Source organism: Leuciscus leuciscus, assembly GCF_965113295.1.
Source record: "Leuciscus leuciscus genome assembly, chromosome: 15".
Classification (NCBI taxonomy): domain Eukaryota; kingdom Metazoa; phylum Chordata; class Actinopteri; order Cypriniformes; family Leuciscidae; genus Leuciscus; species Leuciscus leuciscus.
In genome coordinates this window covers 8,302,505-8,374,593 of record NC_138739.1, presented here as the reverse complement: position 1 = coordinate 8,374,593, position 72,089 = coordinate 8,302,505, and the positions used below count along the sequence as shown (strand labels likewise).

Here is a 72,089-nt window from a genome sequence, read left to right as displayed (position 1 = left end):
GAATATTATAATGTTTAGACCTGTGTTCACTGTTAAATACTGTGTTTGTGGATATCTGCTCAAATGTAGATATGTATATGGTAACAATAAAGTTTCATAGTTTGGAGCGGCTCGATCGCTTCAGTAAATAACGCGCTGTGCGTTTGAAAAGCAAAATGGACTTCAATGGCAACCAACCATTCAGTTGTTCAAAGAAGGTTCAAATGTCAGTCTCAATGCAGCTTCAAAGTCTCGACACGATCCCAGTCGAGGCATGAGGGTTTTATCTAGCGAAACGATCGGTCACTTTCCAACGTAATGACGCAATGTGTGGCATTCAGAGATGGTACACAACGAGCATTTGTGGTTAAAAAGTATATATATATATATATATATATATATATATATATATATATATATATATATATATATATATATATACACACAGTATATATATATATATATATATATTTTTTTTATTTTTTTTTTTTTTTTTTTATGACCGATCATTTCGCTAGATTAGACCCTTATTCCTCGACTGGGATCGTGTCGAAACTTTGAAGCTGCATTGAGACTGACATTTGAACCTTCTTTGAACATTGGAATATTTGGTTGCAACTGAAGTCCATTATATGGAGAAAAATCCTGGAATGTTTTCCTCTAAAACTTCAATTTCTTTTCGAGTGAAGAAAGAAAGACATGGACATCTTGGATGGCATCGGGGTGAACAAATTATCAGGAAATTTTAATTTCAAAGTGAACTAATCCTTTAACATGTGTTGGTCCATACTGGTATCATTCTGTAGAAAAATGGAAGACAACTGAAGCCATTCATTTAAATACATTTAAAACTCAACAAACAGAACTAAACTAATTTTAGAAACATTTTATGTTTTTACATTTTATGAAAAAAACTCATTTTGAGAAAACGGCAGTTAAAGATTTAAATAGCTCTAAATGAGAAATCGGCGTTAGCTTTAAATCCCCCTTTGGACATTCACGATTGGTTACTGATAGAAAGGAAATGCCCATAGTTGGGTTACATAGCGTTGTGCAGGAGACTCAGAGCTTTACAACCATACCGGTCATGACAGACTTCAGTAAACAGACGGAGCTCAGCGTGTCGCGTTGTAATGCTAACTTCCTGGTAAATTCGGGAGAAACTTACAGCCGCAAGTAAACAAAATGTAATAAAATAAACATCTTAATGTATATTTTCAATGTTTTCTTTATAGCAGCTTGAAAGAACACATATTGAAGGAAAGGTAAACTAGCCCAAAATCTCAAAACTGACCACTGCATGAAAATCAATGTTTTTGCCTGCCATGTCTCGCCTTAAAACAGCAATCAAGCATTCTGCGTTAGTTCGGACAGGCCTCGTAGTCAAGCTCTGCTATCAGCTGATTGGCTAAATTCCAACCCCGCCCATATCAGCTGATCCGATTCCTATGCACTCAACTGGCAACTCTTAAACAGGGCACTTTACTTAAACACAGCTTCAGTCTGCCTGATTGTCACCTTCACTGCATACTGCTTTTCAATCAAGATAGGCGAAACCATCTTTCTTATGCTTTATCACTATGTGTTTTTGTCGGTCTGCTTTATCAATTCAATATGAAGTAACCATACACAAGGTTTAATTCACGTGTCATTCAGTGAAATACTAAGCATATAAGAAGCTGGCCAATATGAAATATTACATTTATACAGCAGCAAGCAGACAATGTTGCCATGAGGATACAGAGACAAAGCTTTGCTGAACTCTTTAAAGTCAAACAGGCTTTGCTTTGGTATTGGCATATCAAACTGAGCTACAGTAATTCCTAGATTTTGTACAGCAGCATATCTACAAATTCAGACCGCATGTTAGCGAATATCATCAGCAATAGATCGCTAGCAGATTTTGCGGTTTTGTAGACACTGTGTGTTTGCTCAATTATTTGCACATTATCATGATTTATTATGCAAACAATGTATTCTCCTATTTTCACAGGAAGTTCACGAGCAGCTGCATTTTCAGCAGAATTATATCTGGGCATATACTATTTCATAACTATGGGACGAACATCGATTTATGATAATGTTGGACACGTTATCATCAGCTTATTAGTAGACTTCACTGCTGTCACGCGAGAATGATAATTATGAAGCGATGCGTTAGTGTAAGAAAAATATCCATATTTAAAACTTTATTGACTAAAATAACTAGTTTCCGGCAGACGGCCGTATGTACGCAAGTCGACTTACACCAAAAGAGTAACATTGACGATGTATGACGGAGGATGTAGGAGTAGCGTAAGCTTTGACGCCTCTCACGGTTCAAACAAACAGGGCTGAGCAACAGCCTTCTCTACTAAAAGCGGCTTCTACAACTGCAGCTTCCTCCACTCCTGTCTCTACACTGAAGGTCATGGGGCAATGGTCTTCAGACGCTTATGAACATGTCCACCGTCCCAATCATAGACTGTAAAAAATATGGACGTAGTGTCCGTGACGTCACCTGTAGGTTTCTGACGTTTTTGAAGCCTAAAGTGGGCGTGGCCGAATTTATTTATTTTTACAGTCAGACAATGAGCTGAGGTAACGTGACGGCTAACAGACAACAGACAAACGGCTAATGATGACTAATGACCACAGCAGCGGGAATCCACCTGTCACTCTAAAGTGGACACCCTTAATTATGCAGAACACTAAGGCTTAATATAATTTAAACGAATGAGTTATAAAAAAATTCACCCCCCTCACAGTTGTCATGAAGGGCAAAATTAGCTGTATAGACCAAAGGCACTTTTTGCTCCAGGCTGTAAACATGTTTTTTTCTGCTGTAAAGTTGGGCATTTTAACATGGGGGAGATGCAGATTTGACTCACTTTTGCAGCCAGCCTCAAGCGGCCAGTTGATGGATTGCCCTTTAATTCCGTGTTGGTTTCAAGAGAGAGACAGGGAGGTTGCCGCTTGGTCCCAGTGTTTGAGCCATCCTTGAGAAAAGCTATGAGTGCTACTCCCTGATCTGTGGCTTGAAAACTAATATTATGCCTTCAGTAGCTATGGGGCCTATATACTGTTTATTTAACCCTTTCATGCATGAATTATGGAAAACATGATCTAGATTTTTTTTTAAAGATTTATTTTATTACTTTAATATGATGCTAACATTTAAATCCATTTTCATTTTTACAAAATTCATGAACTTTTGAGAATTAGCTATACAATCTTTTCCCAGTCCGAAACCAGACCAAACAAAAGACAACGCATGATGGGTGAGAACTTGAAGCATTACTCTGTTGAGGAAACCGTAGGACAACATGAACACAGTGACGAGACTGAACTTCAATGCTGTGAGCGGAGAAACGGCTGCATGGTTTAGAGACTGTAACAGCAAACTCATGCAAGCTCTCGCAGCCCTGGACTGATGAGTGTTTTCTGGACAAAACTGAACTAAAAACACTGTTAGACCTGACAGGTACAGAGCTCTGATAGTGAATACACTGTTAAAGCCACACTATGTAATTTCTATGTAAGTTTATTCAAAACAAAGTTGTAGCTTGATGACGCCTTGATTTCGTGGAATCGTGGGAGATGTTGTCTTCACCTCTCCAGCCGGTGGAGAATACAACGGGACTCGGGCAAAAATCATATTCATGGATGACCAGTAATATATTGAAGATTTATTAACGTTACGAAAGCCGCTGGAGTGTAACGAGCCGCTGGAGCGATTGCTAATGAGAGACGAGCGCGACACACGGCTCGAGAGCAGTGGAGCTTTTATTATCCCATGGACACTTCTGCTTCTTCTGGTCATGCGTATGTGGGGAAACACAGCGCTGTTTTATCATATTAGATACATCTGAGTGTGATGAAAGTTGTTATAATGCTACTCTGTGCGTTCGCTATATGAGCCGCTTGTTACACACTGCAGTGAGCCAGATCGATATTAGGTATGGTAAAAATGGAACTCGCGGTAAATCAAGAAACAAGATTTAGACAAAAAGACTGTGTAACAATGATTAGTTTTCTGCCGATGGATATATCCAAACAGTTGCTCACCTGTCTAATAAAACACATCATATATTAAAGGGCCTTTGGTGTTTCCATCGTTTCTACAAAATATAACTGGAAATCGAGTGTAACGTGGGTATGATGTCATTATTAGGTGACGCACGGACACGTTCCCTGTCCTGGTTTAAACTGCTTACTTCTCTGGATTTAAACAATCTTAGACACATTCAGGATAATGTAAGTACACAAATCATCAACAAAATATATAACATTGTTTTAGTGGTTTTTGAATATTTTGATCCAAATATTACATAGTGTGCCTAATAACACTTGATAAAACTCGCTTTTGAGAAAGACTTGGAAAAGAAATGCACAAATGAGTGGAAAGAACATGTACTGTGGTTCAATTCAGTGAAATGACGCCTCCAGCTCTACTGACTGTAAGTTTTCCTATTCTTCATTGTATATGGATATACCTTATGCACCGCTGTGGTTCTGTTCTGTGTCTGTAATGGATTTCTTAAATGTTGTTGTGCTCTGTACAGCAATTGTTTCCAGGATTACATGTTGGAGGATTTTCTTGAATAAACAGTGTATATAAATAACTTTGTCACTGTCGAGTCTGGATTTTTCTGACGGTTTGCGTTTGATCACCCTTATAATATGATTTCCTCCTATCAGTACTGGCCTGTAACAGCGAATGTTGATCCTCTCTGACTAAATTAACCAGACATTTATTACATGGTACCAGAACAGAAGCAACTGAAGTCATAAAAACACATTTAAACTCACCATCCAGACGCCAGAAACACAAGCAGAGCAAAACAGGGAGAAACATCTTCATCACATTTGAAACATTGAAACCAAGATGGCGGCGCGAGTACATCGCGAGGCTCGCGGTCTCTCCAGATTCTGCAATTTAGCAGTATTTTTCTTGCTCATTTCGGGTCTGTTCGTGCAGAACAGTTGTGCCTTAACATCGTACACCCAAGGTGAGCTTTTGGATATTGGTTTGCGAATTTCCGACAGTTTTATGGACAACCTTCGACTCCTTCCTGAGATCGCCAAAACACCCGAGGCTATGCACTCTGCCCGGCCGGGCGGAAGTGCTCGCAGGCGGCGTCGAGATCGTAAACAAAGGCGGGGGAAGCGCGGAGGACTAAGAGCTAAGCTAAAGCTAACACCACACCGGCTCTCTTTACCCAGCATTTTCCTTGCCAATGTACGGTCGCTGTTGAACAAAATGGAGGAGATTCGACTCAACATCACATACAGCAAGAGACTTTTGAACTGTAATGTTCTAATTTTCACGGAAACATGGTTAAACAGCGGAATACCGGACAACGCTATTGAGCTAGCGGGACGCCATACATTCCGGGCGGATAGAACATTAGATGGCTCCGGTAAGACCAGAGGTGGTGGATTGTGCATTTACATTAACAAAGCTTGGTGCACAAACTCTGCTATTGTTGGGAGACATTGTTCAGCTAACCTTGAGTTTCTCATGGTTAAATGTAGACCGTTTTATCTACCGCGGGAGTTCACTTCCACTATTATAACTGCAGCCTATATTCCCCCGGATGCTGATGCCAAGTTTGCTATGAAAGAACTTCACGCAGCCATCAGTAAACAACAGACCGTTCACCCGGAAGCTGCGTTTATTGTTGCGGGTGATTTTAATCATTCAAACTTAAAGTCAGTGCTACCGAAATTTCACCAGCATGTTTCCTGTCACACCAGAGGAAACAAAACCTTAGACCATGTTTACACAAACATGGCTGGAGCTTACGTCGCGACACCCCTCCCCCACCTGGGACAGTCAGATCACCTTTCTTTGTTCCTCACCCCCAAATATGCACCTCTCATCAATCGCGTGAAGCCATCAGTGAAGACCATCAAGGTGTGGCCTGTGGGGGCAGATTCCTCACTCCAGGAAAGGTTTCTACACACAGACTGGAGTATGTTTGCTTCTCAAGCCACCAGTGGCTCTCACACGGACATTGACTGCTACACCTCCTCTGTACTGGATTATATCAATACCACCATTGACAGTGTTACAACCCAGAAGCAGATCACCACATACCCAAATCAGAAGCCATGGATGAACAGGGAAGTGCGACTCCTATTGAAGACACGCAACACTGCCTTCAGATCAGGAGATGCACAAGCCTATAGCACATCCAGAGCAAATCTGAAAAGGGGCATCAAAGAGGCCAAGCACTGCTACAAGCTTAAGATAGAGGGACACTTTTCCAACGCTGACCCTCGGCGCATGTGGCAGGGCATTCAGGCCATCAGTGACTACAAACCCTCTCACTCCACCCCCGCAGCCACTGATGTCAACTTCCTGAACGAGCTAAATTACTTTTATGCTCGCTTTGAAAGAGACAACAGAGAAACTGCCACCAAGCTCAAATCCTCAGCTGACCACCCGCCGATCACACTCTCCTCCACAGATGTCTGCAATGCACTGAGCCGGATCAGCGCGCACAAGGCTGCTGGACCAGACAACATCCCTGGACGCGTACTCAGGGCATGTGCGGAGCAGCTCGCTGGGGTTTTTACAGACATTTTCAACCTGTCTCTTGCCCAAGCAGCTGTACCAACATGCTTTAAATGCACTTCCATTGTGCCAGTGCCAAAACACTCCAGCCCGAAGTGCCTTAACGACTACCGCCCTGTAGCACTCACACCCATCGTAATGAAGTGCTTTGAGCGGCTGGTCCTGGCACACCTAAAAGACTCTCTTCCATCCACATTGGACTCACACCAGTTTGCCTACCGTAGCAATAGGAGCACAGAGGATGCAGTTTCCATGGCACTGCACTCTGTGCTCACACATCTGGACAATAAGAACACTTATGCACGCATGCTGTTTGTTGACTTCAGCTCAGCATTCAACACTGTCATCCCAACTAAGTTAATAGCCAAACTTGGAGACCTGGGCATCAACACCTCCATGTGCAACTGGATTTTGGACTTTTTGACCAACAGACCCCAGAATGTTCGATCAGGCTCCAACTGCTCCACGTCCATCACACTCAACACTGGTGTACCACAGGGCTGTGTGCTAAGCCCGTTTCTCTACTCCCTCTTCACCTCCGACTGCAAGCCTGTGTACGGATCTAATTCCATCGTCAAGTTTGCGGACGACACTACGGTGATTGGTCTCATCAGCAACAACGATGAGACTGCCTATAGGGAGGAGATCAAGCACCTGGCCACATGGTGCACTGAAAATAACCAGCTCCTCAACACCACCAAAACGAAGGAGCTCATCGTGGACTTCAGGAAAGTGTCAAGAGGCACACACGACACCATCCACATCAATGGAATGGCTGTTGAGCGTGTCTCCAGTTTCAAGTTCCTGGGGACCCACATCTCGGCGGACATGACCTGGACAACCAACACCTCCAGCCTGGTCAAGAAGGCTCACCAGCGCCTTTTCTTCTTGAGGACACTGAGGAAGAATCAGCTTTCCTCCACTATCCTGGTGAACTTCTATCGCTGTGCAATAGAAAGCATCCTGACCAACTGTGCTACAGTGTGGTATGGGAGCTGTTCTGTTGCAGAGCGCAAGGCACTGCAGCGGGTGGTGAAAACCGCCCAGCGCATCACTGGGACTCCACTACCTGCCATCGAGCACATCCAGAGGAAACGCTGTCTGCATCGAGCTCGCAGCATCCTTAAGGACTCCTCTCACCCAGCCCACAGACTGTTTTCTCTCCTGCCCTCCGGCAGGCGTTTCAGGTGCCTCCGGACCAGGACCAGCAGACTAAAGAACAGTTTTTTCCCCAGAGCTGTCTCTTTATTAAACTCTAACCCTCATTGATCCCACTCCCCTCATATACTGATTGACTCTCCTCTCCCTCCTCACACCTGCCTCCATTTTGTTATTTGCAATACTATAATGTTCATTTGCACTGCTGACTGTTATTATAGAAACAACTGTTTACATATGCATCTTGCACTACTACCTTGACTGGAATATGCTTAATTTGCACTGCCGACTGTTTATTTACAGTACCGACTGTTTACATATACATTTGCAATACCGTACTTTAACTGTAATATGCAATTACTTCCACTGCACTTTCACTCGGATAGCTTCTGTCCAAACTTTATTTGCACTACTTTAAATCCATTGTTATACTGCTCATTTTAGCCAAACTATACATATATCTATTTGTAAAATTCTGTTTATAGTAATAGCCATCTGTATATTATGCTCACATTCTGTTTATAGTAACACCCATCTGTATATATATTCATAGTACATATCTATCTGTAAAATTCTGTTTATAGTAATAGCCATCTGTATATTATGCTCACATTCTGTTTATAGTAACAGCCATCTGTATATATATTCATAGTACATATCTATCTGTAAAATTCTGTTTATAGTAACAGTCATCTGTATATTATATTCAGTACATATCTATCTGTAAAAATTCTGTTTATAGTAATAGCCATCTGTATATTATATTCAGTACATATCTAGCTGTAAATTCTGTTCACAGTAATAGTTATCTGTATATTATATTCATAGGACAAATCTATCTGTAAATTTTTGTTTATAATAGTATTCAACTCTATATTTATTCAGTACATATCCATGTTCTGCACTTATGGAACCACTGTATATCCTGCACTTGCTGCTATTGCACTTCTGGTTAGACCTAAACTGCATTTCGTTGCCTTGTACCTGTACTTGTGTAATGACAATAAAGTTGAATCTAATCTAATCTAATCTAATCTAATCAGTTTCAGTCCACAAATGTGAAAAGACAAACTCTTCAAAACTGGTTCAGTAATAAAATGACAGACGCGCTGATGTGAAGCTGCTCTGTAGTAAAGTGAAGTCAAACTCTACAATCAGTTAAAATAACTGTCTATTTATTCAGTGTTCATGTATGTGACCATCTAACTCTGTTTTGGATGATTAATTCACACTTTGATCATTGTCACTTTGAGCTCCAGTAGGCCTCAACTTCCTGTAAGTCAATGACATCATTTTCAACTGAAATAAACGGACACATAACGTCACACAAACATCTTAAAGCAACAGTTTGATCTTGTCATGAGATCCTGTGAGTGTTTGGCTCTGCTCTCTCCTGTAACTCTCTTCAGGACGTTTGTTGTTCATTTCTGATCAAATGTCTCGATTGTTTCTCCTCTCAGACTGATTTCAGAGTTTCTCTAATGGTTTTATGGAGCAGGAACAGATCGTCTGCATTAACTGTGTGGATGAAAGTGTCCTCTGATATCATCATATGATTAATATTTAACAGGTATGTATTATGATGCTCTAAATGCTCACTTTGTTCAGAGTGAACATGCATTAGTGAGACGCTCACACAAAAACACTGTGAAACTGTTCAACAATTTCTCACACGGCTCAGACAAGCTGCTAAAGACTGTGACGTCAGAGCTGACAAAGATAACTCCTGATAACATGTGAGTTCAGGGTGAGCCACTAGATGGAGGAGTTGCTCCTCAGACGAGACCACAGAGACAAATCACACTAGAGATTTTGGGCCCTATCACACACTCAGTGCAATGCAGTGCATTTTTGTTTACTATTGTAGATAGAAAAGGAAAGAAAGTAATGATTAAAAATTATATTTAAAAAATGTAAAGAGTCATATATGGTACACTATATAAAATATAGTTTTTTGAGCGTCTCCAGGAGACGCTCAATATGATAAATGTAATAAAACATGGAGAGACTCTTGAACCTCAGAGTGAGAAACTTTATTGATAAAGAAAAAGGAAATACATACAGAAAATATCCAGTAGTAAAGAGAGATCTGTGTGTCTCTCCATTCATTTGTTTTATGTTTCTGCAAAAAAATATGAACAAAGCCATACATATTGGATTTTTTTTCCACATCTGACTCTGAAAGAGAGCAGAAGCTCAAGTAATAATCAGTATTTATTATTTTTTTTTAAAAACACAAGAAGAACAAAAAACACACTTGAAGAACCTTTAAAGTTCAGCGTTCTGCTTTAGATTTCAATACTTCCTGAAAAAGATGAACATATAAAGCCATTAATACATGTGGGATACATTTATAAATGCAAAATCAGTTTGTGAGAAATGACATCATCAATCATGTACCTGATGTGTGAATATGTGCTTGATCTCGTTCAGCTCTTCTGGATCTGATCTCATAAACCACAATAATGAAAGTAGCCACGCCCACCAGAGCAGAGAGGACCAATCGGATCACAGCTTCAGTAGGACCACAACAGTGGACAGAGTCTGAGGAATAAACACATCAAACTGAGATCAGATCAGTCAATAAACACTAATATCAGCGCTGACATCAACTAATATTTCTGAATACACAGAAATATGATCAAATCTAATCAACAATCTTATATTCAGTTTGTATACGGTCTGTCATCTCAAACTGTAAAATGATTAAACAATTCAACATGTAATAGTAAATAAGAATATTTAAAGGAGAAGAAAAAATATCTCTACTCACCATAGACAGAAACTCTGAATGCTTTTGATGAGAATCTTTCTTCTGGAAACATCAGTAGTATATAATCTCCATCATGTTCAGTTGTGGTGTTTGTGATGGTCAGAGATCCAGTTTGATGATCCAGCTTCAGTCTGTCTCTGAATCTCCCATCAAGATCATCATCATATAAAGTGATTCTGTCGGTCCATTTCTTGATTTCAGCTATTAAAGTGTTTTCATCTCCAAACCTCCACTGAACCCAATAATAACCCTTTATTTCAGTAAGATTAGAGTTTAGAGAGACTGAATCTCCCTCCTTCACTGACACTGACTTCACTTCATCTGTCAAACACACAGAAAACAAACAGAAACAGGGTTTGCAAAGATTAATACTGTTAAATCACTTTATAATGGTTTACTAAATTGAATGGTTTAATAGTTACATAAAAAAAAACAATATAAGATTTTTTTAAAATCATGTATGAATAAAGTTAAATTTTTTCATTAAAAAACAGGTGTAAACGTTTTTTAACTCACCAAAGACATCGAGCCTGAAACTCTTGATCTCACTGTTGATCTGTAGTTCATAATATCCAGCATGGTCAGCTCTGGTGTTTGTGATGGTCAGAGATCCAGTTTGATTGTCCAGCTTCAGTCTATCTCTGAATCTCCCATCAAGAACATCATCATATACAGTGATTCTGTCGACCCGTTTATTGATTTCGGCTATTAAAGTGATGCTATATCCAAACTTCCACTGGATCAGATCATCATCCTTCATTTCAGTAAGATCAGAGTTTAGAGAGACTGAATCTCCCTCCATCACTGACTCCAAGACTGAATCACCACACACACACACACGCACGCACGCACGCACGCACGCACACACACACACACACACACACACACACACACACACACACAGGGTTTGTCACAGATTAAGAGGGTCACTTGATGGTTTATAAATGTAAATAGTTTGAAATTGAATATTCATATATCATCATTAAACAATAGAAGCAAAATGTTTGGATTAATAATAGTATATTTGTGCTGATTAAAATATAAAACAAGTTAAACAATTATTTAACTCACCAATGACAAAGAGACTGAAAATCTTGATAACACTGTTGATCTTTCCTTTATATTCTCCTTCATGTTCAGTTGTGGTGTTTGTGATGGTCAGAGATCCAGTTTGATTGTCCAGCTTCAGTCTGTCTCTGAATCTCCCATCAAGAACATCATCATATACAGTGATTCTGTCGACCCGTTTATTGATTTCAGCTATTAACATGTTTCCAAACCTCCACTGAACCACATCATAATCCTTCATTTCAGTAAGATCAGAGTATATAGTGACTGAATCTCCCTCAATCACTGACACTAACTTCACTGCAACACTAAACACACCTGAAGAACAGAGTTTTTCACAGATTAAAGCTTTAAAATCACTTGATGTTGGTTTGATGAAGCTTCACTAAAATACTTTTGATCATGTAAATGTAAAATGATTAATATTCTGCAGAAGTTCAAAAACAAAAGATGATGAATGAAAATGAGAAATAGTTGAACAGTTTTATATAATCAATAAATGTATTAAAAGGACTGGCTTTAATCTCCTTTCTGACTATTTTAACCAGTAATTTATCACATCAGAACAGAAACAACTGAAACCAGAAAAACACATTTAAACTCACCATCCAGACGCCACAAACACAAACAGAGCAAAACTAATTTGAGGAACATTTTCTTCATCGGTTCACTAAAAAGCCCACAATACTAACTCTTAATGTCTGAAACACTCAGATTGATCTGAAAGATAACTGAACTGAGATATGTATCTAGTTGTGTGTGAATCCTCCCCCAACCTCAGTCAGTTTCCGCTCACACATCCGTCTCCTTTAACATCACGAAAATCAACAAGCTTTTGCTGATCTTACATTTTCAAATGAATTCTGGCCCTGAATGAAAACTAATAGCAGAATAGTTAAATATTGGATTAGAAATCTGTATCTACTAGTGTGTTAGTTAGTGCTGTGAGCTGTCAATCATATTTGACCTCTGACTCTTATTTGACTGTTGATGGATTCACTTTATTTCAGTGTAAAGATGTTTTGTGTGGAGTGGAAGATTGTGAGCTTCTTATTAGCAGGAGAGGAAATAAAGAAACGCTTCAGCCACAAACTACTGACACACACAGAGACGACAAACATCCGGCAGAAGATGTTTATCCACCGACAGATCAAACCAGACACAGAGATGTTTGTACAGATAAAACACAAGAGAAAAACCATTGCAGGATTCATTTGATGCAAAAGCCAGTAAATTACGTAATTTAGTAAAGAGTCAGAGTTAAAGGAACACACAGTAACCTGTAAATGAAATTGTTCATTTAGAGAAATTAGCATTTGGTGACCTGCTAGATTTAGTCTTGGTAAAAACTGAGTCTTTTGGTCTTTTCTTCTGAAGAAACTGAGAAGGCCTGGATCAGTGTTTTCTGAAATAATGATGAGCTTATATAACATATTATAATAGTTCAACAGTGACGGTACAAGGACTGGAAAAACTACACTGAAAACATTCAACATTTTAGTGCACAAACTTCTCCAACAAGACCAACATGAAGTCAGCACTCACAATTATTGAGGGAGTGGAGAATATCTCTGATGATATTATTATACTTACTCCAAACCAAGACACACATGATCAGAGACGACATGCAGTCTAGTGGAGGCTCGTAGACTGTGGATTGACACTCAACATAATACAATGTGAACAAGCTAATGTTAATGGGAATGCTGCTTTCTGAAAAGGGGATTGACCGACCGCTGAAAGGGTTCATGCTGTGGTTGAGGCCAGAGAACCAGAGAAACACAGAAGTTGAGGTGCCTTAAAACAGAAATCAAGCATTCTGCGTTAGTTCGGACAGACCTCGTAGTCAAGCTCCACTATCAGCTGATTGGCTAAATTCCAACCCCGCCCATATCAGCTGATCCGATTCCTATGCACTCAATTGGCAACTCTTAAACAGGGCACTTTACTTAAACACAGCTTCAGTCTGCCTGATTGTCAGCTTCACTGCATACTGCTTTTTAATCAAGATAGGCGAAACCGTCTTTCTTATGCTTTATCACTATGCGTTTTTGTCGGTCTGCTTTATCAATTCATTATGAAGTAACCATTAATTCACGTGTCATTCAGTGAAATACTAAGCATATAAGAAGCTGGCCAATATGAATTATTGCATTTATACAGCAGCAAGCAGACAATGTTGCCATGAGGATACAGAGACAAAGCTTTGCTGAACTCTTTAAAGTCAAACAGGCTTTGCTTTGGTATTGGCATATCAAACAGAGCTACAGTAATTCCTAGATTTTGTACAGCAGCATGTATACAAATTCAGACCGCATGTTAGCGAATATCATCAGCAATAGATCGCTAGCAGATTTTGAGATTTTGTAGACACTGTGTGTTTGCTCAATTATTTGCACATTATCATGATTTATTATGCAAACAATGTATTCTCCTATTTTCATAGGAAGTTCACGAGCAGCTGCATTTTGAGCAGAATTATATCTGGGCATATACTATTTCATAACTATGGGACGAACATCGATTTATGATAATGTTGGACACGTTATCATCAGCTTATTAGTAGACTTCACTGCTGTCACGCAAGAATGATAATTATGAAGCGATGCGTTCGTGTAAGAAAAATATCCATATTTAAAACTTTATTGACTAAAATAACTAGCTTCCGGCAGACGGCCGTACGTACGCAAGTCGACTTACGCCAAAAGAGTAACATTGATGATGTATGACGGAGGATGTAGGTGTAGCGCAAGCTTTGACGCCTCTCACGGTTCAAACAAACAGGGCTGGGCAACAGCCTTCTCTACTAAAAGCGGCTTCTACAACTGCAGCTTCCTCCACTCCTGTCTCTACACTGAAGGCCATGGGGCGACTTTTGTTTGTTGATTTGAGTTTTGTAAATAAAACGTGCGAGTCCCAGTCACGCCGACCCTGTCTTCCTTCCAAACACTGAACCTCTTCACAACTTGTATAGCAATGATGTTCGTTTGCACGCACTTTGGGAGGGTGGGGGGCGCGAATGAAATTAGACAAACTTGGGGGGGCGCATATCCTAAAAGGTTGAAAACCCCTGCCCTAACTTACTAAGAGAGAGCAGTAATCTTTCCTCTTGTATGTCCTTGCTAAAAAATATATTTGCATGCCAGCAACAAGTGTCCCTTGTGAGAGGATTTTTTCAAAGGCTGGAGAAATTGTCTGTAAAAAAAAGAAGTAGGCTAATGGTGCGTTCACACCGGACGCGAATAGCGCGTCAGGCGCGAGTGATTTCAATGTTAAGTCAATGCAAAGACGCGTTACGCGCGTAAAAAATTCCTGCGGCACGAATGAGCCGTAGAGCGCGGCGCGGTAGACGCGAATACGCCTCGTTCGCGCGAATAGCGCGAATTGAGCATCTGGCGCGTTAAGCGCGAATGATTTTATTAGTGCTATTTGTGCATTCACGCGTTTGACGCGAATTCGCGTCTGCCGCCCGAGTTGAAAAATCTGAACTTCTGCGTCAATTCGCGCCGCGTTAACCAATCAGGAGCCTGCTTGCTGCTGTCACGTGGTGAAGTGACAGTTTATAATGTTATTTTATGTTTGGCCTCAATCAATTATTTTGTAATATGACTAAAATGCACAACAAAGCAAATCTTTCACATAAAAACTCGAATTCAATATATGAGAGATACTCATTTTGTATTGAATGCTATTTATTCCATATCTATTCTAGATTATATGAAACATAATTATTCTAATGTAAAGACAACATTTAGACAAACACAATTTAGTGTATAAAAACAAAAATCACAGGACAGGTTTCACTTTTGGAGGCTGGCTCCATTTATTATCAAAACAAAAATAAATGACAGATAGGTGGGTGCGGGCGAGGGTGAACCTCGCGCCGGGCTGTAGAGCGCGGGCTCGTCAGGCAGCAACCACTCGAGGCCGAGGCCTTACGGCCTACGCTGTCCTCGTCAGCGTCCTCACCGTTAGGTCCACCAAACCTAGCTCCTGGAGCAAATTGTGAAACTCCTGAAACCCTCTGGAGGGTCTGGTGGACCCGAGTACAGCGACGATGTCCCCTACGCAGCTGTTTTTGCTCTCCAGAGCATATACGAGCGGTGACTCTCTCGATTAATGCTAATGCTAATGCTCGATAAACATCTAAAAAAGATGGCCGCCAACGGGTTTCGAAACTTTCGCCTCTGACGCGCTTCAAACTTTTGTTTTTACGCGCGTCAATTTCGCTCTTGACACGCGAATTAACACAAAGTGGTCAAGCGTCAAACTAGACGCGGCAGGCGCGAATTTGACGCGCTATTCGCGTCCGGTGTGAACGCAGCATAAGTCCTTCCACAGCAGAGAAATTAATATTTTTGAATAAAAATCTATAAAAAAGTGAGACATTGTGGCTTGATTTCTTTTATTAATATAAATTTTTCATGACCAAAATAACATTATATACAGTGAGGAGCCTACAGGTTACAAGCTTCACATATTAGAAAAATATAATAATAAAAAAACAAAAGAATAATTTTTAATGGCTCGTTCTCAAGGTTGTTTCAGATCAACACCTGCAAGTGACAACTCGGTGTCACCGTTGAGACGGGTGTCGGATTGTTTCAAAGCCTCGACACAATATGGCACATTTGCTTCAACTGTTTCATTGTTTCACGAAGCCTCGATCTGCCCACCACTAGCTGAAGACGGATGACAGATGATGAACACTTAAGAGGAATCTTCGAGGTAAATCACAAACTGGTAAGTGTTTAGTTAGAGTCTGTGAGATCACATAGGGACAAGACCAGACCGCAAAGTGAAGGAGAAGTGCCTCTTTATAGTGTGTAGATGATGATGTGCAGGTGCTGATGTAATTAGGTGATCCGGTGATGGCTGATAGTGCGCAGGTGAGAAACAAGAGGGATGCTGGGACGTGTAGTGCCGTTGAGGTGTGTGACCGGTAGGAGAAGCCATGCACATTTATGATCATTCCCAAAACAGTGGTAATGTTAACTGCTCTGACTGGAATTCTAACTTCATTTTCTACTAAATGGTTGTTAATGTTGTTTTTTGTACAACTTTTAGAAGAAAAAAAATTAGAGACCGGAGGTAAGCTGTACCAGAAATACTGTATTCTTACAGCTTTAACTGTATGTTACACTGGTTCAGTTCTATACAGAAGAGAACATGACATTTTTCACATTGGTCTGCAGAAAAACAGCGACGGGCCGAATGGAAATGTAATGGACTCTCTGACAGTAGATGGCGCTTATGGATCAGCAGAAATAAAGCTGTTTCACTGGTAACCTCTGAACACAATGCAGCGCTGCGCTTATAAAAACACAGTCCAGCTCAAAAGATTTCTTTAACTTCACTGTAGTTTGCCAACATACAAGCTAGCTATAGTTTCAATGTGTTATTTAGCTAACTTCAAACCTTCTACGCTTTCATCTGAGGACGTTTCGCCCGATGCCATTTTGTCAAACATATGACTGAGATCTGAGGATGTCCTAAAATGTACATCGTACTGTCAAATAGTGCCATATTTAAGGGTATAGGGGGTGATTTCGGACACAGCCATGATCAAGGCGATCTGCTGAAGTTCAAACTGAGCGTCAGAACGGGGAAGAATGGTGATTTAAGAGACTTTAAACGTGTCATGATTGTTGGTGCCAGACGGACTGGTCTGATTATTTCAGAAACTGCTAATTTACTGGGATTTTCACACACAACCATCTCTAGGGTTCACAGAGAATGGTCAGAAAAAGAGAAAATATCCAGTGAGCTGTTTTTAGTTTGAGTTCACTCCTGGTATCATGTTTTGTTCAGTAATTTTAATAAAATATTTCTCAGTGCAGTCTCAACATGTCTGGTTATTTTCTCTGAACACTTCAACATGTGGTTTTATTCTTCTTCATTACTCGTTTCACAGTATTCGTCACATAATACTTAACACAGCGCCATCTAGTGGCTTTCTTGAGTAACAGACACAATCACTGGATCTCATCACAGATTCTGAGTAAATAACTCCTGATAACATGTCAGTTCAGGGTGAGCCACTAGATGGAGGTGTTGCTCCTCAGACGAGCTCCCCCCACAGCTTCGGAATAGATATTTGACAACACTGTCGTAAAAACTCGTTGGTGATTCTCAGACACCAGAGGCTATAGATCAACGACATCAAAGCAGATGGGACGTTCTTTAAAACGTCTTCTTCATTCGGGTTCGGACAGCGTGAGGGAGCGCAATAATGACAGCATTTTAGCAGATTTCTTTTGGCCGTAAAGCAATTGTTTACATCGCGAGACCTGATATCATGCGAGACTTCCTGACGCAGCGGCCGGCTCAAAGTTGCAAGTGCGTATTTTACGCTCACGGGCACCAGGGGGGTGCGAAACGACCACCATTCAACCCGAAATAAGTAATATAACCATTCCAATGACTCCGAAGCTATTCAGTTAAGGTAAAAAAAGTTACTTAGTTCACCTTTAAAGACTTTATCGTTCCCTGTTGGAGGAAATGGAGCATCGATATGTTGTGTTATTTCACTGTGATCTCAAAGTATATTATAATGTGTCCCAAATCAGTATTTTCTTGGGCTAAAGGAGAAGTTGTTTGTTTATTATTGTGGATAGAAGGACAAAAAGAAATTAATGAGCTAATAATGTAAACATTTAGAAATAATGTTTTAAATAATATTTTAACAATGTAAAGCTTTATATGTTCCACACTTCTGAAATCTTTAAACTAAATAAAGTCTGTATTCCTCCAGGAGTCGCTCGACTTAATAAATGTAATAAAACATGGAGAGACTCTTGAACCTCAGAATGAGAAACTTTATTTATAAACGCAAGAAAAAACATACAGCAAATATACAGCATTAGTAAAGTGAGATCTGTGTCTCTCTATTCACTTTTTTTTCATTCACTTTCATTCACATCCGACAGAGATATAAACAATAAAGACTTTTTTTTTTTTTTTATCCCAAAATAATTCAGTATTAATTATGACAAAAAACAAACAAAAAAAAAACACTAAAACAGAATACACACTTGAAGAACCTTTAAATTTCAGCATTTTGCTTTAGATTTCAATACTTCCTGAAAAGATGAACATATTAAGGCATAAATATATCTGACATACATTAATATATGCAAAATCAGTCTGTGAGAAATTACATCATCAATTATGTACCTGATGTGTGAATATGTACTTGATCTCGTTCAGCTCTTAAAACACAATAATGACAGTAGCCACGCCCACCAGAGCAGAGAGGACCAATCGGATCACAGCTTCAGTAGGATCACACCAGTGGACAGAGTCTGAGGAATAAACACATCAAACTGAGATCTGGGGCCTCATTTATAAACGTGGCGTACGCACAAAACGGGGCTGAAAATGTGCGTATGCCACTTCCGACGCATAAGTTGTGATTTATAAAAACAAACTTGACGGGAAAATGTGCGCACCTGCACGCAAACTCTGACCCATGCGTACAAACGTTTTGGAGATGGAGCAGTTTGGCGACACCAATGGTGAGCTGGAGTTAAATGTCATTTTGGTCACTTTTAGACAGAAAATCTAAAGAAAATTAAACATATACAGAAAGATAATACAAATATAATTTCACTCACCAAGCCTGTCACTTGAAGCAAATATCCATCCCTTCTTAAATGTCCGCGCCAGCGAGCGCGTTGGGCCATTTAGTGAAACTGACGCAAATAACAGTTTAAATAAATAAAATAATGATTTAAACTGTTTTACTTCTGATATAAACATTTAGATTAAAAATACCATTCAAATTAGTTAAACACTTAAACACGAAATCATTACTGAGAAGTTACAACATTTTTTATATTCAATCAATAGAAATATTGTTGTGGATGTGATGTTTTTGAACACTTTTCCTGTGGCGTGCTCATAGGCGTCGATTACGGGGGGGACGGGGGGGACGGGGGGGACGCGTACCCACCAGATTTCGTCATGAGTCATTTTGTATCCACCACTTTTAACTGCCGTCCATATTAATTTGACTTTTGGTTCAATTTTTTTGACCGTTTTCAGTGGTTATGAGGAGCAATATGAGAAAAATTTGGTAATCATTGTCTGACCCAACAAAAAAAACATTATAATATTTATTTTATTTTATTTTTCGTGTTCGCATTTATGAGGGAAAAAAAACAACGTGTCAGTTCTCGGACGTGAGCGCTCTGAAAGCGACCGCACGCATAAAGATTGCCACAAAGAACCGGTAAAAGTAATGATTGTGCGCTTGAGTGCGGCTATATTACGTAAACGCTCATTATCCTGTTGGCTATATAAGTAATTCAATTAATATAAAGGGGAGATTTGTCCACGAATGACTTAAATGAACAACTAGCCTACTAGTCGACTAGAAAAAAAAAAAGAAAAAAAACTTTTAGTCGGAATTAAGCAGCCCTTATTCCACATATTTTCGAACCAGGCAACAGGACATCTGGGTTGAGCGAGCGACCCTGCGGAATGAACGAGCGGAGCGGAATATTCAGAAATGCGCTCTCCACTCACGAGCTCTGATCGGAAACAAACCCGAACCTCACTGTCTGCTGAACTTGCGCAGAAACATCAAAATTAAACCAGCTTTTTAAAATGTTTTTTAAAACGAAACACTATTTTAGCACAAATTATGAGCTTATTGGCGTTTTATTTTTTTTATAATTATTGACACAATTCGAATAGGCCTAAAAGTTTTTTTTTTTTTTTTTTTTTTGTGAAAGTTTTGGGTGGGCCTGTTGAAAAGTGCCTGAGCTAGTACATCGTCTTTCAAAACATAACCTGCGCGAAAGAGAGAGAAAAAAAATGAATGCGTCATTGTACCCAGCACTTCTGAAAATGCACTTCCGAATGCGTCTCTGTCCCCAGCACATTTCAAACCAAACTGACGCCCATGGGCGTGCTGTGTTTTAATGTTTTAACCACAGAGATAATTGCTTATCTATCTATAAATTACAGAAACGTCTGTCTGTCTGTGTGTGTGTATGTCTGTTAACCACATATCTCTCGAACCGTTAGTCTGATGGATTTCAAACTCGACAGGTGTCTTGCTACGGTCACGAGTAAGTGCAGCGCCAAGTTTGACGTTGTTTGGATGAGAAATGCTAAAGATATTGTTAAATATATCATTTTTTAAAGGTTGTGGTTTAAAAATAAACATTCTGACATCTGCCAGCTACACTGTTTACTTCTGAATATTATAGTTTGGTTCCTTCTGAATATTATAGTTTGGTTCCAGAATGTGATAAATCCATTTTGATTAATTTGATTAAAAATGTGTTTTCTTTACCAAGAAAGTGGCAAGATGAAAATCACTATTTTCTGTTTCAAATCAAACTTTCACATAGTATCTTTAGGTTATAAGAGAGAATAGAGGGCACCTTCCATCAGAAAAAACGGACAGTTTTATTGCTTTATGGCCCTCAAAGCCCCGCCCCCTTTGACCGTGGGAATTTCCCACGCTAGCTCCTCCCACTTATGGGCTGTACAGTACACCGTGGGAATTTCCCACGCTAGCTCCTCCCACTAATGGGCTGTACAGTACACCGTGGGAATTTCCCACGCTAGCTCCTCCCACTTATGGGCTGTACAGTACACCGTGGGAAAATCGGATTTGTGTCACGCCTCCTTAGGGGTTGAACATCTGAAGCGTGGGAAAATTTCGCACGCTCAGTAGTTCTAAACAGTGTAAATTAAAACTTTTAAAGAAATGTACAATAAAGACATAGCCAGAGTGTGAGATCAGTGTTTTTATTAAAGAAGACAGATGTACATTCATCACTTTTAAAACATCAATGAAATAAGTTAAAATTGCATTTTTCTCTAAAAGAGATATTAAAAAATGAGTTAGTGTTATTTAAAGATGTTAAAACATTAAAACAAGTCAAGAGTTTTTTAATTTACAGAAAAGATTGATTTGTAAAACTTTTACATAAAACACAAACTAGTTTAAAAAGTGTTACGTTTTTACATACCCAGTTGTTAAAGACTCGGAGTTTAAAGATATATAAGTGGTTCGTTGTAGTGGAGCAAAGTGGAGAGCGTCCATTCAGTCCACAGGTCAGACAAAAATGAAGCAGTCTGAGGCCTACAGAGAGACACACACAAACCCCGCCCCTAGCCCCGCCCCAACAGATGTCACCGTGGGAAATTCCCACACCCCCCTTCAAGCTCGCAAATAGAAAACACATCCGGTCAGCTCAGTAGCCAGACTTAAATGACCAAAGAAAACCGATGCAACGGCCCGGAGAGACCACACCCCCTAACACGCCCCTCTCAAAGCTCATAGGTTGTGTAAAATTAAGACACACCTCTCAGATGTCATTGGATGATACAAATGACATCACTCATAGGAATCCCCCTACCACAGCATCACAGTTAAGAGTTTAAAAAGCAGCGGAAACTTCAAGTGAAATACTACTTGTGGTTTTTACAAATCAGATAAAGTAAAATGGCTATGGCGTCAGACCCCAAAACTCCCGAGAGAAGGATTACTGAGGCTATGGAGGATTTGACTTTAGCTCCACGAAAAAAACGAGAAACGCATGGGCCATGCTTAACGCGATTTCTTCACGAGCCGGCGGAGCAAGTGAAATACTTTTCTGGAGGACGTGCGTGCGAAGTCAGATTGGTTAATGGATAACGACGAGCGATTCACAACGAATAGCCTACAACAGAGGATCCCAATTTGTTTTTTTACGGAAAGGGATTGGATTTTATTTTATACAGGAGTATGGAGAGATTTGAAAGATGATGGGAGTGAACCGGTTTTCATAGCAGAGTGGGCTGGATTAACCACGGTTGCAAGATACCGACTTCTCGCGGATTATATATATAAAAAAACACCCAGAGGATTACGTTTACATACTTTTTTGGAATGGATCTACCCAAATGTTCGTAGCCTATTTCTGAGGATGAGCATTTAAAATAGCCTACTACGATTTAAAATTCATGTTTCAATGGAAGGTTTACATGTGTTGGAACAGATTTTTTCTAAAATCACGTAGCTTTTTTTTAAATGGAGCGACGCATTTGGATCTGTTGATGGATACGCACCAATAGGATTACCGGCTGCAACGAATGGATACCCACAGAAAAGCATCGATTGGCTGAATACATTTAGTGATTATTTAATCCTTTCTATGTAAAGTATTTTGAATTGCCAGTGTATAAAATGTGCTATATTAATAAACATGCTATGCCTTGCTTCGCCTATGTCACAGGAGAAATTATATTTAATTCACAACTCTATGCTCTCATACAGACTAGAACTGTCTCACACTCACACAAACACCGACCCCCACCCCTCCCCACTCCTCCCCTCCCCACTCCTCCCCACTTTTGGACTGAGCCCTCCAACATGGGAAAATTCCCACGGTCCACACTTAAAGGTGTACTTTTCACAATCACATACAAAAAAAAGACATTAATACAATGTTTATCATTAAAATACAAAGGGTGGTAAACACACATTTTTTAAATAGGCTAATCTATAAATTTAAAATACACATGTCGTTAGCGTTCATACATTTTTAATTAAAGAAAAGTTTTGCTTTCCATATATATGTAAAACTTTTTAAAAACACTGCATAAAGTTAAAATGCAATGGTTTAGTATTCGTACATTTTACAACGTTATCTGAAAATAGTTAGAATGTGGTCGTTCACATACAGATAAAAATAAAATAAAAAAAAAAACCTTCAAAACAACGTCAACTAAAATACAATATGCTACTAAAGTTTAGTTTTAAGTTCCGTATGATACTACATCACTCATCGCCGGTAGAAACATGAATGAGTATAGATCATGTGTGAAGCAGAGTCTCCGCCCACCTAACGCTAGATTTATTTATAATTACACTAGTAAATAACATTTATAAAAAATAATAGTTGTTTTAAAAAATAAAAACTCATGTTTCAGTTAATTTTGGACTTTTGGTGAAGTTAACAAATATTCACTAACTTAGGCCTACTGATTTATTCACTCTTCGATAGGATAATCCACATCTCCCAATGGAGAAATCTGATCATTGTTTGAGAATGCGTTTTGGAGTAAAAAATAATAAATCTGTTCAAAACTATGTGATTTAAACTGTAAAACCGTGAAACGTAAGCGGCAGGCAAACCGTTTTCTTTTCACAGACATGTAACACTTTCACATATAACTTTTTTAAATAATACAGACCTTTAAAATACAAAGGTGTAGTATTTAAAACGTTAGGCCTATCAGAAAAATGTAAAACAAGTTAGAATGTTTTCCTTCACCTACAGATTTTAAAACCTGTAAAAAAACAAAAACAAAAAAAAGTCAACGTTAAATCATTTAAAACAAGTTATAGAATGTCTTTCACGAACGACTTTTAAAGATACCAGAAAAATGGTAAATTATGTTTTTTAAACAATGTTTCAAACGTGAGCAACATATCAAACATATCAAACTACAACAGTTAAAAAATACATCAAACAAATAGATTATAAGCAAAACTTTTTAACATAAACTTTTGTTTAGTTTTTAGCTAACAATATCTCTTACGCTGTCCCGCAAAGCACATTAATGAGAAATAGAGTCTCCGCCCACCTAAAACTACGCAACGTATGAGAATACACATGCCCAGCGCTAGCCTATAGCTACAGATTTAAATCTTGGTAAAAAAGACTTATCAAAACAACGTTTTAAATTTTTAAATTTTTTATTTAGGCTGATTTAGTTATTAATTCACTATTAGATATTTCTAGCCTAATATTTTCAAGCATCTGTCCACACACACACACACACACACACACACACACACACACACACACACACACACATACATACGGATGAACGTCTTAACTTTTACGACATCATAGAGAGAGAGAGCATCACTTTGTACCATGCTGTGTTATGCCTAGATAACGAGAAATTATCTCTTCTGAACTCTGAATGGCATTGTGAGCTTTGGGTGATACTGTAAACTTTTGGTTTTGCAACTTCCGGTTCACGGGGACTTTAAAAAACATTAATACAACTCTTTGCTTTACAAAAACTGTTTATTACACTAAAACAAGACACAAAATAGGATATTTCATTTACCCCTACAGTAGTCATATAGTTATTTCTTTATTTTTATTCTGTATTTTTACAGACCTAAAACCATGAGGCTTCAAAGTATGGATTGGAAGTAAATTACCAAAGACGATTTTGAACATTTATACATTTGTGTGTTGCAAAAGCAGAAGTCTATCTTCTTTAAATAAAGAATCACCTTTATTTATGCTTTAATTTCTTTAAAACAATCTGGTGACCTGCATTATTTCTGTGATTACATGATTAGTAATATTGCGAGAGGTTTCCTCACACGTATTAAAACTCTTTAGATGTCTTTGTGACAAACACAACATCTTCACTTAGAAGACTTTTTTTAAATGTATGGCCGATCCTTTTTCTTCTGACAAACTTACATTTCATATTAATTACCTGAGGCGTTTAACAACCACATATAGGGAATGCATGTTAATTAAATGTTGGAGAAAGCTAATATTGGTGTAATCTCTGAGAGGTCTCACCCCCAGATGCAAAACTATGCGTTGGGATAATCCAGACATAGCTTTACTAAAAGAAAATATTATGGAAGTCATTTTCAAACTGTGCGTAGGCTATGCTTCAACATGTAATTATACCATATTTTATATATTAATATCATGGTTCCATGTTGTTTGTTTGTTTGTTTGTCTGTTTGTTATTAACTAATACCTTTATCTTTTAACTAACACTTCAACATCCAGAACAAAATTAAAGAGATGTATGAGCTAAGGATGTTCTCTGACCCCAAATAAACGGATAATGGAATGTTCACAATCTACAATATACAGTTAGATATTCTCCTACTTAGTATGTGTGTAAATAGTTGTGCTTAATTCTTTGGGTGTATTTTTACACACCCTATGGACTAACTTTAAAACATAATCTTTATACAGGAATCACACATGTCCTTATAATCCATGTAAGATTCAAAAGACCAAATCACTAAGAAAAGAGCCGTTTATAATAAATACACAAAAGTTTTCCAAATGATGGTTTTATTACTCCGCTAGATTTAGTCATCTTGTTCAGATAGCACAACGCTGTTTCACATGTTGTATGTTGGACTGTATGTGTTTTAGGTGAAGACGTTTCTTTGAGAGCTGAAATAAATGACAATTAAGAATTTAAGTGATAGTCTTTCTGTCTGACTAAATTGATACTTCATTTAGTGCAACTTTCCCTCTATCTACGAATTACACAAAGTGCATGCTGTTTTACACTTAAACTATTACAACATAATCACATCTAACTATTGCACTGAGAGAGGCATATTCATCCAAGCTCGAGGCTGTTAAAGTTCCACACTTTGGTAAAACCTAAATTCTAGAGGTCAATTGGGTTAAAAGTAAATGCATCATCATGAGCCATTTAAAACAAATACAGAAAAGCCACTATAGTGACCAGTTTTAGCGTGTGAATTGACATTTTACATATTACGCTGTTTACATCTTGTTTTTGTACAGTTTTTGTTCATATAGGAATGTATGAAAAACATGAACAAATATTGCATAAAGAGAATTAAATGACGGTCCTAGTATGAGAGTGTTTAAGACTAAACAAATCATATTTATTTTAGAACATCTTTCTGCTATGTCTACGAAACATTGACGTGAAAGATGAGTATTACACTTCAAACTCGTCTAACTATTACACTTATTTTGTTATTATTACACGGTTATTTTGTGTGTGTCACTAAACAACATGGTTAAGCTAATGAATTACAGTTGATGCGTGGTATTTTTACGTGAAAGGAGGAAAAGGAATATTTAACATGTAAAAATAAAAATATTTTAACCTATCGTCAATTTCAATTGTTAGATAAATCATCTAACAATCAACAGTTATATGTGAAACAATTAGAGTTGGTGTAAATTTGCACATCCAAAAACTGTTGTTACTTGGATGATGAATATCTTCACTTTATGATAGGAAAGTACGTACAGCGCCTTTGACCAAGCCTCTACATATGGGACACTTGCGCAGAGAAGGCGCACATTCTTTGCACACAACTAGGTGACCACAGGGGATGAAGACAATGTTCACTTCCTTATCCATGCAAACTTTGCATGTGCGCTCCTCTTGAAGTCTTCTTAACTGTTCCTCCATAGGCAAGTCTGAAAGATCTTGACTCGGTGATGCAGCTTCATTTGTCTGAGCCATCAGTTCTCTCAGCAGACAGACATCATTCTTCTTGATCCAGTTGCGGAAGACCTCTGCTGGTGCATTTCCTTTCGACAGGACTAACTCAATGAGCTGCCCTGTCTGCTGCTTGACTATAGTGCAGTTACGAATAATGTCATACTCTTTCTGTGAGATGATGTTCTCCTCTAGAAGATGGTCCATTAAGCTCTGCACGCTTTTTAGCTGCTGTGAGATGACATGATGATGTTTCTTAAGAAAAGTAAAACCATCTGATCCCATTTCCTCAGCAAGAAGCTCTCGCTCCTCCTCTCTCTTCTCATCTTCTGCACTTAGTAAATCAGACACCAACTCTTGAACGGTTTTGTAATTTTCTCCACTTGCGAGAATTTTGCTCTGCATGGTTTGCTTCACCAGGCCACGCTCAAATCCCATCTCTAAAGCAGACTTCACCACAGGATTGTTCATCATCACTGCATCTTCTGAACGGTCTTCTCCAGGATCCAGGTGTACAACAGCTGGATCAACAAATTCTCTCGAGTTACTGTCTCCATTAGTCAATAGCTGTTCAAATAGTCTTGGAAATCTTGCTTGAATCTGATGAACAAACTCTTGGCCCTTTTCTTGCAACAGGTATTCACATCTTGGAAACCACTTGGCATGCTCTACCCATGGATCATCACCAGACTCCCAACATCTGAGTCCACCATCACAACAAAAGCACTTCACGTCATCACGACGACCAACATAGTAAAAACCAGCCTTAGCCAATTGGTCTGGTCGAACAGTTATTCTTGAGGGCCAGTAGACAAATGTGAGCAACCTTTCTTCACACTGTTGCATTGCCGAGTTAGATACATTGGAAAGGTCGCCGCCAGATAAAGGTACATTATCTGCACGGTCACCTCGAACAAAGCGGCAGTTGGGGTAATGCCTCTGGTGCTCTGATACTGCCCGATCTCCCGGTTCCCAGTTGCTAAGCTGGCCTCCACAACTGAAGCAAGCCACTCTGTCGCCCTGGCCAAGGTAGTAGAAACCACTTTTGGCAAGCTCGGCTGGACTTATTGGTGCAAGAGTCCAATTCTGAAAGGTGTCAAGGCGTTCCTGTTCCCGACGCATGTCAGGACTGTGACAAGCCGGAGGTCGCTGGTGAGACATATCCTCAACTCCACGGGACGAAAAGGGACTGGAGGGGGCCAGGTTTAAGTAACCCATCTGCTCCTCCGTTTGGCCTGAAACGGATGCCGTGGTGGTCGATGTTACGGGTGTCGCAGGGGCTGTAGGATGGCTACGTTGCGAAGCGGGGAAAAGGCAGGGTATGAGGACGACAGGAGATTTTGTCCGGGTTGTGTGCGAAGTCCTGAAATATTTATCAGGACAACAGCTCACTCCGCCCCGCTGGAGGGGTTGTCATCATGACGCCGTAAACCGCTGTATAGGATTACATATAATGCCACATTTAATCAGAAGTAGCGTCATGGAGAAGTTATGCATATGCCACCGGAGAGATGTCTATAATTACACCAAAATATTTATATATATAAATATACATATATTTTTAAACATATTTGGGATGTATTTCATTTTACCAACTATTAAGATGTTAAAGTTCATAGACCTTTAGCGCATTCAAATGTATTGAGTTAAAATTAAAACGTGATATCAATATCGCATTAGGCCTACCAAATTCAGGGGTGTTTAATAGCTTCAATAGTTATCAAGCACCAGCTGATTTTAAGTTTTTCTTCAAACAAAAGTAATTTTCTGATAAATCATTGTACACATGTATTTTGTTGTATGCACAGAGTTTGAGGGTTGCTTATAGAAAGATGTGTCCTTGTCTTTGTTTCGCGGTATTTTTTAAAACATAGCCAGATCTACATAGGTGTTTTATAGCATGGCTAACGTCAGACCAAGTCTCATTTGAGACTTGGTCTGGGAACTACGTGTTCATTTTCTCGTATTTGAGGCGTGGTTTACGAATGCCCAGAGCCGTTTATTGGGCGCTATGAATGTCTATCAAATGCGCCTGTACTAGCTCATAGCCAATCGCTTCAATTATACCAGATGACGTATGTAGAGTGACAGTAATTCGACGAGGAAAAAGACGATGGGTCAAAGATTTATTTGTACACGATAGCGTTTAGTGAATATTACCGTTTTTGCAAGATAAACATGAGGGTAGAAGGTAACGTCGAGTCTGATGCCATGTTGGATCCATAGATAAACAAACTGCTTCGGTGTCGTCATCGTCTTGCTGCTCCCTCGCGTTCTGTGATTGGTTCCCTTTAATCAGGGGAAAATCTGGGCCATGGTGTCCAGACTGCCTAGCAGCGTGAATAAAATCGCGCTGCGAGCAAGGCAGTATGGGGAAACCCAGGCTAGGTGTTTTACACGATATGTCAGAGAACCTTGTGTGGCATTCTATATCCGCAGAAAGGTTCAAATGTAAAATATACATTTTAGCGCTATTTAAAAACTAGGACGGTATAATAATATAATGTAAATGTCTCACGTGAAGATGATGGTTTAAACCATAATTTTATCAAATCAAGTCAATTCATGTGAATACTGTCCTATATGAACAAAGAGAAGACCTAGAGTTCACTAACATTACAGCTAACTGTAGGAAACCGTGGGATATCCGGGGGAAAGTGTAAAGAAAACGCCATACAAAATATTACAATCACACCCGACAATACGATAAGTGTTACGCTAGTGATGTTAAAAATTGTTAAACAATTTCAAAACAGGGTGTTTCAGAAGAAATGTTTCAGAATCGGTATGCTCCGGTGAAAACTGTGTGAACTTTGATGAGGCCGAGAACAATAGTGCTGTTAAACATGCGGTACAATAACAATGTTCAAGAATCCTGCTCTAATGCGACTAATTCTAACCAACTCTAATTGTTTCACATATAACTGTTGATTGTTAGATGATTTATCTAACAATTGAAATTGACGATAGGTTAAAATATTTTTATTTTTACATGTTAAATATTCCTTTTCCTCCTTTCACGTAAAAATACCACGCATCAACTGTAATTCATTAGCTTAACCATGTTGTTTAGTGACACACACAAAATAACCGTGTAATAATAACAAAATAAGTGTAATAGTTAGACGAGTTTGAAGTGTAATACTCATCTTTCACGTCAATGTTTCGTAGACATAGCAGAAAGATGTTCTAAAATAAATATGATTTGTTTAGTCTTAAACACTCTCATACTAGGACCGTCATTTAATTCTCTTTATGCAATATTTGTTCATGTTTTTCATACATTCCTATATGAACAAAAACTGTACAAAAACAAGATGTAAACAGCGTAATATGTAAAATGTCAATTCACACGCTAAAACTGGTCACTATAGTGGCTTTTCTGTATTTGTTTTAAATGGCTCATGATGATGCATTTACTTTTAACCCAATTGACCTCTAGAATTTAGGTTTTACCAAAGTGTGGAACTTTAACAGCCTCGAGCTTGGATGAATATGCCTCTCTCAGTGCAATAGTTAGATGTGATTATGTTGTAATAGTTTAAGTGTAAAACAGCATGCACTTTGTGTAATTCGTAGATAGAGGGAAAGTTGCACTAAATGAAGTATCAATTTAGTCAGACAGAAAGACTATCACTTAAATTCTTAATTGTCATTTATTTCAGCTCTCAAAGAAACGTCTTCACCTAAAACACATACAGTCCAACATACAACATGTGAAACAGCGTTGTGCTATCTGAACAAGATGACTAAATCTAGCGGAGTAATAAAACCATCATTTGGAAAACTTTTGTGTATTTATTATAAACGGCTCTTTTCTTAGTGATTTGGTCTTTTGAATCTTACATGGATTATAAGGACATGTGTGATTCCTGTATAAAGATTATGTTTTAAAGTTAGTCCATAGGGTGTGTAAAAATACACCCAAAGAATTAAGCACAACTATTTACACACATACTAAGTAGGAGAATATCTAACTGTATATTGTAGATTGTGAACATTCCATTATCCGTTTATTTGGGGTCAGAGAACATCCTTAGCTCATACATCTCTTTAATTTTGTTCTGGATGTTGAAGTGTTAGTTAAAAGATAAAGGTATTAGTTAATAACAAACAGACAAACAAACAAACAAACAACATGGAACCATGATATTAATATATAAAATATGGTATAATTACATGTTGAAGCATAGCCTACGCACAGTTTGAAAATGACTTCCATAATATTTTCTTTTAGTAAAGCTATGTCTGGATTATCCCAACGCATAGTTTTGCATCTGGGGGTGAGACCTCTCAGAGATTACACCAATATTAGCTTTCTCCAACATTTAATTAACATGCATTCCCTATATGTGGTTGTTAAACGCCTCAGGTAATTAATATGAAATGTAAGTTTGTCAGAAGAAAAAGGATCGGCCATACATTTAAAAAAAGTCTTCTAAGTGAAGATGTTGTGTTTGTCACAAAGACATCTAAAGAGTTTTAATACGTGTGAGGAAACCTCTCGCAATATTACTAATCATGTAATCACAGAAATAATGCAGGTCACCAGATTGTTTTAAAGAAATTAAAGCATAAATAAAGGTGATTCTTTATTTAAAGAAGATAGACTTCTGCTTTTGCAACACACAAATGTATAAATGTTCAAAATCGTTTGTGTCTTTGGTAATTTACTTCCAATCCATACTTTGAAGCCTCATGGTTTTAGGTCTGTAAAAATACAGAATAAAAATAAAGAAATAACTATATGACTACTGTAGGGGTAAATGAAATATCCTATTTTGTGTCTTGTTTTAGTGTAATAAACAGTTTTTGTAAAGCAAAGAGTTGTATTAATGTTTTTTAAAGTCCCCGTGAACCGGAAGTTGCAAAACCAAAAGTTTACAGTATCACCCAAAGCTCACAATGCCATTCAGAGTTCAGAAGAGATAATTTCTCGTTATCTAGGCATAACACAGCATGGTACAAAGTGATGCTCTCTCTCTCTATGATGTCGTAAAAGTTAAGACGTTCATCCGTATGTATGTGTGTGTGTGTGTGTGTGTGTGTGTGTGTGTGTGTGTGTGTGTGTGTGTGTGGACAGATGCTTGAAAATATTAGGCTAGAAATATCTAATAGTGAATTAATAACTAAATCAGCCTAAATAAAAAATTTAAAAATTTAAAACGTTGTTTTGATAAGTCTTTTTTACCAAGATTTAAATCTGTAGCTATAGGCTAGCGCTGGGCATGTGTATTCTCATACGTTGCGTAGTTTTAGGTGGGCGGAGACTCTATTTCTCATTAATGTGCTTTGCGGGACAGCGTAAGAGATATTGTTAGCTAAAAACTAAACAAAAGTTTATGTTAAAAAGTTTTGCTTATAATCTATTTGTTTGATGTATTTTTTAACTGTTGTAGTTTGATATGTTTGATATGTTGCTCACGTTTGAAACATTGTTTAAAAAACATAATTTACCATTTTTCTGGTATCTTTAAAAGTCGTTCGTGAAAGACATTCTATAACTTGTTTTAAATGATTTAACGTTGACTTTTTTTTGTTTTTGTTTTTTTACAGGTTTTAAAATCTGTAGGTGAAGGAAAACATTCTAACTTGTTTTACATTTTTCTGATAGGCCTAACGTTTTAAATACTACACCTTTGTATTTTAAAGGTCTGTATTATTTAAAAAAGTTATATGTGAAAGTGTTACATGTCTGTGAAAAGAAAACGGTTTGCCTGCCGCTTACGTTTCACGGTTTTACAGTTTAAATCACATAGTTTTGAACAGATTTATTATTTTTTACTCCAAAACGCATTCTCAAACAATGATCAGATTTCTCCATTGGGAGATGTGGATTATCCTATCGAAGAGTGAATAAATCAGTAGGCCTAAGTTAGTGAATATTTGTTAACTTCACCAAAAGTCCAAAATTAACTGAAACATGAGTTTTTATTTTTTAAAACAACTATTATTTTTTATAAATGTTATTTACTAGTGTAATTATAAATAAATCTAGCGTTAGGTGGGCGGAGACTCTGCTTCACACATGATCTATACTCATTCATGTTTCTACCGGCGATGAGTGATGTAGTATCATACGGAACTTAAAACTAAACTTTAGTAGCATATTGTATTTTAGTTGACGTTGTTTTGAAGGTTTTTTTTTTTATTTTATTTTTATCTGTATGTGAACGACCACATTCTAACTATTTTCAGATAACGTTGTAAAATGTACGAATACTAAACCATTGCATTTTAACTTTATGCAGTGTTTTTAAAAAGTTTTACATATATATGGAAAGCAAAACTTTTCTTTAATTAAAAATGTATGAACGCTAACGACATGTGTATTTTAAATTTATAGATTAGCCTATTTAAAAAATGTGTGTTTACCACCCTTTGTATTTTAATGATAAACATTGTATTAATGTCTTTTTTTTGTATGTGATTGTGAAAAGTACACCTTTAAGTGTGGACCGTGGGAATTTTCCCATGTTGGAGGGCTCAGTCCAAAAGTGGGGAGGAGTGGGGAGGGGAGGAGTGGGGAGGGGTGGGGGTCGGTGTTTGTGTGAGTGTGAGACAGTTCTAGTCTGTATGAGAGCATAGAGTTGTGAATTAAATATAATTTCTCCTGTGACATAGGCGAAGCAAGGCATAGCATGTTTATTAATATAGCACATTTTATACACTGGCAATTCAAAATACTTTACATAGAAAGGATTAAATAATCACTAAATGTATTCAGCCAATCGATGCTTTTCTGTGGGTATCCATTCGTTGCAGCCGGTAATCCTATTGGTGCGTATCCATCAACAGATCCAAATGCGTCGCTCCATTTAAAAAAAAGCTACGTGATTTTAGAAAAAATCTGTTCCAACACATGTAAACCTTCCATTGAAACATGAATTTTAAATCGTAGTAGGCTATTTTAAATGCTCATCCTCAGAAATAGGCTACGAACATTTGGGTAGATCCATTCCAAAAAAGTATGTAAACGTAATCCTCTGGGTGTTTTTTTATATATATAATCCGCGAGAAGTCGGTATCTTGCAACCGTGGTTAATCCAGCCCACTCTGCTATGAAAACCGGTTCACTCCCATCATCTTTCAAATCTCTCCATACTCCTGTATAAAATAAAATCCAATCCCTTTCCGTAAAAAAACAAATTGGGATCCTCTGTTGTAGGCTATTCGTTGTGAATCGCTCGTCGTTATCCATTAACCAATCTGACTTCGCACGCACGTCCTCCAGAAAAGTATTTCACTTGCTCCGCCGGCTCGTGAAGAAATCGCGTTAAGCATGGCCCATGCGTTTCTCGTTTTTTTCGTGGAGCTAAAGTCAAATCCTCCATAGCCTCAGTAATCCTTCTCTCGGGAGTTTTGGGGTCTGACGCCATAGCCATTTTACTTTATCTGATTTGTAAAAACCACAAGTAGTATTTCACTTGAAGTTTCCGCTGCTTTTTAAACTCTTAACTGTGATGCTGTGGTAGGGGGATTCCTATGAGTGATGTCATTTGTATCATCCAATGACATCTGAGAGGTGTGTCTTAATTTTACACAACCTATGAGCTTTGAGAGGGGCGTGTTAGGGGGTGTGGTCTCTCCGGGCCGTTGCATCGGTTTTCTTTGGTCATTTAAGTCTGGCTACTGAGCTGACCGGATGTGTTTTCTATTTGCGAGCTTGAAGGGGGGTGTGGGAATTTCCCACGGTGACATCTGTTGGGGCGGGGCTAGGGGCGGGGTTTGTGTGTGGCTCTCTGTAGGCCTCAGACTGCTTCATTTTTGCCTGACCTGTGGACTGAATGGACGCTCTCCACTTTGCTCCACTACAACGAAGCACTTATATATCTTTAAACTCCGAGTCTTTAACAACTGGGTATGTAAAAACGTAACACTTTTTAAACTAGTTTGTGTTTTATGTAAAAGTTTTACAAATCAATCTTTTCTGTAAATTAAAAAACTCTTGACTTGTTTTAATGTTTTAACATCTTTAAATAACACTAACTCATTTTTTAATATCTCTTTTAGAGAAAAATGCAATTTTAACTTATTTCATTGATGTTTTAAAAGTGATGAATGTACATCTGTCTTCTTTAATAAAAACACTGATCTCACACTCTGGCTATGTCTTTATTGTACATTTCTTTAAAAGTTTTAATTTACACTGTTTAGAACTACTGAGCGTGCGAAATTTTCCCACGCTTCAGATGTTCAACCCCTAAGGAGGCGTGACACAAATCCGATTTTCCCACGGTGTACTGTACAGCCCATAAGTGGGAGGAGCTAGCGTGGGAAATTCCCACGGTGTACTGTACAGCCCATTAGTGGGAGGAGCTAGCGTGGGAAATTCCCACGGTGTACTGTACAGCCCATAAGTGGGAGGAGCTAGCGTGGGAAATTCCCACGGTCAAAGGGGGCGGGGCTTTGAGGGCCATAAAGCAATAAAACTGTCAGTTTTTTCTGATGGAAGGTGCCCTCTATTCTCTCTGTTATAATATCATAAAAAATTCATATCCAGATTTGGATTTTCAAAGATCTATTATAAAAACGGATTATTTTCCCCCAAAAATTCAATAAATTCATGACACTTTTTTTTCAAAATGCTATCATATTGAAACTGTTGAAATCAGCCATCACTAAGAAATATCTCCTGAACTTTTTTGACGGTGATCAGCTCACAAAAACTGATTTTGCACGGGCACTTTGCACTGCTCCCTGAATCGACGCGCTTATTCATTTGTGGATGTTAACAGAATCTGTAAGTCAGCTATGCTGTTTACTTCTGAATATTATATTTCATTCTGGTGCGCTTAAAGTTATCGCTACTGTGTAACGATAGCCTATGCTATTCACCAACTAAACATATCCTATTCAATGTGTTCACAGTCTCTTTCACGGGCATCATTTGTAGTAGCCTATTCACAAACTGTTTCCTCAAGCATAGCGTTTTCTCGGAGTTCACTGTGTGCTTTCTACCATGCACAAATAAAAATGTCACTGAACTTTTGCTGTGTAATTGTAACAATGAGCACTCAAACACACCAAACCAACAATTACTAAAAACACACTCAAAAACTGATTTTGCACGGGCATTTTGCACTAGCACTTAGAAGGTTGTGGTATTCATAAACACTCAGTCAGCTACACTGTTTACTTCTGAAAATTATAGTTTATTCACAGCCATCATTTGTAGTAACCTAGCCTGCTCCCTGAATTCAATGCGTTCACAGTCTCTTTCACGGGCACCAAACCAACAATTACTAAAAACACACACAAAAACTGATTTTGCACGGGCATTTTGCACTAGTCATGATAATACCAGATTGTCTGAGAAAATAGTTTCGTGCAAATAATGCCCAAGGCCTATCTGTTTCCATTAAAAATATAAATCAATTAAAAATACAATTCGGCCAGTGGAAAATATTGAAAAAAAACTTTCTCTGAAATGTATTTTACACTATTTGATTTATGTATTCAAAAACAAGGCAAGGATAGGCAACTACTTGATTTTTATTAATGTAATGTGTCTTGTACCTTTAAACGTTATCACGTGGATTAATAATAATATGCAAATGATATGCAGATGAGGATCTGCATAGTAAAACTAGGCGTTGCAAGCTCCATATATGGCTATTTCGGGGTGGAGACGCATGTGCGCACAATCTTCCGTTGACTGGGATTTATAAAGTGAATTCTGCGTAGGTTCTGGCGTACGAACGGTTTTATAAGTCTGAATATTTTTTTGCGTACGCCATTTTTGGCTTTCGGGCGCACGTACACTTTTAGTAAGGTTCCTACGCATAGTTTTATAAATGAGACCCCTGGTGTTTGTGATGGTCAGAGATCCAGTTTGATGATCCAGCTTCAGCATCAAATCTTCCTTCCTTGTTTGTTGATTAGTCAGGGACAGGCACGTGCACACATAGACATCAAAGGGGGCTTGAGCACCTGCCCTTTTTATTCCTGGAGAGAAAGTGCCCTTTTTTCTGGGGTGCTTTTTTTTATTAAATTTTTTTTTATTAAATTTTTTTTAAATAATATATATTCCTGTTTGCACACAGCTTCCCTGTCAAGCAAATATATTTATTGAAGAATAGTATATCTAAATATCAGGTCAGGAGTTCTGAAGCGCTCCCCCCCGCCTCCCCCCTCCCCTTCCCCCGATTGTATTGCTTCCGCTAAAGAAAATAGTCCGTTCCGTCTCTACGGTTAGAATCCTGTGAGTCCATAGCAACGCTCTGTTTCTCATGGCAACGGTCTGTTATACTCCGCACAGCGGTCTGTTATCAAGAAATAACAGACCGCATTCTACATTGGAATTCAACCAAGCCATGTAATAAAATAAGTTAGTAATACAATTTATTTTTGTATTTTGTCAATCATTTTTGCAGTGATTTTTTCAGTAAAGTTAACAAAATAGCCGCAACAACCCTCTTCAGTTTAGAGTGAATATTTGTGTTGATTTTAAAGTGTTACGCATTCGTTTCAACCTAATGAAACAATTGCGTGAGTTTGAGGAAGATAAAATTAATTAACTTTTTATATTATTTTTTTAAAAAGGAAGTCAGAGTTGCGTTAATATATATACTTTTTTGTTTAAAAAAAGAAAAAAAATACGTAATTATGAGAAGTGCCCTTTATTTCACTTGAGCCCCTGCCCCTCAAAATGTCTGTGCATGTCCCTGGTCAGGGATGTCATCGGAGAATGATTGCCCGCACACTCTCCACCATTAACTGTAGGGGAATTTACAGTTAAGACCAGAGGACCAGATATGATGAATGAAGACCAGGAGTCAGAGATGCAATAAACTGAATAATTTTTTTTGCTGAAGATAGTTTACAGTTTCATCAGCAGAAGTCAGCTTCAACACTCAGCAAAGAGTTTGTAGGCCGTCCTGCGTACACACTCAATACAACAGCAATTATACTCTAACACAGGCCACTAAACTACGTCATTACTTCAGGTTGAATGATTCTGATTGGTTAAGACATAGATAAACTTAAAAAATCTCCACATATGGACATACAGTTCAAAGCATATTATCCGGATATATTTAATTATCAGGACGACAACAGGGGTCCTGGTTTAGTCATGAAGTGACCCACCAAGATTCAAGATTCAAGATATATCTATTGTCATATGCACAGTAATAACTCCACGGTTTTGCCCACACAATGAAACTCTTACTTTTTTGTAAGTCTCCCTTACACAAAATAAACAAAATACAATAATAAAAAAAGTGCAAATATGCATTGTGCAAGAATCAGGGTAACATTCAATGGGGTTATGGGGAGGGAAGTATTTACTGCATAATGTATGCTTCAGGAGTCTGATGGCTTATGGATGAAAACTGAGTCTTTTTGTCCTTGATTTGACACTTCTTTACCGTCTCCCAGACGGCTGCAGTGTGAAGAGGTTGTGTTGTGGATGTTTAATGTCCCTGATGATATAGTGGGCCCTCCTGATGACCCTGGAGCTGTAAATATCCTGAAGTGATGGGAAGGCTATTCTGCAAACTCTGGAGAGCTTTCCTATCCTGAACAGTGCAGCTTCCAAACCACACTGTGATCGAACTGTTAATCACACTTTCAACAGAACATCTGTACAAGTTGCTGAGAATTTCGGTTGCCATGCCGAATTTCCTCAGCCTTCTTATTGGGATTTCCTCAGGAGCTGCTGAGTGTTGTGAGACCAGGTGAGATCCTCGCTGATGTAGGTTTGATAATCATCTCCTTGGTCTTATGTGCATTTAGGATGATATTATTTTCCCAACACCAGGCCATCAGTCCTGCCACTCTCTTCTGTATGATGTTTCCTCTCCACCAGTGATCAGTTTGATGACTGTAGTGTCATCCGCAAACATTATAATCCTGGTATTGGTCTGAGAGACCACACAGTCGTAGGTGAAGATGGTAAACAGCAGCGGGCTCAGGACCGAGCCTTGAGGGATCCCTGTGCTCACAGTGAATGCCTGATGTCCGGTCTCCTACTAATAACTAGAGTAGGAGTTGATCGGACTGACACTTTTCCTCTGTAACTGGGTGCTGATCTTGCTGATGCACAGACCTCAGTGAGTCAGCAAGATCAGCACCCAGTTACAGAGGAAAAGTGTCAGTCCGAGGGTGAGGAGCTTTTCAGAGCCTCTGTGGTTTGACTGTGTTGAATGCCGAGCTTTAATCAACAATTAACATTCTCACATGTGTCCACATGTGTCACTGTCCACAGCAGTTCATATGTGGTTTGCACACCAGACAAAACGAATATCTTTTGTCAAGATCTGGCGTTTAGGGCTGGATTTGATTATTATTATTTTTATCTGCAGCAACTGCGTGATGCCATGATGTCAATACAGACCAAAATCTTGGAGGAATGTTTCCAGCACATTGTTGAATCTATGCCATGAAGAATTAAGGCAGTTCTGAAGGCAAAAAGGGGGTCAAATCTGCTATTAGCAAGGTTTACATAATAAAGTGGCCAGTGAGTGAATTCATAGTTAAAGCTAAACTGTAATCCTTACAGTTAATGCTATTATTTTTCAAGAGTCTTAATTTGGACACTAGATGGCGCTCTAGTTATTAGTGGGATGTTGTTTTATTTGATGAAATTTGTCATGGTCTGTTAAACTGCAAATGAGAAAAATAAAAGTATTCAATTTGTTGAAAATGTATTTTTTTATAGAATTTTTATAGAATAGAATTTTCATACTATATTTTTCTGAATATGAGCATATTTCTTACACTTAATTGTAATGTAGAAACGTTCATTTGTTAGCAGTGTTGTTAGTTACTTACCGCCCAAAATGAAACTAAAGAAAATATTAACAACAATCAGTCATTTACATACTATAAATACCATGAATATTACAACAGTAAATCATGCATTTGCTTTATTAAAATGATTGTTAAAACATTGACAGACAAAGACATGATATGATCTTTAGGGGTGTGACGTCAAGAATAGCTTTAACTTTTGTATATCGAATATTAACTGCTTGATTTTTTTTATATATATTTGGTGGCAAAATGTAACTATTAATGGCCAGTTTATTATATAAATTAGGATTTATAAGCATGTCCAACTTTATTTGCACACATACAGTATACTCACGCAGAGCAAAAATAGCGGCGCTTTAAAAACAAACATGTAAAAGCTCCAGTGGGCCACAAGATTTGGATCATTTGTTAAAAGTCCTTGTATTAGAATCACATTCTTTAAGAGATATTTTAAAGTTAGTCCGCCACTGAATATCACACTTCAACAATCTCAAAACAAAGAGCTGAGAGGAACTACAGCGGTTCCTGTGAAAGCGATTACACCGCTGGTCTGGTTCTTGAAGTTTGATCATCTTCTCTTGGCGATCGGCGCATACACCACATCATCCTCCTCTTTATCATCCTGTCAAAAACACAATATATAATAATAAATGTCCTTGAAGTCATTTTACAATATGCAGATATAAAACCAGCCTCAAGTGTGTCACAAAACGTTTCCTTCCGTTTGTTTTTTAATGCTTGTAAAATAAAATAATATCCAATTCAAATGACAGATAGACAGAATTGTGTTGGACTGTGATGTCATCAACTGACACAGGAAATACAATCAGTGGCTCATTTCAAACACTGAAAATATTAAAGGGGTCATGAAATGAGAAATCAAAATTCCCTTGATCTTTTAATATATAAGTGGTCATTATACTATAAAAACATCCTGTAAGTTTCAGAACTCAAAATGTTCTTGTTAGTCTAAAAACAGCTTATATTGAAGCAAATCCATCTGAACGACTGATTGTGGAATATGCTACGTTATTACCTAGAAGGGTAGCTAAACACCGCCTCTGGAGAAGATCAACGCCTGCTTCTTGCTCATTTAGCAATAAGCCCCGCCCACTGATTCCTGCATGCCATGTAGTAGGTAAATAACGACACCTATGAAGAAATGCAGAAACCTAACGGTAAAGATGGCTCTGAAGAGAGAAAGATGCAGTGCAGTGCCAAATTGTGAAACAACACAGCCTTTGCATTACCTTCCTTCTGATACCAACAAGGAGTGGATTAACTTTATTTTTAATGAAGTTCCAGACCGTGTCAGTAAGAACTTGGTCCTATTTTCACATAATATCACCGCTGATTCATTTACAAACAAGGCACAATTCAACACAGGATTTTCTGTAAGATTGAAATTAAAAGACGATGCTGCACCGAGTCTTTTGGATCCGATAGTAATATCGCACCACACTGTAACTTACTATTTTTATTACGTGGTCACTATTACCGTTATTACAGATTGTTTGACCTATACTGAGTATGCATGCGTTTTTAACCTGTCTGGCTGAATTTCACCAGCTGGCATCTCTCAACATCGGAAGTTTTAAAAACAATCCCACTCTTCCGAGTCTACAATCCGCCACGCCTATTCAAACCGTGTGTTTCGACGAGGGAGGTCAAAACAGGACAGAAAATAACCCAGTACTTCTTAATTAAGATGTTTTTTGATGTAAAAATCTTGATATTATTATAAGTACAAAATAATAAAAAAGGCACTTCATAACTGTTGATCTGTTACTCTTTAGATACATGGTAGAATGAGTGTTGTGAGAGTTATGGCATATGTTTCTCACACTGAATGCTGATCTTTATACATATTTAATATGGTGTTTTTTTGTGTTTTTGTCTGTATAATGATCTATCACACACAAGTGCACTCACTGCTGAAATGATACACAGACATGAATAATTAATACATGATCTTACCGATTTCTGTGCTTTTCTTTTGTAGAACTTTGGCTCTGCGTAAGTGATTTCTTCTTCACGAGTCTCAACTGTTTCAACGATAAGATGTAATATAATAAATAGGTGGATTAATACAACAAAACAATGTTTTTAACTATATCTGTTTCTTTACATCATATATGTTTTGTATAAAGCGCTATAAAATAAAGATGACGATATATTTTGCTGTGCAGAAAATCCTTTACCTAATTTGATGTTCCTAGTCAAAAATGACCGGCCTTTTAAACATTGCTTGTCAATCTCTTATTATGCTGGATTCAATCTTCTTGTCAACTTGTTTTCTTTCAGCTAGCACAGGTTTAGTATTTATTTTTTAAACTGAATGGTCGTAGGGCATTGATCTGAGCTTATGAACCTCAGTATTTGAGTGAAAAAAGCATTATTTCTGGATAATGTTGGCATTGTTCACTCAACAGATCAATGATGCCTACGATCAAAAAGAAATACAAAATCTGTGCAAATTTAAAGAAATCCTATATGTTTGGTAATAATATAGCAGAAAGAGAAAATTATAAGAACATTTTTGGAGGTCGGTCATTTGTGACCAGGAACAACATAAGTGTAACTAACAAGTACAAAAAATTTCAGATTTTTTGGGGGAAGTTGTTATAGCCTGTGTGAGCAAAGTCGGTAAGTTCCCATTCAGTCAGTCACGTTCAATGTTAGGATGGACTAATGTCATGGGGTCTTGTCTGGGAGCCCAATCGCCTCCAAGTGATAACAGAACAGGCCAGTGGACATTAGCCAGTGAGATTTGCATTGCATCACACCTACCCGGACATACGGGTATAAATAGGACTGGCACTAATCACTTTCATTCATATTTTGCTTCGGAGCCGAGTGGTTGTGAACAGCTATCGCTCATTCCACTGATTTGTCCTTCAACTGAAGTGGATTCCTGTGCAGAGAATCAGCTATTTTAATTGCTAAGAAGTGTTTATTTCTCAGGAGATGTCTCCTGCTGGTGTGAGGGCGCATATAGTGGTGATTAGCTTCTTGAAAGGGCTGTGCACACAGAAGTGTAGCGTTACACCCCTCTGTGCTTCGGCACATAAAAGCAGATTTCCTAAAAGAGCAAGCTCTTTTTAAAGACGCCTCTCCGTCTGTGCATTCCTGGATGCAGTTGTTTTCTGTCCTCATCTGACGGCCACGATCGCTGTCTCACATGCCTGGACGTAAGCATGCTGAGATGGCGTTCGTGGGGGGTTCATGTTCTCGCATGGGAACATGACCACGTCAGCACGCGGGTCGTGACTCTCCTTTCTCGTAAAGGCTTGAGCCCCCTTTGTTGTTACCCAGCTGCCGCTTGTGTGTTCGGGCTCGGAGCGCGTGCCTTTCTTCTCGTAAGTGCATGAAGAGCTTTGGCAGTATGGAGGCAGTTTAGTGCCAAAATCTGTTCAAAGTTCTTCCTCTCTCACTACCCTCGACTGTGGGGCGGGGTTCTCCATTTTATAGATGACTGGCTCATTCTGGCCCAGTCGAGGAAAGATCGGGATCGAGATGTCATTCTTGTATATAAGGTGCTTGGGGTTGAGGCTCTATTCCAAAAAAAGATCACTATCTCCCCAGCAGAGAACTACATTCTGGGGGCAGTGTGGCACACGACTACGATGCGGGAACAATCGTCTCCTGATCGAATCGAGACCATCCTGGCTACAGTCACCAAGATCAATCTAGGCCAGGTCAGCACTGTCAAACACTTTCTGAGAGTGTTGGAGCTTATGGCAGCTGCGTCCAACCTATTGCTCCAGCCTATCAAAAGCTGACATTACTGTGTTGCCGGCTTCCCTTTGTAGCTTTCCGCATTACTCTGTCACATGTCACGAGTAGAGGCAGCAACAATCAGGATTGGGATAGTTTGCACACGTGACACAGTCATGCTGAGGGCGTTCCCCAAAGTATCATCATACAACGCAGCGTCTCGTTCCCTTCTCAGGGAACAAGGGTTACAGTTGTAGCCCGAGATGTTTTAGTCCAATGTGATTACATTAAACAGCATTTTCAGGAAAATTTAAATCCTCTCTTGTTCAAAATAACCGCAACACAACATGCGGGTTAAAGGGAACTACACTATTAAAGTATATTATTATTTGATATAACACATTACTATTGTCAATTCAGTAGCGTTTATAACACTTGCCTTCTTGATCAGTTTTTCTACATTTCTTGCAGATGCAGAAGATCCCAACGACTGCAGAAACAATGATCAGAGATCCAGCGGCAGCAGCAGAGATCAGCACTATTGTAGACACTGAGAGAAACAGTTATTAGTGTCAGCTAGTGATAAGAGAACTTCACAGTTAGTAGTATTTTGATGCTTTACATTTAAATTAATTTCAAAGTTTCTACACTGTTAGACTTTTCTGTAATTTCTACAGTTATTTACTTTAAATCCCCCAGTATTATACTGCTATTTCTCTTTACAGTAAATAACTGTGATTCCCATTGCATCATGGGAATTTCCTGTGACGTCTAACACCACATACAGTGACTTACTGTATTTTTAAAATTTGCTGTATACTACTGTATTTGTCTAACACCACATACAGAGACTTACTGTATTTTTTTTAAATTTGCTGTATACTACTGTATTTGACGTAACGGTCTCTCTGGCTGGCACCATTCCATCGTGCTTTTTATTTCCTAATTTTTGCCTTACACTGCGTGTCTACAACGCTATAACAGTCAGAGGCTGTCTATATTGGACACATTGAAGCGACCGGACCGGACCATTAATGCAAAATGCGAACCTGTTTGTCCCTTGTCAGAAATAGCGCGAGCGCTTGGACTCGGAGTACTGTACGTCAGAAATATAACGGCGCATCATTTGTCTTGTCGTGTCGTGTCGTGCCGGAGCATCCAGTGTAATATCACTGGGTTCTGACTGTCTTTTGTTGGACCGCGCCGTTCGAGTCTGGCCCGGGGAAGAGACGGAATTCACTTCACCGAGAGAGAGACCAGCAAGCAAGGTAAAAAACATTCTGTGTGTGTTGACAGGAATGTGCCCAGTTTAACCTGTTATAGCCTAACGTTACTACATGGCGGTAACGAACTTTACCACGGTAAACTGCGCTAACGTTTCATTTGACAGACTTTGTTGTCGAGTTAAAATACGCGAACGAGCAACGCTTAACGTTAGTTTACATTAACAATAAATTAACTAATGTGAAATTCTGTTTTGGTTGTAGATAATGTTGGCCTACTGATGAGAAAATAACATTGTATGTAAGTTTTATTTGGCTAGCTGCCACCTTTCTAGGTTTAGTATTAGTTTGCAAACTATAACATAGGCTATTATAGTTTTTTTTTATGGAATTTAATATTTACTTCCATTTTTGTATGTGTTTAAACTAAAGGCAACTGCAACAAAGCGCCAATTCGCGCCAGTGACTAGCAAGATTCCGGAGGTAAGTTAACGTTAGGCCATTTGTGATATATTTTGAAATAAGTTTGCTGAAATGATTAGCAATATGTGATAAGTGCTTTGGAGCCACTGGTGCAGACTAGGTAGCATACAATGTCTTATAAAATCTCTATAAAATTGGCTAACTTTATATCAAATAAGTGATATTTGTATCATGTCTAACTTTATATTTATTATACAGCAAATTAACCAATCAGAAGATGGACCATTGTCTTTGTTCAGTCTCACCAGATTAAATGTATCCAGGTTAGCACTGCAGTAAAACTCTCACTAATTCATCCATACCAAATCTAGAATTCTAAACAACTTAAGTTTATATTTTTTGCATTATTTTGATATTTTATTAGGCAGAAGACTCTCTACCATTGCAGTCCCACCTGACCAGGAAGGTCCTAATATCAGTGCACAGGTGGGTTAACTACTGTAGGAAGGAGAACGATCATCACACAGTGAGTTCTTGCATGTGTCTTACTGTGTATTTGTCTCAAACAGGAACTCCTTCACTGCAGACGAGCTGAAATGGGCTAAAACATCGATTTCAGTCACAGTCATAGAGAGCTATGGATCTCAGAATTTTTGGACAGAATTTAGGATTTGTAAGTATTAAAATTTAATCTGGAATAATTTAATTTAGTTCAGTTGAAATGTTTGAATATGCTATTTACATATGCTAAAAAGCTGTTTACAAATATATATTCTTTAGTTATTGTAAAAATAATAATAAAAATGTAAAAAAAGAGGTTAAAAATATTTTGACACTAATATTCTCTCTCTCTCTCTCTCTCTCTCTCTCTCTCTCTCATGTATAGTGTTGGAACCGGGATCTCCTCTGAAGGACTGAGTACATTAGTGTTTGTGGACACGCATGCAGACCAGGGAACATTCTGATGTTGTCAGTCAAGTTCTGAACAGGAACCAATCTTTGGAGAAGTTCATTTATTCGCAAAGGTGGACAAAAACATTGTGTTGACTTTTTAAAGATTATTCTGATGATGATCTTTACTCGTAGAAGTAGAAGTAGACTGAGGGGTAGACAGTCAGACATTGATTATAATGAGAAATGTTTCTTGAGCATCAAAGAGACTCCTTTCAAAAACATTAAGACACTTAAATACTTATTTTGGCCACCAGTGTACATGAATCCAACACATTTTTGTAAATTAGTGAAATTATTTTTAAGGTGGGGTTATGTGTCATGTATTGTGAAAAGAACTGTGTTTTGTCCTGTGTTGGATATTTCCTTTTTGACTGCTTAGAAATGTATTTATATTCTGCAGTTTTATGAATGTAATGGTTGATATTTAATTATAATACTTGTATAAGCTAAACAACCAATGACTCTACATTCATTTAGTCAAATGCTAACGTTTTGTTTATGATTTTATGTATGATTTTAACAATGTGTGCCGTGAAGGACAGCACATAATGTGTTAATTTAACACATTTACACATCTTTGTGCTAACCTTTCTGACATATTTACTTTGTTAAAATCATTAACACAATGAATTTAAATGTTAAATGTTAAAATTAACACAAAAACGTTGTCCCTAAACTCACCCATTAATGTGTAAACGTTTCACACATATTTCCAGCATTGGCAGACTGTTTATTTTGTGATATATATGAGATTTTTTAAATAAAAAATTTGTATTTTGTAATAACTTTGTCTAATTGGTTTTGTATGTTAGTAGTATTTATGTAAGATAAAAATAAAATGAATTATATATCAAAATTATGAAATCTAATTTAGTACAAAGAAAAAAATAATTACAGTAGTGTACTGATTAGCTTCGTTTTTACAGTAATGCACTGTATTACGGTAATGTAATGAAATACGGTAATGTACTGTAAATCCTAATTACAGTAACTTACTGGCAACAGTGTTGCCAGTAAGTTACTGTAAAAAACCCTTGAAAAGTCTAACAGTGTAGTTTATTCCATTCTTTTGTGGGTTACAGTAAAAATCAAATTGTATGCGTTTCATTTCAGGCTGAAAGGAAGCAAAGTGTGCTGATGTTGTATATATATGTATATAAATATGATAAACAATCTGAGGTATGCCGACTGTTACGATCACCAGCTGGAGTGCCCAGGATATCCACCAGAGGACGCTCCTCCCCAGACCAGTGTCATTCCACCATGAACTACATTTCCCAGAATCCTTTGCCCAGACTCATTATCCCTGGATTAGTTTCAGCTGTTTCTCATTTACCCTTGTTAACCCTGTCTATATAAACCGGGTTTACTCAGTCACTCTTTGCGAAGTCTTGTTGGTGTTACACTGTGTCTCAGAGCGCTATTTCTGGTTTCTGTTTCATGGTCTTGATCTTCTGCCTGTCTCCCTGGATTTCCCTGTTTGCCTATGCCTTGGACTTATTTTATTATCTGGATGGTTTGCTCCTTGCTGAATAATAATAAAATGCTGAACATTTGTTTTATCACCGATCACTGAAACCATTGAAAGTCTTTAACATATTCAACTCTGTAAATGAACACTAATATCAGCGCTGGCGTACCTGCACATGTGTGACAGAGTGTGTTGATGTCCAGATGTGTGGTCTGGTTGCTGATGGGATTGTTCAGCACACAGCTGTAGGTGTTTTTATCCTGATATTCCACCTCCAGAGGTAGAGAGAGACTGATGCTGAGATCAGACGCACTGATGCTGGACAATACACTGATTCCTTTGTACCAGGAGAGAGTCACATCACACACATTCAACACTGATGAACACACCAATGAACATGATAATGATGAAGAACAGAGTGAAGAGTTACTGATGAACAGGCAGAGGACCTGGAAAACACAAGAAAATAAGGATAAATGAGGATGAATGAAGATATTCAAGAAATGTAATAGAAAGTTAAATATAAACTGTTAATGTAAAAAAGGTAATTAGTAATTTTAACTAATTAGTCATGATGAGATACTTCTTTAGATCTAGCTGTAATAAATAAAACGGGTGAAACTGATATTTAACTTACCATAGGCAGTGAGATTGAAAAGCATGATTGCATTTCTAAGGATCTTTACTTTATAATATCCAGCATGTTCAGTTGTGGTGTTTGTGATGGTCAGAGATCCAGTTTGATTGTCCAGCTTCAGTCTGTCTCTGAATCTCCCATCAAGAACATCATCATATACAGTGATTCTGTCGGCCCGTTTATTGACTTCAGCTATTACAGTGTTTCCAAACCTCTACTGAATCAGATCATCATCCTTCATTTCAGTAAGATCAGAGTTTAGAGAGACTGAATCTCCCTCCATCACTGACACTGATATTTTAACTGAATCACCACACACAAACATGAAGAACAGAGTTTTTCACAGATTAAAGCTTTTAAACCACTTGATGTAGGTTTGATGAAGCTTTACAAAAAAAAAAAAACTTGTGAAATGTGAAATCAATAATATTCTGCAGCAGTGCAGACACAAAATGATGAATGAAACCAAAACAAAAATACAATGACAAGAACAATAACTAAAAAAGACACATTTACTTAAATGTTTAAAGGGCCCCTATTATGGATTTTTGAAAATGACCTTTCATGTAGTGTGTAACAGCTCTAAGTGAACGTTAGTGATGTTACGTTCGTGAACGAATCGTTCTTTTTGAACGAATCTTTTAGGTGAACGAATCGTTCTCGTTCACGTAATCCATTGACTCATATTTCTCGTTCACTGAAATTCCTCCCTCCACAGCCGCGCGGCGCTATTAGCAGCGCATGCGCAGCTCAGTGAACCGGGTAGCTTTGTGTTTTCAACCTGTCAAGAATGACTAAACCTCAAGCCAATAGCCTTCGAGTATGAGATGTGACGGAGCATGTGATTTGTTGGATGTAGTGAACGAATACGCCCTTCACTGACTGTGACCGAGTTGCTTTTGAGTCTGAACGAGAGAGAGAGAGATCTTCTCGTGAACGAACTGGTACATGTCGTTCGTGAACGAAAAGAACCAATTGTTTGAACGATAATGATGGCGAACCGATAGAGCTGGGTTTGTGTAGTCAGCATATTTGCATCAAAGAATGAAATTTACACTTTACCATTGTAATGAAAACAATTTAATAACGCAAGCATGGTTAAATATAGGCTTACAAAGACAAATTAACATTGTCATTTTGTACTTGACTGTTTACTTGATTTAAATTTACACTTCTCTTGACCTGCTTTTCTTTTCTTTTGTTTGTGTGTTTTAATGAGTTTTGTGGTATTTTGCACTTTGAAAAATTTACTTTACTACTTGTGTTCATTTTGTATTATCAAAAATGAATTAATTACGTTTTATTCATGTCATATGCACTTCTCTAAAAACTAAAACAAACCAAAAAATATGACAGTATTGGTTAGGTCTCATTTGCGTAACGTCAGCAAATAGCATTTCAGTTCGGGCTGTGAAGGGGCATGTAATTGGTTGGATCTACTGAACGAATACGCCCATCACTGGCCGAGATCGCTCTGTTTCGAGTCTGAACGAGAGAGAGAGATGTCGTTCGTGAACGAATTGATCAAACTGGTACATTTCGTTCGTGAATGAGAGTACTGGGTAGATCGGTCATTTAGCATGTGATTAAATCTCATTCAAAGCGCAGTTATAGGTGTGCATATAATTGTTTATCATATTTAACATACATAACATAACTCAACGTTTAATATAATCCCAGATTTATAAATGTGTATGTCTGACCAAACAATTAAAATGTTAATTATGCAAGAAAACCTTGGTTTGGTCATCTGAACCTCTTATTTAGACTTATTTTATTAATTTAGTAAATAAGGCACAAATTTTAACAAAGCCAAATCAGTTTTTCTGTAACAAGTAAATACGTTCGTTAAAACATAGCATAAAATACACTCTTTTTCGCCACCTGCTGCAGTATATATGTAATATGAAGAAATTATCACTGAACGAATCAGTGAACGAATCTGAACGAATCATTTTGGTGAACGAACTGAAAATGAACGAGTCTCTGGAAAGAATCAAAATTTCCACCACTAGTGAACGTAAACATCCTGCAAAGTTTTCAATCTGAAAGTGCACCATATATAAATGTAGCGCCCCCTACTTGCCTTTCTTGTAATTAAGTAGGATCAGCAGCACTCCAGATTCTCTGGTTGTGAGGAGAACATGCATGCTCACGTCACGTTAATAAAAGCCTTAAACCTTAAACATTCAGCCATAACTGTTGTGTCCAAACAGAGAAATTCTGTGTTCACAACATAAAAGACAGAATATTTGTGAAGAAATTCTTTAGTGAGAAAGCAAATAACACCAACTAAACAGCAAAACCAACCAGACAGAACTGATAACATGTGAGTTCAGGGTGAGCCACTAGATGGAGGTGTTGCTCCTCAGACGAGACCACAGAGACAAATCACACTAGAGATTTAAACACTTTATCGTTCCCTGTTGGAGAAAATGGAGCATCGATATGTTGTGTTTATGTATTTCACTGTGATCTCAAAGTATATTATAATGTGTCCCAAATCAGTATTTTCTCAGGATGAAGGAGAAGCTGGGGGAAGTTGTTTGTTTATCATTGTGGATAAAAAAAAAAATACTGTGCTAATAGTAATGTATATACAAAGAATGTTTTAATTTAAGTTTTAATAATGTAAAAACTGTATATGTGACACACTGCTAAGCTCTTTAAATAAAGTTTGTATTACTTCAGGAGGCGCTTGACATGATAGTAAAACATGGAGAGACTCTTGAACCTCAGAGTGAGAAACTTTATTGATAAAGGCAAGGAAATACATACAGCAAATATACAGCAGTACAAAGGGAGATCTGTCTTTATTCACTTTTTTGTATCTAAGAGAAATACAAAGCTGTAAAAATATGATGCTGAAAGAGAGCACAAGCTCAAATAATCATCAGTATTTATCATGAAAGAAAAACACTACAAAAAACACACTTGAAGAGCCTTTAAAGTTCAGCGTTCTGCTTTAGACTTCAATATTCAATTCAGTTCACATTCATTTGTAGTGCTTTTCACAATACACATTGTTTCAAAGCAGCTTAACAGAAAATGCATGAGTCCACATTACAATTTCAGAGTTAACTGTCTTTAATTTAAGGCAGAAACAATGAGCTCATTGAAGTAATGAATACTTGTTTGTTTACAAATGATTATGAGATTTGAAAAAAGGTGCATGTTGATTCAGAGTTTGCGTCATCTGAAGTCTTCTCGGGGTTTGGCGCCGTCTCTTCACATGTGTTGGGCATCTGAACTCTTCATAATAGGCTGGATCCAAACTGCAACTGACATACTCTCTAGTTACCTCAGGATGGGCATCACGAGATAAAACAGAGAAGCAAATAATTAGTGTAGCCGCTGTTCATAACATTAAGCAAGAATAATCATGTGTATTTGTTATTGCTTTTTATATATTATTGCTGATTTGTACGATGACTCGTGGCTTTCAGAGGATGTTTTGGCAAATATCTCGAAAGCAGAAGAAGAGTTTACAAAGTCACAAGCCAATAGTCAAGCAGAAAAGAAGGAAGAATCTGAAGAGGACAAAGCAGAAAAGGAAGCTGATACAGAGAAAATCGAGGATATTGAGTGAACACAAGATGTAAAAAATAATGAGCTAATAAAAAAAAAGATGTTCAACTAGTCAAGTGATTGTGCCTTTTTTATTATCCATTGCTGATTTGATTTCAGAAAGTTCATTTGAATTTCAAGAGAAAGTTATATTCTCGAGCAACTTATTTTCTCTTTCATTTACTATCTCTTAGTGTTGTGATCCCATGACGTGAGAAAATTGCGCTAAAACACTCACTGAGTTTTTATTACTTGTTTTTCATTGCTTGGTTGTGTACTTTATTATATAGACAGTAGAACATTTATAGTTAAAAGTTAAACAGGCTCTTTGATGAATAGCAGCTATTGAGTAAAGTAACGTTAGAGAAGGCTCTGATGATGATGATATCTAACAATGCACGTACTTCAAAAAATATAACGAGTAAAGAAGGCATTACTACTAATTACCATAGTTAATGTTTTTCACAGTCAGTAATTCATACTGTAACATTCTTTTTTCGTTGTTTCAAGTTTCAGTTTTAAATAACAAACCTGTTCACCCGAAGAAAAACTCGAAGTGCTATTATAAGACATCCTGTCATAGCTTTTTAGTACATAACGGCTAGTCGTCTACCATAGATGCAACGCGCATTTGAAAAAGTGAGGCGCTGGAGAGCATTATTCGTTTGAATGCAAAATACAATTTCACCACTAGATGGGAGAAATTCCTACACACAGTCCCTTTAAAGCATATAATATATACATAGTGTGGTGGATATTTTTGCCTAAACCTAACTACCTGGGTCTCGTCTCCTGGCGACGTCCCCACTCGGGTAGCTGATATCTGAGTCTCGTCTCCTGGCGACGTCCCCACTTGGCAGAGCTGTTAACTCTCACGCATTCACCGTGAGACACACGCAATTGACACTTTTCACACGCTCTCACGACACACATCCATTTTCTCACGCACAGAAAAATCACGAAGCAAAGAGGACATGGAGACCGACAGACTAGACAGAGCAGGTTACTTATGATATAAAAAAATCTCAGCTCTCAGATTCTATCACTTTTATTACGAAATTCAAACAATAAATACCGTTTTGGCGCTTGTAAATGTGATGCGACCACTGATCTATAGAATGACATTAATATAGATTCAGTGGACACGACAGATCCCTAGCGGCAGGTGAACCGATCAACTCTAGCTAGTAAATAAACACGAATGAACAATGTTGAAAGATACACTACAACTTACCGAAATGTATATTCCTCATACATAATATCGACCAATCAATCAAACAAATGGGTCAATAAAACAGCTGGAGAACAATTGTCACATAACATTTACCTCAGGAAAGCCATTTAAAGACCATAATATAGGCTATAGCACGTTAGTTGGCTAGAAAAAAAAAAGAGCTATAGAGTATTTTGCTAAATATGTGTACTATATTACATATTTATTATATTTTTACTTATATCATTAAATAAAGTTGTTATTATAATAAAAAACGCATTATATATCTCTCTGTATGTTTACAGCATTAGGTGAGATGTTTTTTTCTTAAGAAAAATTAATGCCTATCTTGTGTAGCCTACCTAATATTTATTTAAATGAGTCAATATTAAATCAAATCACAATAGGCCTAATTGAATTGAAAACCAGAAATTGTACCATGTAGCCTAAACATTGTAACATGTTGTATAAAATTCAGTTTAGTTACTAAAATGTTTTGACAATCACAATACACTTATTGTGATGCAATAATTTTTTACATCCCCCCATTCCCCCCTAACATCTCTCCCCCAACATCCTGCCCCCCGCCACCATAAATCTCACTCCAAGCAAAACTCAAAAGTTGGCAGCTATGCCACTTGGATATCTTACCTAATCTAACTTGTTTCCCTAAACTAACTTACTTCCTAAACTAGCTTCCTGCGCAGGAATAAATTGACAAACAGACCTGCAAATGTCCTTTAAATGCTTTAATCACGGCCAGGAGATCTTCCCGAGCAGTTCTCAGGGAATCTCTCCCAAGAAGCAAGGCCGGAGGATCTCAGAAAAATTCCATTGAGAATCCCACCGTAAAACACAGATAACACAGTTTTCTATAGTATAGAGGTATGGCATACATTTCATGCTGCATTACATAATTTCCCCACTATTTGATTGGTTCTTCAAATGCAAACCCCTTTGTTACTAGGTAAAGCAAACTCTGATCTTGTGATTACTTATCACAAGGTTTTAATGATGACTTCATTTGTTCATCACAAGATTCTAACAGACTGTCTAGTTTTCATTTCCCCTTTTCTGTTATTAATACACATACAGTCAGTCAGTCACAAGTTTCCCCAAAGAGTTTGTAAACATTAAAAGCATATGAATGTTGTTCCCGCAAGAAAAACAAACGTTAGTTGATTAATTAAAGTTGATTAATTAAAATTCATTCACAATAGCATACAGTACCGGCCAACATTTTTGATTTGTTTTTTCTTTTCTTTTTTTACAAAAAAAAGTTTTTAACCCTATACAAATATGGAATACATCATGCTAAGACAGAGAGAATGTTTTTGAAAGAAGTTTCTTCTGCTCATCAAGCCTGCATTTATTTGATCAAAAATACAGAAAAAAATAAATAATATTGTGATATATTATTACAATTTAAAATAATTGGTTTTCAATTTATTATACTTTAAATTATCATTTATTTCTGTGATGCAAAGCTGAATTTTCAGGATCATTACTCCAGTCAATCACATGATCCTTTAGAAATCATTCTAATATGATGATTCATTATCAAAGTTGGAAACAGTTCTGCTGCTTAATATTTTTTCATAAACTGTGATACTTTTTTTAGGATACTTTGATGAATAAAACGTAAAAAAAAAAAAAAAAAAAAATAAAAAAGGAGGGAAATGTTTTAAAAATATAAATCCTTTGTAACAACAATATGGTCAATAATTTTGGCAAATGCCACCCTAAAAGAAAGCCTTGCCACCCCTGCTGCCACCCCAGTTGGCAGCAACAAATTCAAAGTTATGGCCAATTTAACAGTGATTAAATTCCTATATACGTCTGTCATATGTTGCCACCCCTCAAAAGTTCCTCCTTGGAAATTATTATCTCCTTAGTCTTTTTTTAAACACACTTCCACCAAGAAAATCAATGGGTTATTTATTAATAAAGCATGTCAAAGTAAAAAAAAAAAAAAAACACACATTAAATTCTGAATTTAGCTTATGGGTGTCATATGGTGCAATTTCTTGTTTTCCCTTTTCTTTAGTGTGTTATATGTTTGTGCATGAATAAGATCTGCAGAGTTACAAAGCTCAATGTGTCAAACCCAAAGAGATATTCTTTGTAAAAGTTAAGGCTCAGCCCTGCCTTCCTAAAACACTAAATTCAAACACACGTTCACAAATCTACGTCAGTGTCATGTATCCTTGCTCGAAGAATGAGACGGCCCAACGGTCAGTTGAAATTTAAAAGGCTGATTTTCGCGCTTCAGGACAGTGACGAGTAGCCTACATGTGTCGTCCAGTGGTTTTCATGACGCCACAGGCACAACCTTAAGCAATGGCCCTGAACGGTGGTTCAAAACGTTGTTAGAAGGTTGGTACGTTGTGCCATCAGCGTTCTGTGTTTGCTGGGACAATCCTGTAAAAACAGGGGATATCGGTTGGGACTCGGGAGCTTGTTCTCTTAACTTTGCGCACTTCAGTGAGAAATGCCTAGTGGGCGAGGTCATAAACGAGGGGCGTTTTATTTGCCCATGTCACATTGACTTAGGGTTTTCGTTGCGTGATTTATAAACACCAACCAGTTTGAAAACAATCACAAATTTAGAAACGCCCGCAGTCTTTCCGGAGTCAAAACAACATCACGACATTCGCGCGGCTGTTGAAAGCGAAAGTAAACTTTTATTTCCGATATTCTGTTGAAGGAGAGTATTTTTTATCTGACGGAGGACATATAGCTCGACTGTCTTGTGTACTTCTCAGTAAGTGTAACTTTTTTTAATTATTTATATTTGCCATACCTAGCAACATGTTCATCCGTAGATCTTCTGTTTGAGCGTCTGCATGTGGAATTGAGTTTGGTTTAGAAAAAAATGATCAACATGTCTGCAGAGAGAGAGAGAGAGAGAGAGAGAGAGAGAGAGAGAGAGAGAGAGAGAGAGAGAGAGAGAGAGAGAGATGTTAGAGAGGGACAAAAGCAATGATCATCATGGTTCATGGCATTTTCTTTGTATATTATTTATTATCATAAACCTTTGAAAAACAGCTGAGCGCTACATATATTGGAGTATGTAATATGTCAATATGAGAACATGAAGATTTGATAATATGGCGAAGACTAGGATTAAAGCCGATTACTGTCATTTAGCTAACGTTTCCCAGTATAATGAATCGATAAACACATTCATATCGATGCTAAAACATTCATAAGATCGTTATGAATTGGCTTTATATGTTTATAAAAGATACAAAGATGTGTTATACTGCTGTTTAACACAAAAAAAGCTCTATTTCTCTCGTCCTACATGAGTCATGCAGCATCACTGTAATAATAAACTCAAATATTAAAGAAAAATAATGTTAATGCCTGGATTACTTTTGTGCAAATATATTTCACAAAATAAACATTGGGTCTCCGTTTTGAATATAGACATTTGGGGCCCTATTTTAACGATCTGAAACGCAAGTGTCAAAGCGCAAAGCGCAAGTAACTTTGTGGGCGGGTCTCGGCGCTGTTACTATTTTCCTGGCGGGATAAATGACTCTTGCGCCCGACGCAAATCTAAAAGGGGTTGGTCTGAAGTAGCTTCATTATTCATAGGTGTGGTTTGGGCGTAACGTGAAATAAACCAATCAGAGCGTCATAAGAGCAGACGCGCTTTTTCCTTGGCGTATTGTTATTATAACGGCGGATTTGCCAGGCGCACGCCAGGAGCGGTTCACAGCCGAGGAGAGCAAGGCTCTCGTCACAGCCGTAAAAGAGAGAGAAGTGACATTGGGGATGGAGAAACACACCCAAATTAGCTTCGGTTAAACAGGCATATAATAATGTGGGTAAATGTGTAAGCTATAGATGTATGCTTTTATAATAAATTGTCTATCTATCTATCTATCTATCTATCTATCTATCTATCTATCTATCGTTTGTTAGTTCATTCCCTAGTTTAGCGACGTGCTTCTGTGGAGGGAAAAGCGCGCTTTGCGCGGGTGCAAAATAGGAATGAAACATGCGTCGGTGTACAAAGTCAATTGCGCTGGGTGCAAGATAGGGCCCATGGTCTCTATTTGAATAAAATATACTATATATTAATTATATTATTATATAAAAATATATTTTGAATATAGACCAATGTGTGTTTTTTGTTTTGTTTTTTTTTACTCATTCATACATTAGTGATTATTAATAACTATCCGTCCATTCTCCAGACTGCCTGTCTAACAGGATATTGAAGCCAGTTCAGGACTAACACACACACACACACACACACACACGTTTACTTAGCTATCTAAATGTGGACATTCTGTAGATTTTTATACTGTACAAACTGTATTTTCTATGCCCCTAAACCTACCCATTGCACAAAACTTTCAGCAAAAAGCATTTAATTCATTTATTTATGTTTACCCGTTTACTGTAAAAATGAGGACGTCCCTAAAGGGAGGTTTTTGGAGATTTGTCAGGTTTTGCTCAATTCTGGGTACAATTTTCCCCCCAAAATGGTACACACAAACACTCACTCAGACACACACTTGACCCGCCCGATACACAGATTATCCACAGATTAACCGCAATCTGTGCATATAAACATATAATTATTCTGCAAACGTCTTACAAAACCGCTGTATTTCCTCCACACTCAGCTTCTTTTATACAGTATATTACAATAAAGCATGAAACAGCATTAATGTGAATGTATTGTGTTGTGTACATCTTAACATTTTTGCTTATTTGTAGTTTGGACCCTATTTTTTCTTGGTGAAAGTGTCTTGAACAAAAGAAAAAGGACCTGAAAATGAAGTATCAGGTGAGTATGTTTTTTTTATGAAGGTAAAAGAGTAGCAAAACCTGAGAGCAGGGGCGTTTCTAGGTTTTAAAAACATCAGGGGCTGAGCCCTAAACGTCAGGGGCTAGGGTGGGTAACAAGATAACATGATTCGATACAGAGAATAATGTATATTGTAGGCCTATATGCAGGGGGGGCAGACTGGTTAAAAAATTCAGTCCTGGCACTGTGGCCACACCAGGCCATACTACCACACAGACACACACATTCAAATGTGAGGTAGTTAGGGGGGTTGGGGGGCATGCTCCCCCGAGAAAATTTTTATTTCTCAGACTTACATATGTACATTTTAAGGTGTTTGACGGCCAACATTTTTTGATAACAATAGCTTTAAAAGCATGTCAGTCGGCAGTAGCATAAATGATTTGTCAAGCAGATAACAGATTCTTAAACATGAGAATGAGGATAAATGTTGAAATGAATGATCCACACTAGAAAATGGAAATGCAGAATGTTTCTGCTTATTGTTGACAATACACAACCACATATTCCAAACAGGAATGGCCTTAAATGAGAAATCTTTCAAGGATTATTTTGCATAGATGTAAACTTTTTAGCATTAAAGATTCGTTTCAGCAACTTGTTTCTTTCTTGAGTTAATCAATGTTTTTGGCACTATTAAATCAGTTCAATTAAATTTCAATTGTTCACTCATAAAGACAGTCACTTGTCACCATTACTGGCCTAATGATGCAAGTTGTGCAAACACAGACAAGCGGAGTGATAGAAACTGTGAAAAGGCTGATGCTGGTGAAATATTCGAACACATTCGAGGACCTTATATATAGGCTACATATCAGAGTTAGGATTAGGAATACATTGTAATAATGTTAATCAAGCAGACTAAATCACACGACTGCGCAGCAATATTTAAGCACATTATACAAAGGAAATAATACAGATCTAGACAAATTGGGTTGCTTATAGTTAAAAGAATGTCATGAACGATCATTTAGGCTAGATGTAGGCCTATTTTTCACATTTTTGGTCACAAAATATTTAGTTAGTTTTGATGACTTTGCAATATTGATAAAATGTTAGAATATTAATAATGAAAATTGAGTAGGGCTACGCCAAAATGTGTAACATTTATGTAGCCTACAAAGGAATACAAAAGCCCCGACATAGAGTTTTGACGCAGCTTTAATCTCCCTTTTGGTTATTTCAATACTTAATTGACGACAGAACATGACGTTAGATGCTAGTTTATTTTGCGTGATACAGGGCGCGCCGCATTTGCGCGTGATTGAGCCGCGATCAAACGGCTGGCACGACGTAGGCCTAAGTAAGTTCGTTTTTCTGAGTTTTACTGACATATAGCCTGACAACATCTGGTGTGACTGAAGACTGTGCGGCGGTGCTGACTGCGTTATTTTTTTTAAACCGGTGCGGCGCGCGCGCCCCCGAAGTTCATCCGTGAGAAACTTGAAACCGGTGCTTGAACTTGAATTCAGGTGACTCATTAACACTCACGCTACTGTCCACGCCCTGCTCTCACGGCTCGTGGACTCGTGCTGCTTGCCACTTTGCCTAATAATAATGATCAATAAATTAATTTTTTTGAGATCCGGGGCTATAAAAAAAACATCCGGGGCTGAAGCCCCGGAGGCCCATGTCTAACGACGCGCCTGCCTGAGAGCATGTAGGCTAGATGTGAATTTGAAAACTTGAACAATAAATCTTCGTACTTGTACGCATGCAAAAATGTACACTCACAACTCCGTGAAAACCTGTAAAATAAAAATCTGAAGATGAATCTTGAGATTTGCACTCGCAGACACTAGTCACAAACCTGTATTCTGAATTTGAAGCCTCAGACAAGTAGTTACAAATGTGTAAAATACCATTCACAGAAAACAATTACAGACACAAACTTGTAGTACATAGTTGCACTTTTTCTCTCATCCACATTCGCAGTACAGCCTCACTTAGGCATTTGCAACTTCTCAGATCTGTCACTGCAATTTAAAATCTACTCTAATGATATTAGATGCAAAACTAACTTGTGCACTAGCAACTCAGTGGCGGTAAGAGAGAAAGGCGGGGCAGGGAGAGGGGAGGGTGCAACGGAGTCGTTTTATTGGTTGGTGCCTACCCAATGAACCTGGACTTCTTTTGTACATGATGATGCCAGAAACCCACGTCTGAGTTTTGCTACTCTTTTATAGTATTTTACCCCCTCTGGATCATTTGTAACAGACATAATGATTGTATAGGTGTTTTAGTTGACTGTATCCTGCATGGTTTTATGTATTTTAGAGGTTAGAGAACCAAGAGTTGATGAGAGATGAAGATGAAGATTGTCGGCTGCTGTTGATTGGTAAAACCAGAACCGGGAAAAGCGCCACAGGAAACGTCATCTTTAATGATCAAGTGTTTGAGTCACTAAAGAGCTCTTCATCAGTGACCAGAGTCTGTAAGACACACACTGGAGAAGTTAATAACAGAAGCGTGACAGTGATCGATACTCCAGACTTCAGATTCTCCACTCACACTGACTTTGATTCAGACTCGGAGCTGAAGAGAGCTCTACGTTCACCAGGAGCTCATGTCATCCTGCTGATTCTGCCTTTAAGCACTTTCACTGAACATGAGAAGAATTTAATTGATTGGTTTGAGCAGAAGTTTGGTGTAGAAGCTCTCAGATTTACTCTAGTGCTCTTCACTCATGTGGATCAGAGAGACATGAGATCACTTGGAGAAATGATCAGGGCAAATCCTCAATTGTCTGGTTTCATTAACCGATGTGGTCAGAGATATCATGAGTTTAACATTAAAGATCCAGCAAACAGACGACAGGTGACTGAACTCATGGAGAAGATCCACAGACTGGTAACTGAGAACAGAAACTCCCGTTACACACTAGAAATGATGCAGGAGACCGAGAGGAGAAGAGAAGAGGTAGAGAGGAGGGCAGAGAAGGAAAAGAGAGAAGAGGAGGAGAGGAGAGAGAGAGAACGTAAAACGACATTAGACAGAGTCAGACGAGAGACAGAGGAGCGAGTGATGAGAGAATATGAGGAGGAGAAACACGGGTGGGAAATACTGGAGCCAGAAGAGGAGGAGCTAGAACAAATGACATTAGAAGAAGTCGGAATAGAGACAGAGGAGAAAATTAGAGCAGAGTGTTATTCTAAACAGAGTTATTTATCAGAAACATCTTGGAACAATCTGTATTATGTGGCTGTTGGAGCTGCTGTTGGAGCTGCTGGTGGAGCAGTTGCTGGAGGAGCTGTTGTTGGTGGAGCTGTTGGAGCTGTTTTTGGAGCTGTTTTTGGAGGTGTTAGTAGAGCTGGTGTTGGTGTCATCTGACAGAGCAAAATGTGTAACACGTTCTGATACTGAAAGCCCCTCCGGTCTGAATAAAACTGAAGAGGCCCAAAGCAATAAACTGTCATGAGGCCTAGAATCCCTAGTGGCAGCACTGGGTGGGGCTGTTCGTGAATATCTGTTTGTTGGGACAATGATCTTTGATCAGCAACATTTCATGTACATAAACTCATTTATAAATAAGTTAAAGGTATTATAAAATATATTCACCGTTTAAAATTATACTATAACAAGGAAAAATCCAGAAATGTAAATATTGTTTTATTTTCTAGTTTGTTCACAGATTTTGATTAATGTGGTTTGATGTATGAATTATGATCTGATTTGCATCTTTTGTGTTTATCTCTCATAACTGAGGGGTTGATGTCAAGAGTGCAGTAACTTCTAATACGATCAATAAATGGTTCTGAGTGTGAAATTTATTTTACACATACAGTAATTTGTTGTTATGTGGCATTTCTTGATTTTGTAATTAAAAGTATTATTTTGTTTAATAGTGAAGTTTCTGAGTGACATCTGTTTTTTCTGTGATCTCTAAACCTTAAAGGTATAGCGGAGGATTTTCTTTTTCCGGGTGGGTAGTGTAAACTATTGGTCCACCTAAGTGTCAATCATTCTGGTGATATGTTTACGTAAGGCCGTCGTACGTGCTCGTCCCTTAGTTTTCGCTTTCTGCGCATGCGCACTTTCAGGTGTTTATGTGTGGTGAGCTAGAGCTAAGCCATTCATTGAAGCTCGCCGTTTCACCGGGTCCTTTGAAAATGTCTGAGGGTCGCAAGAGAAAAAGTTTGTACGAACTGTATGAGAAGAAGAGAAAGGCCTCAGAAGAGAGAAACAAGATCAGAGTGTTTTTGGGAGATTGTTTCACACGATGGCGTGCTCTGAAAACACAGGTTGGGCTTCCCACTGATGCCTCAGTCGCGAAGTTTCTACTCGACAGGTAAAGTTTGGCATGCTATTTGGAGAAAAAGTGCAAATCTTCTTTTGGAAAGTAATCTTGTATGAGCGATGCCGACAGCAACTTTTAAACAGAGCGTGCACGAGGAGAACCTCGCACACGTTTAATAGGCGTTCCCTCTCGGGAGCAGGTAGAGTGTTGCGCATGTGCATTTTTTCAAAAAGTGGAGAGGGCGGTTCTTATCTAAAATTCGGAAAGATCCTCCGCTATACCTTTAACTGTCAATGTTAGATTAACTTCTCAAAGATAATGAGTTAGCAATGTACAGTTTGCATCAATATTATTCTTGTTTAAGAGACAATGGACTCACAATGGACTCAGACATATATTAAAAACTCATTGTCCATATGTCTGTGGAATGAACATTATATGCATCGTCATCTATCTCTCTGTAATCATTCATAAGTTCATTCTGTTCAAATAAACATGCTGTCAGTAGTTGAAATGTATTGATAATTCATCATCACCTGATTGCTATTAGAATTACCAATAAAATAATTGGAAATTATTACCTCCTTTTGTCTTTTTTAAACACACTTCCACCAAGAAAATCAATGGGTTATTTATTCATAAAGCATGTCACAGTGGAACAAAAAAAAAAACACATTTGATTCTGAATCTTGCTTATGGGTGTCATATGATGCGATTTCTTGTTTCCCCTTTTCTTTAGTGTGTTATGTAGCTGTTTGTGCATGAATAAGATCTGCAGAGTTACAAAGCTCAAAGTGTCAAACTCTTTGTAAAAGTTAAGGCTGAGCCATGCCTTCCTAAAACACTAAGTTCAAACACACACAAATCTATGTCAGTGTCACTTGTCCTTGCTCGATGAAGAAGACGGCCCTACGACATTTAAAAGGCTAATTTTCGCGCTTCAGGGCAGTGGTTTTCAAGACACCACAGGCACAGCCTTAAGCAATGGCCCTGAACGGTGGTTCAGTGTCAACACTGTGACAACCTTCACCACACAACGTAGTTATAGCAACCTTATGGCCATGTTGTTAAAACGTTGTTAGAAGGTTGGGTAGCCTACGTTGTGCCAACGTTCTATGGCAAGCCGTTTTAACATTTAATCATTTAAACCGACTAGTCTCTATTTTCATGCTACTAGTACTTAGTTTTAGATACTAGTATCTATTCCATTAAGTACTAGTCCTTATTCATTAGCTACTAGTGCTTATTCTTTAGATACTAGCGCTTATTCTTTAGTTACTAGTACTTATTCAATAGATACTAGTACTTATTCATTAGATACTAGTACTTATCATTAGATACTAGTACTTATTCATTAGATACTAGTACTTATTCATTAGATACTAGTACTTATTCATTAGATACTAGTACCTATTAAATAGATACTAGTACTTATTCATTAGATACTAGTACTTTTTCATTAGATACTAGATCTTATTTATTAGATACTAGTACTTATTCATTAGATACTAGTACTTATTCATTAGATACTAGTACCTATTAAATAGATACTAGTACTTATTCATTAGATACTAATACTTTTACATTAGATACTAGTTCTTATTTATTAGATACTAGTACTTATTCATTAGATACTAGTACTTTTTCATTAGATACTAGATCTTATTTATTAGATACTAGGTACTTATTCATTAGATACTAGTACTTATTCATTAGATACTAGTACCTATTAAATAGATACTAGTACTTATTCATTAGATACTAATACTTTTACATTAGATACTAGTTCTTATTTATTAGATACTAGTACTTATTCATTAGATACTAGTACTTTTTCATTAGATACTAGATCTTATTTATTAGATACTAGTACTTATTCATTAGATACTAGTACTTATTCATTAGATACTAGTACCTATTAAATAGATACTAGTACTTATTCATTAGATACTAATACTTTTACATTAGGTACTAGTTCTTATTTATTAGATACTAGTACTTATTCATTAGATACTAGTACTTTTTCATTAGATACTAGATCTTATTTATTAGATACTAGTACTTATTCATTAGATACTAGTACTTATTCATTAGATACTAGTACCTATTAAATAGATACTAGTACTTATTCATTAGATACTAGTACTTTTTCATTAGATACTAGATCTTATTTATTAGATACTAGTACTTATTCATTAGATACTAGTACTTATTCATTAGATACTAGTACCTATTAAATAGATACTAGTACTTATTCATTAGATACTAATACTTTTACATTAGATACTAGTTCTTATTTATTAGATACTAGTACTTATTCATTAGATACTAGTACTTTTTCATTAGATACTAGATCTTATTTATTAGATACTAGTACTTATTCATTAGATACTAGTACTTATTCATTAGATACTAGTACCTATTAAATAGATACTAGTACTTATTCATTAGATACTAATACTTTTACATTAGGTACTAGTTCTTATTTATTAGATACTACTTATTCATTAGATACTAGTACTTTTTCATTAGATACTAGATCTTATTTATTAGATACTAGTACTGATTCATTAGATACTAGTACTTATTCATTAGATACTAGTACCTATTAAATAGATACTAGTACTTATTCATTAGATACTAATACTTTTACATTAGATACTAGTTCTTATTTATTAGATACTAGTACTTATTCATTAGATACTAGTACTTTTTCATTAGATACTAGATCTTATTTATTAGATACTAGTACTTATTCATTAGATACTAGTACTTTTTCATTAGATACTAGATCTTATTTATTAGATACTAGTACTTATTCATTAGATACTAGTACTTATTCATTAGATACTAGTACCTATTAAATAGATACTAGTACTGATTCATTAGATACTAGTTCTTATTTATTAGATACTAGTACTTATTCATTAGATACTAGTACTTATTCATTAGATACTAGTTCTTATTCATTAGATACTAGTACTTATTCATTAGATACTAGTACTTATTCATTAGATACTAGTTCTTATTTATTAGATACTAGTACTTATTCATTAGATACTAGTACTTATTCATTAGATACTAGTTCTTATTCATTAGATACTAGTACTTATTCATTAGATACTAGTACTTATTCATTAGATACTAGTTCTTATTCATTAGATACTAGTACTTATTCATTAGATACTAGTACTTATTCATTAGATACTAGTTCTTATTTATTAGATACTAGTACTTATTCATTAGATACTAGTACTTATTCATTAGATACTAGTTCTTATTCATTAGATACTAGTACTTATTCATTAGATACTAGTACTTATTCATTAGATACTAGTTCTTATTTATTAGATACTAGTACTTATTCATTATTTACTAGTACTTATTATTAGATACTAGTACTTATTCATTAGATACTAGTACCTATTAAATAGATACTAGTACTTATTCATTAGATACTAGTACTTATTCCAATAGTGACTAGTAACTAGAGTATTATGGGATATGAGTCGTGAATATTATGGGATAAAAGTCAGTGAATATTTTGGGATACGAGTCAGTGATTATTATGGGATATGAGTCAGTGAGTATTATGGGATAAAAGTCAGTGAGTATTATAGCATATGAGTCGGTGAGTATGGGATATTAGTTGGTGAGTATTATGGGATATGAGTCGTGAGTATTATGGGATAAAAGTCAGTGAGTATTTTGGGATATGATTCGGTGAGTATTATGGGATATGAGTCAGTGAGTATTATGGGATAAAAGTCAGTGAGTATTTTGTGATATGAGTCGGTGAGTATTATGGGATATAAGTCAGTGAGTGTTTTGTGATATGAGTCAGTATTATGGGATATGTTTCTTGCACTGAATGATTGTTTTGTATTTGTGAGGCCTATAATGGAGTCTCTGTGTCTTTTACTTTTGTTATGAAATTCTAAAACTCAAGACCAACAAGAGTGACTCTGGAAAACACGTTCAACATCACATAATATACTGCACAATGCCAAATATGATCAACAAGTCACAACAGAAGCAAAATTGTGTTAAAATGGCATTAATCATTGCATCTCATATTAAATAAAACTCTGATTTTCTCATGAAGTTGGTCTGATCCACACAACATCAAACACAGAAAAAACTTTTACTTCAGACAAGAATCACGTCACACTGAAACTAATGCTGTTGCTGTTTGAGCTTCAGTGTTTTATAGAACCAACATTTAGAGAGACCAACAATGAACCTGTCATAGAAAGAACAGTTCAAATTGATTACAAATCAGTTAAAAATTATATATGGACGCTGGTTCATTCATGGGTTCATGAGTTCCTTGTTGAAACATTGAAATTTTGAATCATTTACAAACAGTTATGGCGTGTAATGAACCCTCGTTTACTAAAATCACGTGACTTTAGAAGTTTGATACATGCTCCAAATCACTGGTTCAAAACAAATGATTCAGAAAGGTTTCAAAGCTTCACAAAGAGTGTTTAGAAAGCGCCCGCCACTACTGGAAGGATTATGTAGAGTTGGGGTACTCGAACTCGGACTCGAGTCCAATTGTTAACGAACTCGGACTTGTCACGCACTCGGATGAATTTGTACTCGGACTTGACACGGACTCGGACATTTTAGACTCGGAAAATTTGCCGAGTACAGTCGAGTCCGGGCACTGGAGGACACAATATTATTCAAAAACGAAACGAAACGAAACGAAACTGCTTAGGCTACATTGTGTTGTATCAGTGTTGAGCACTGTAGCCAATCACAGATATGTATATTAAGCGCATGAACACAGTGGCCAATCAGAGGCGTTTTGAGTCACCATGCGGAGAAGTCGCTCAAAACGTATGTTCAGAATCAGCGCGAGTTTTATCCTTTCGCAAATCTCCTCATAAACAACAAAGTCTTGACGCGATATAAATAAGAGATTCGCTGTGCAGTGCGGACAACTTCAGTGTTTATGACGAGAGTTTCAGTGAGAGTGCAGAACGCGGTAAGTAAGTGATGGTGAGCGCTATTGACAATCTAAATAATATATTTTTTCATGCTTGTAGATGACCAGTGGTTACGTTCACACTGTAAATTAAAAAAGAGTGATAGCTGCATTTAAATGTGGGAGAGAATCCACAGAATTTTAGTCCTGTGAGTCATGAAATTGCGATGATTGACACAGTAACCATAGCAACATGAGAACGCGATAACCAAAGCAACATTTTGGCGTCTAATAATGTTATGATTTTTGTTACATTGATTTAGCCTACACTTTAGTCATAAGTTTACACCTTGCAGAATCTCCAAAATGTAATATATATATATTTTTTTTTTAATGAGGATGATCATAAAAACATTGTTTCTATTTATTACCAGTGTTCGAATTGTGTCAAAGCTCTTGGGGGGTCCCCAAAAAAACCCAATAATATACATATTTTCATTTATTTATTGCATATAATACTATAATTTCATTTACTTAACTTTTAGTGTTTCAGAACATGTTTTTGCAGTTGAGCATTAACTCTGTGCATAATTGATGAACAAAGACTTTTCTCCACCCAAAATCTATGTAATAATCCGGGTTTTTCCTGGGTGCTAAAATCCCGATCATGTATTTTAATAAGATAATTAAATGTGTATTTTTCGTAGACCATCATATAGCCTACTGAGTTTCCCACAGTATTTTTGTGGATTGAGCTCGGTACCTCTAGGGGGGTCTGGGGGCATGCCCCCCCGTAAGAAAATTTTGTACATTTTAAAGATAAATTCATTAATCTGGTGCACTTTGAGTCCCCCGAATCTGCTGTTAAAAATAAATAATCCACCCGCCAACCTCCCGAACCTATGATATTCTCTGATTTAGATATCTGCATCTGATCATCACATTTCAATTATTCAAATTCTCAGTGTTAAGCATGATAATATGATGAAATATCACACTGTAGGCTGATTTAAAATTAAGATTTATTTAAAATAAATTTTTAAATCTTTTGTCAAAATTACATTTCCAGCCTAAACAGAGGCTTTACTCCCTTCAAACTTAAATTGTCAATGTGTCATTACATCACTGTTGGAAAACACTCTTATCAGAATAATTTTTTTAGCTTTATAAAGGGCATTTCTTTCCCTAATTTGTACTCTCTATACTCTTTCCCTATCTCAGGGAACTGAGGTTACGTTAGTAGCCTAACCGAGTAGGCCTACGTTATTTCTTATTTTATTTTTTTGATATTGAAAATTGTTTTAATCAGGGCATTTGTCCGGTTGGGCAAGTAGGCTACAATTCTCTTTCACTTGTCCATTCACTTACCAGTCAGGGATCACTGGTGATCCCAGATTATTTTAGTTCAAAATATGTTTGAGCTTATATATCTCAATATTAATAACAGTCTGGTTAATTTTGAGTCTTGAACTATAAACTCTCAAGTGTTGGCTTTCTAAATGTATGTGTGTTATGTTTCTATTCAGAATTACTTATGAGCAGTAACCTTTTTATTTTGGGCATTTCATGTATGCAGCACTTGCCAAAATTGGGGGTGACTGGGAAGGGGTTAACCTTCAGGTTAAAAGGGGTTAAAAAGGGGTTAAAACACACGCACGTGTCCCGGACAACCGTTAATGTCGAAATTCTATTCAGATCAGTAAATTACCGAACAATCATAAAAGAAAGAAATATTATATTACTGTCATTGTGAGGTGAAAATGAGGATCCACTCTGCCAGACTCACGTGAAAGTGCTTATCTATAGCACAAAATTGATTTCTCGTACCATTTATTCGCCAAAAATAGTTTTTGCGTGAATATGATACGCACTTTATGGCGTGTAATACTCACGTACTCCACACCCCTAATCCTACCCAAGGGGTTTGCAGTGTGTATCATTTACACGAAAAAAAAAAAAAAAAAAAAAAACTATTTTTGGCATATAAATGGCACGATCAATAAAATGTATCTGTTTATAAATTTGGCCGTCTTTTCAGACGCAAATCTAATTTGAATTACTTTCTAATAGGAGCGGCAGCGAAATACTTTGATTAAAAAATATATATATTACCTAATAAATTATGTTTCTATTATTTTAGTTTTAATGAAAAACCAGGGGACCCCCCGAGGTAATTTTTTGGGGCCTTATGGGGGGTCCCTTGATGCTTATGGGGGGTCCCGGACCCCCCCAGCCCCCCCTCAATTCGAACACTGTTTATTACTGCCCTGAAAAATCTTTTTCACACAATGGATGTTTAATAGCCTAGTCCACAAGAAAAAAATGCAAACACAAAATACAAGACAAATTACATAGGCTTGATTTTAATATTGTGTTTCATTACCTGAATGATCACAAGTTTTTTTTTTTTTTTTTTTTTTTTTTAATGGTTGTTCATGAGGAAAAATCCTCCAGCTCCTGCACATTCTTTGCTTTTCCAGCATCTTCTGCATATTTGACTCCTTACTAGCAGTGACTATGATTGTGAGATCCATCTTGTCACACTGAAGACAACTGATGGACTCATACACAACTATTACAAACCCTGCAAACATTTAGTGATGCTCAAGAAGGAAGCAACCATTAGGAGCCAGGGGGTGTACATTTTTGAACTGGATCATTGGTGTAAATTGCTCTTATTTTATTTTAAAATTAATTCATTAATTTAGTCCTGCCATTTAGAGGCTAAATAAGATATTAGCATGTAAAACAAAATAAGATAATCAAAATAAATCAAAATGAAAAAATCGTCATCTTGCTCAAAAGTTTACTCCTGGCTCTTAATGCATCGTGTTATATTCTTGAGCATTACCGTGCAGAATCTGAAAGATGGACGATAGGTAAACGTATGACTGTAACTATACATTGGAATCATTTTGTAAGGTTTAAAGCAACAACATGGAACTTTTCCTCTGCGGTCGCCCTACAGGTTGGAAGCGGAATTGTCCATTACCGCTGTCGTAAAATGATTTACGGTTACTGTCAACGCATTCTCATCCCCAAATCGTCACTTTCAAACATTCTTCAATATCCGACGCACAAAGCACCCTTAGCGTCAATATGAGACGCTTCGGTTATGGGTAGGTTTAGGTCTGTGGTAGGGTTATGCGTCTCATATGGACGCTAAAGGGTGCTTTGTGCGTCAGATATTGAAGAAATTTTGAAAGCGTCAGTATATGACGACTTGGGATGAGAACGGGCTGTTACTGTATATGAAGCATGCAGGTTTTTTTCATATGGGCAATGATAATATTATTAATCTTCCTCCTTTCATAATTTATACATGTTTAGTAGACTAAACATTTTAACTCAAACATTTGCGATTTGCATGTCGATTGCAATGCTCAAATCTGAACGAGAATGATAGCAATAGCATCCTAACCATCTAAAACTAGCATGTTAGTGTTTACTAGCTACCAGATTGATAATTCGCTCATCTACTAACGTTAGCTGATTCATGAAGATAAATGGAGGACCAGATAGTTTCCGTAACGTAGCCAGGCAGACAACAGATTAGAAAAACTAAAGATAGTATGCAAGCAATGTACTTACTAGTTCAACAGCATGACGGCCAAGTCAGCATCGGTCTGACGATAAGCTCACGCCAGCGAGCAAACGCTCGACCAATATTGATCCTCGTCCTGCCTTTCAGTTTATCACTCTCCCTTTTCCTCTTCCGACTCTACTCCGACAAAACCTTGGACTTCTTACGTTTCGCTGCTGCTTCAGCCATGACGAAAACAGACGCACGAAAACAAACGCGCTGGTTGGCCTGTCACGGCCGAATTTGAGGAAGTGAGGAAGCGAAGTGACGTATGCCGTAAAGCAGTCGAATTTTGTAGTTCTTTTTGAGCGCTGGTTACTACCCGCACCCCGAAGTTACATAGTGCCAGTAAAAGCGATACAGACCCTGTCAGGCTATGGCAGACGTGTCATTCAACCTATTGTAAGTCGATGTACCATCACAAGGGTCTTGGAAATATATTATGAAGGTTGAAAAACTACATGTTGTTACTTTAACATATTAATTTAAGAGCTCAGTGTTGAGACCTTTCACTGGAATTTGATTGACATGCGATCTGACCAATCATAATACAGATACCTGCCATTTTTGTCCGACAAACAAACCAAACCAGATAGTAGATTAAAGTCATTTGACTTGAACTTGAAAAATGGTGTGTATTGAATTCTTTTTGCAATTCTGATGTTCATTCATGTTTAATTCGTGCTATAACTAGAAGATATTATCAGTTCATGTGCTGCTTGAGTTGAGGCCTATATTAAAGCACCACAAAACGGTGTGTATTGTTTTAATTTCATAAAAATTACAAAATTTGAAAGCTGAGACTTTATTTCATACCAGAAGTAGCCTTGTCTTGTCTGTTGGCGCATTGTCAGTGTCCTCTTTGCTCCGCAATATATATTTCACTGTGTGAGAACATGTGGAGTGAGAGCGGAATGGCTTGTCGGACGTAGCGACAGTAAGAGGGGCGGGTCTCTGTGAAAGGTCAATTTAAAACCATTTAAATCTTTGTGGACTCGGCCGGACTCGACTCGGACTCGGATGTTAAGGACTCGGACTCAAGTGCGACTCGGCCCTCTTTGGACTCGGACTTGGACTCGGACTCGATTGTTAAGGACTTGGACTCGACTCGGACTCGACAATGGTGGACTTGGACCCAACACTAGGATTATGTGATTGATTATGAGCACTTAAAATGGCCGACTCCCTTATCAGTGCTTACATCTGCGTCTCGTCATCGTGGCCGTACAAAAAATGATCAGACAAAACAATGCTGTCTACCCGTGTGCTTCATCGCACATGACCAGACCCCATCTAGAGGCCACTTCACTGCTTAAAGATTCTCCAAATAACTAAACCACACCCACTATAGACCTTATTCAGAGCAGCGCCATGACAGGTATGGAAGCAACAGACTTACCGTGTTTTCAATGGCAGCCGCTGTAAAAAGCTGTAGCCTATATGTCTGGAGTTTTTTGTCTACTGAAACTTCTTGGAAATATATTTTTGCAGTATTTCATTAGAAGAACAATCCAAAAACACATTAAATAACAGTGCAACCCACGAGATGTCAAGATTATGTCTATCCCTCAGCCTCACTTTCATTCCCATTAAAAATCAAAGATGGCACTGATGTGAATAAGGTCTATAGACCGGCACATATGAATCAAGAGAGCGCAAGTCTGTGGTGTGATACGAGAGAAAGTCGCACCTAAACCGAATGTGTGGTCTGAAATACAACGTTGCTATGGACGATGACGTTTATCAGAGAATATGTGAATGCAGCGATTGACCAATCAGAATAAAATA

General features: G+C 37.5%; 5 protein-coding genes and 3 long non-coding RNA genes across 9 annotated transcripts in view; 2 read left to right on the top strand and 6 right to left on the bottom strand.

The window, feature by feature from the left end:
- The window catches only part of LOC309476238 (uncharacterized protein), a 52,283-nt gene extending 47,474 nt beyond the window's left edge, over nt 1-4,809 (bottom strand). Inside the window, exon 1 of the mRNA XM_082139508.1 lies at nt 4,771-4,809. The gene's annotated coding sequence lies outside the window, so the exon portion shown is untranslated. The remainder of the gene's footprint in view (nt 1-4,770) is intronic.
- LOC309476313 (uncharacterized protein) overlaps nt 1-9,212 on the bottom strand; it is a 78,274-nt gene extending 69,062 nt beyond the window's left edge. The window contains exon 1 of the transcript XR_014198008.1: nt 8,760-9,212. The gene's annotated coding sequence lies outside the window, so the exon portion shown is untranslated. The remainder of the gene's footprint in view (nt 1-8,759) is intronic.
- Nucleotides 1-12,205, bottom strand: part of LOC309474891 (uncharacterized protein) — a gene marked incomplete at its 3' end in the record, with an annotated part of 100,865 nt that extends 88,660 nt beyond the window's left edge. Inside the window, exons 1-3 of the mRNA XM_082137510.1 lie at nt 12,146-12,205; nt 11,544-11,858; nt 10,700-10,793 (exon numbers count right to left, since the gene is read on the bottom strand). Of these exons, the coding sequence (XP_081993636.1) occupies nt 10,700-10,793; nt 11,544-11,858; nt 12,146-12,203 (467 nt within the window). The 5' untranslated portion in view covers nt 12,204-12,205. The remainder of the gene's footprint in view (nt 1-10,699; nt 10,794-11,543; nt 11,859-12,145) is intronic.
- A 13,672-nt stretch (nt 12,206-25,877) lies between these two features.
- Nucleotides 25,878-27,931, bottom strand: LOC309475734 (baculoviral IAP repeat-containing protein 2-like). Its single transcript, XM_082138610.1, has one exon. The coding sequence runs from the start codon at nt 27,912-27,914 to the stop codon at nt 26,538-26,540; it is 1,377 nt and encodes a 458-aa protein (XP_081994736.1). The 5' UTR covers nt 27,915-27,931; the 3' UTR covers nt 25,878-26,537.
- An 11,818-nt stretch (nt 27,932-39,749) lies between these two features.
- Nucleotides 39,750-41,572, bottom strand: LOC309476771. The gene is made up of 2 exons (XR_014198351.1): nt 41,490-41,572; nt 39,750-40,134 (listed from the first exon to the last, which is right to left on the bottom strand). It is a non-coding gene; the product is annotated as an uncharacterized lncRNA (long non-coding RNA).
- A 2,320-nt stretch (nt 41,573-43,892) lies between these two features.
- LOC309476542 lies at nt 43,893-46,316 on the top strand. 2 transcript variants are annotated; one of them, XR_014198253.1, is made up of 6 exons: nt 43,893-44,497; nt 44,885-44,935; nt 45,134-45,198; nt 45,300-45,361; nt 45,445-45,548; nt 45,762-46,316. It is a non-coding gene; the product is annotated as an uncharacterized lncRNA (long non-coding RNA). The 2 variants fall into 2 exon arrangements; XR_014198254.1 differs by lacking the exon at nt 43,893-44,497 and adding an exon at nt 44,571-44,753.
- Nucleotides 46,317-54,962: 8,646 nt separating this feature from the next.
- Nucleotides 54,963-62,359, top strand: LOC309476106 (GTPase IMAP family member 9-like). The gene is made up of 3 exons (XM_082139297.1): nt 54,963-55,481; nt 57,455-57,524; nt 59,823-62,359. The coding sequence occupies exons 2-3, from the start codon at nt 57,513-57,515 to the stop codon at nt 60,873-60,875; spliced, it is 1,065 nt and encodes a 354-aa protein (XP_081995423.1). The 5' UTR covers nt 54,963-55,481; nt 57,455-57,512; the 3' UTR covers nt 60,876-62,359.
- A 6,611-nt stretch (nt 62,360-68,970) lies between these two features.
- The window catches only part of LOC309476455, a 5,034-nt gene continuing 1,915 nt past the window's right edge, over nt 68,971-72,089 (bottom strand). Inside the window, exon 2 of the long non-coding RNA XR_014198167.1 lies at nt 68,971-72,089. This exon is cut by the window's right edge and continues 324 nt beyond it. This is a non-coding gene — a long non-coding RNA (uncharacterized lncRNA).

Excerpts from the sequence above, each read along its gene's own strand:
- LOC309475734 (XM_082138610.1), bottom strand. The coding sequence starts at position 27,914 with ATGTCTCACCAGCGACCTCCGGCTTGTCACAGTCCTGACATGCGTCGG.